General features: G+C 37.6%; 1 long non-coding RNA gene across 1 annotated transcript; it reads right to left on the reverse strand.

Moving 5' to 3' along the window:
• Positions 1 to 13,849: 13,849 nt before the first annotated feature.
• LOC138849188 (uncharacterized) lies at positions 13,850 to 59,704 on the reverse strand. Its single transcript, XR_011387620.1, has 3 exons — positions 59,581 to 59,704; positions 54,695 to 54,945; positions 13,850 to 14,189 (listed from the first exon to the last, which is right to left on the reverse strand). It is a non-coding gene; the product is annotated as an uncharacterized lncRNA (long non-coding RNA).
• Positions 59,705 to 72,089: the final 12,385 nt, after the last annotated feature.

Genomic DNA, 72,089 nt, shown 5'->3' on the forward strand with positions numbered 1-72,089 from the left:
GACCTGAATTGAGTTCTGGGCTACTTGCTGTGCCCTGGATATTGTAGGGATGTGGATAATAAAGTAGCAAATGGGAGAACTTTCCCTGTATCTCCACCTTGCTCTGCCTTTTAAATAAATAAATATGTATACGGTAAATCCCAACACTATTATGGGAGTGACATATAGAGTCAAGATCAAGGTTTAAAAGTCACCATCTATTCTCTTGCCACATGTGATTAATCCTGTGTATCAGAAACTCTTGATGGGATGAAAAAGTGAGGTAGCCTTGGATTTGATAGAGAAGATCAGGTAGGTTACAGAAAAGATATGCCCCATCTCCAGCTGTCCTTCAATCCTCTGTATTTGGTTTTTGACACCATCACATCTCTGAAATTCTACACTAATAATCTCATTGTTGATAACTAAACAAGTTTTCTTCATTTTAACTTGATCTTTGACATCTTCTTTGCATATTTTGTATGTGTAGATGTATTTGTCTAGGTTAGTTATTAGCACTCATTAAACTAGAATAAAGTGACTCCTATGTACAATCTCCTAAGATAGACCTGACTGCTCCGATGCTTTCAAGTACTGCCTACAAACTGGTGGCACAATTCTCTCCTGAGCTCGAGACCTCAATGCCCAATTGCCGGCACATCATCTCTGAAACATGTCATGGGCACTACAGGCTCCCTGGGCCAAGACAGATCTCTTCACTGTGTTCCTCCCAGCCAGGCCTCAACATACACATAAGTGCACACATACACAAATTGCAGTTTTTCCTCATTCTCTTCTTGAATACTTGGACTTAATTCCCCTTTCCTCCAATTGCAGGCAGGTATAGAAATGAACATAGAAAGAGCAGATTGTGTCATGTCCTCTATACTAAAAGCCTTTTACAATCCCATGCTTCCTTTGTTATATAGCCCAGGCCAAACATATTATAATTTCATCTGTTTGGTGACTTTACTGTTAGTCATGATCATCATCATCGTGGTGTTTTGATCAGCACTTAACTATATAAAGTGTTTTTTTTTTTTTTTTAATTTAACCCACTCAACTCCAAGCAACATAGGAGAAAGGATCGATCTTATATGTCCCTGGAACCCCAGCACTAATAGAGGCTGGCACATAGAAGCCATTTAGTCAAAATTAATGAAAAGAATGAAAGATTTGATGAATGGATGAGTGTGAGTAGAATGGAGGAGAGGCAGAGGGAGGGATGGAGGGAGAGTGAGAGAAATAAGGGGGGAGGGAGCAAGGGAGGGAAGAGAGAGAGAGTAAGAGGGTTCTTTGAAAAGTTCATGGAAAATGAATATTGTGACAAAAAATGCCTGAATATTAATTTTGGTGGGAGTGAAAAATAAACTTTCAATTCCATTTCTCCACAACCTTTTAAAAGTAGTTTTATATGTAGTCTTTGGTGGAAAGACCTCATTCCTACATACTTTGATCAGACTGGAAATCCCATAGCAATGCTGCTCCCATGCCTGAGTGACATAGGTTCACTTAGAAATGCTGTTTTAGCTGAGGATATTATTTTATACACATAATGAGTATATACTTACATAGCTTCCAAATAAGGGCTTTGAGAATCCCCTGTTCAGCCAATGCTGACGAGTTCTCTTGTGGAAATTATGCATCAGGTCAGTATCTCTTCATAAATCCCAAGGAAATCTGGATGCCTCACCATTTCGGTAAAGACAGATCTCATGAAAAGTTAAAGAAAAAGGAGGGATTCAGAGAAGGAAGGAAGGGTTCAACCAAATCAGTGAACCCCTAATACTTCATTAACTGCTTTTCCCCAAATAAAGGTTGTGGTACAGACGAAAAGAAAATAAATTATGTGAAATACCTAAGCAAACATATATTGAAACATTAAGCAGAATAGAACACATTAACAGTCTATTTCTTTTGAAATATTTGCTTCCTTTTTTATTGGGATAAAATGTAAATATATTACACATGGAAGAACAATAGAATTGTACAAGAATTGATTCTTTTTTTTAGGAATTCACAAGTGAGACTTCAGGGTTGCTGCTTTGACTGATTGATTGATTGATTGATTATTTGGGAGACAGAGATAAGGACAGAAAGTACTCCTACCCACTGGTTCACTTCCCAGATGGCTACATCAGAGCTGAGGAGAAGTCAAAGTGAGGAGTCAGATATTCAATCCAGTCTAGCACATAGGTGGCAGGAACCTAACAACTTGAGTCATCTCCACTGCCTTCCAGAATCTGCACCAACGTGAAACTGGAGTCAGAGTGTGGAGCAGAATATCAATCCCAAGTACTCCAAAATGGCACGTGGGCATCTTAATTTGCATCTTAACCACAATTCCAAATGGGCATGCCCTCCCAATCAATTTATTTATCAGTAAAAATAGCAGGGGTTGTAGTTGGATTACCTGATCTTTTAATTAATAAGTTTTTTACTTAATTTAGAACCAAAGATTCAGGGGGAATTTTCAGTGGTTGTTCTTGTCTGATAGAGATGTCTTCAATTTGATAAATTACTTTAATTATTTCAACCTTGGCATTTGACAAGGCTGGAGTCTCTTTCTTACTTTACCTCATGTAACTGCCCAAAAGGGATTCTAAGTCACTACTGTGTTGGGTTCAGTCACTCCACAGAGATGATGAGTTTTTGCCATGCCAATCATCTGGCATTAGTTTAATTGAGTTGGAGTATCAGCCCCAACAGAGACAATCTAGTTCTCCTTCAGAAAGCAGAGAAAAATCTTATCTGATTCAGTCTGACTTGGCAAACATGACTGCTAATTCCTGTGACTGCTGACAAACACAGCCTGCTGGCAGCAGAGAAGAGCCCAAAGCATGAGGAAAGTATTATTAGACAGATCTGGACTCACATCCCAGCTCTACCACTTCCCAGCTGTGTTACTAAAGTACTCGCATCATTTTTCTCACCTGGAAATTAAAAATATCAGGTGCTGAGGGCTGTTATTACAGATTGAATTTTATACTTGTATAAAGACTCTCCTGCAATGTGCAAATACAGGTATACTTTCTCACTGTCTCTTTAGACCTCAATTTTTTTTATTCTTTATTCATCTATTCCTTCAATATACACGATACACTACTCAACACACTAAATTTGTCTTGATTTTTGCATTCCTCTATTATAGAACATATAACCTGCTTTATGACTGCGTGACTTATGCTCACCCCCAAGCATTCTGTGAGCTCCTCAGCAATAAGGAGTCTCTCGTTTCTTAGAATATTCCTGAATATAGACAATTTTTTCAACTCCTCACAATCCTATGAACCTTTCTTAAGCATGGCTTAATTCTGTGAATCTCTCGCTTAAGAATGCAATAGAATTAATACAATTAGTTCCAGTTCCTTGGCTACAAAATAATGCTCTAGTTCCTAAATCGCACAATGAATGAACAGGTGCATTTCATCAGTGAGCTACAACATGTTTCCATTTGGCCTTCTCTAGACACTTAGAATCCAGAGAGTTGTAGCAATGTTAGATACTCATGAGCATATTTCAGCCTTTGTAGATTTAAGTACATTAAGATTTCCTCTTCCCAAGCCATTCTCCAAACTCAAACTACTCTTTAAAACCATTTTAAAAGTTTACTGCCTCCTCTGGCCAGTGCTGTGGCTCATTTAGTTCATCTTCCACCTGCAGCACCGGCATCCCATATGGGCACCACTTCTAGTTCCAGTTGCTTCTCTTCTAGTCCAGCTCTCTGCTGTGGCCTGGGAAGGCAGTGGAGGATGGCCCAAGTGCTTGAGCCCCTGCACCCACATGGGAGAGAAGTAGTAAGCACCTGGCTCCTGGCTTCAGATCGGTATAACTCCGGCCATAGCAGCCATTTGAGGAGTGAACCAATGGAAGGAAGACCTTTCTCTCTGTCTCTCTCTCTCTCTCTCTCTCACTATCCGTAACTCCTCCTGTCAAACAAACAAACAAACAAAAAAAAGTTTACTGCCTCCATGACAGTATTCTCTGTTTCCTTAACCATTTCCACAGGAGTTGATCAAATCCCTTGTTGATTTTATTTTTCTTTTTTTGTTTAGTTGCCAATTCATTGTCATTTAAAAAAAGCAAACAGCTTGAAACTCTACAGCATAAACATCCAACATTCATTCTCTCTCAGTTTCTGAGAATCAGGAATACAAGGGTGGCTTACTTTGGTGGATCTGACTCAAAGCTCTCATGGGATTGTTTTGTGGGACCAGCCAGGGTTGCAGTCACCTGCAAGGTCGTGTTTTGTTTCCTTAGCTCCTTCACCTGGCTGATGATATGAGGATTTAGTTCCTCACTCCACAGGGCATTCTGTGAGGAACAACTTGGCAACTGGCTTCCCCCAGAGTATTTAAGTGAATTAGGAAGAGAGCAAAGAAAGAAAGCAAAATAAACCCATGATGTCTTTTACACCCTAACCTTGGAGTGAAATCCAGTCTCTTCTGTATTATCCAAATGACCAGAGAGACAACTCCAAGAGAGTGTGTGGGAGGAGCCAAGGAAGACTGTGAAGACCCAGAGCCCAGAATAGCTGGGTACCATTTAGTAGATTGGCTGTTGGTGAGCTACTTACTGGTCTCCCTGGAGGGCCTGTACCTTTATTTCTGCAACATACTGGTGGGAGCAGCATTTTGTTGCATGTGGAATGTCTTTCTTTGTGATATCGTTGGTAGTTTACACCATCTCCTTCTGCATTACACGGTGCCTGAAATGGTGCTGAACAAGTGTTTCTTCACTTGATTGAATTAGATTGATGCCTCATAAGCTAAGGAAAATTTTCTAGTTTCTTAGATCAGGTCAATGAAATGTTCCCAGTTGAAGTAGAAATGAAAAAAAAATATATATGTATATTGAAAAAAATACAGAGGCCTTTTTATAAGTTCAGAGAGACACTTGGGCATGGTGGTAGAAAATGGCTTGTCTGTATTTTTCAAGTTTCCAAAGTAAAGATAATTTAAATGAATAGTGATTCATTCTCAACTGAAAAAGTACCAGATAAAAGTGAAATTCTCTTGGGATCTCTATTTTCTTTCTTTCTTTTTTTTTTTTTTTAAATACGGCTCCTTTTCTGCTACTTGTTTTTCTAAGAGAATCCTGAAAAGAATCCTGTTTTGTTTACTTGCTTGTTTGTTTTTAAATAACTCCACAGGACCTAATTCAATGTCCTCTACTTTATCTTTCACAATCATTTTTCAGAAAAACAACAGCATTTAGTCAAATAATTTGTAGTATTATATCAGGCAGATAACTAATCCTGAGTTTCAGCTTGGTGATTCATTAGATGAGTATGTAGATTTTTCAATATGCTAAATTATTTTTTGAGATTAATGGATACACTTAAGTTCCTAAACTGTAGAATTCTAGCACATGGCCTTGTTTCACATGTTAGGCTTAGAATAAATGTTTACTGAATTTGAAGTGTTGATTATGCATGTTTATTGGCTTATTTAAGACGCATGTATGCATAACAAGATTCAACTGTGGAAGATATTTAAAAATACTTTGTAAATGGTTGCTGGTATAAAGGTCTGCTAACTTTCAGGAATGTTCATTGTATATCTAGGTTTTAACCATCTCACATACAACTTCCAGATTCTCCACCCTACCCAAGTCTTGATTCTCTGTTGATTTTCAATTTCTCCCCAGTTCAACTAAAGTATTAAGTAATGTCTAAAGTGCTCACTGGTAAGAATTAGTGGCAAAGAATACCTCAGACTCAGCTTCATGTGGCTCCTGTGAGAGCCTTCTTTTTAGCTATGCCTCACCATTTGCCAGTCCCTTGCCTACCATTGGCAAGAATCCTGTTTGTTCTGTTTAGTGAGAGTCCTTTCTAGTTCCTCCTAGTCATTTCCTATTACCTGACCTCCTTCCGCTGCTTCTTGATTGTCAATTCTCGGGTGCCTGTGGTGCATTTGTTAAGCTCAGTTCTATATTGAAGTCTGTCTTCTGCTGCACTAGCTTGAACAACATCTGCCTTGACATTTTTCACAAGCGTCTGGAAGAATATTTTTTTTTACAATTATGGTTACTATGAGGAAGTTTTCATGTTCTTGAAGACCTGTTGGAAGAAATGTCCAGATTCACAGACTGCATAGCCTAAGTGAATTCTGTCTACCCTCTCTAAGAATGTCTTATTCACACTGCTGCCATTTTATTCAGTGTCCTATCAACGAAGTTGTTGGGATACAAGCTTTGGGACAGACACCTAGAAGAAGGAAGAATTTCGACTCTTGGGAAAAGGCAATTCAAAACAAAGTCTGCCTTCAACCCAGAATACTCCTGCCCAAAAGTAGAAAAGAAAACCAGCAGTTTATGACTCAATAAGCATTTATAATAATGTGGTAAGACAGCCATCACAGGTAACCCACTACAGACTGTAAACACAGAAAGTACGCATTTTTTGTAGTTAGATGAATAGAACCCACTCAGCACATGGAGCAGGATTTGTGATTTGAATTCCTTGGGTTCTTGGACAGCTAAAGTTACACCATGTCCTTGTGCCCCCTCCAAAAAGATAAAATGTTGGGCCTTCCTTGAGGGTGGCTTTTCAAAGACATCCTTACAGACATTGGTGTAAATGCTAGGTAGCTAGGTAGAAAGCACATCTGTGTAAGAGGGCAGAAGAAAACGGGAATCTTTGTATAATGGAATGAGGAATAATGTAGAAGCCAGCTTGGAGGCAGATCATCAACTGCTCTTGTTCAATAAGGTTGATAGGTGTGTCCTAACCCTCTCCTAGGGGCATCTTAGTCTTCCCCACACTGCACCAAGTGGGCTATTAGATCCAATAATACTGCACTGATAAGATCCTGGGAGGAATTTCAGGAATCTCATGCCCAGAAAGCCTAGGGCAGGGAAAAGGAGGAAGGAGAAGGAATGGTGGAAGGATTCTTACATTCATTAGAACTCCAGTCTAAAGCAATTCTCTCCCAAGTGCATCTGGACTATCAGGTGTATCCTTTTCATTAAACCTTGGTACCTCACATACCACTACTGTCTCAAGGCTGAATGCGTCCTTGTATGAACACAAGAATGCCCAACCTACATCTCTTCAGAAACAGTCTTGAGTTCTGAGATTAGAAGAGGTTTATTTAGATTTTAAAAAGATGTATGAAGTACAGAGAAGGGAATTTTCAAACAAAAGAACGAGGAGAACACCTCATTTACTTTCAACAGGGAGAAATTAGCCTCTTAATTTTTTTGTAAGCTTATTTTTTGTTTCAAAATTTAAGTTTGTAACACTTTGCCACATTTATTTCATAAACATAATACACACACACACACACACCCTGTTAGCCGTCACAAAGCACACCAAACACCGGAGTAAGGGAAAGAGTTTATTGGGGAAAACCCAGCAGACTGGAGGGGAGGGACAAAGAAGAAGAAGAAGAGAGAAGGAGAGTATAAGAGAGAAACAGAGAGGAGAGGAGCTGCGAGGAGAGAAGAGAGAGAAGAGAGACAAGAGGGAGAGAGGAGAGCAGACAAGAGGAGCCAAGAGAGCAGGAGAGAAGAGCCAAGAGAGAAGAGCCAAGAGAGCCACGTGTTCAGGAACAGGTCCTTTTAAAACTTTGCTGGAGGGCGGGCACGGAAGCTGAAGCAGCGAATCCCATTAGGATGGGGGTGGAGCTTGACAACAGTCATTGGGCCATGTGGCCACCTGGCTTCCAGCAACGGCGGCAGGGGCTAGAACTTAGGATGTAAATCAGGGTGTAGATTGTGCCGTAGATAAAACTGTGCCAGTTTCCTAAGACACCCCTACATACTATTTTTAGAGATATTCATATTACAAATGAGGGGTTCATGATAATAATCATAACATGGAGAAACAAATGTGTGTTACCAAGTACCTGCCTTTCCAACATTCCCTAAGTTGTACTCACTCAATAAACTGCCATAATCAGGGTCTCATAAAAACCCCCACAGAGCAATTTCATCATCCCCAAGCAGAAATAAATTTACAAGCCATTTTTACACAATGCTAATAAAATAATACTGAGAGCAATTATTTATCAAAATGTCTTAGGAAGTTTGGTGACTGTTTTACAAAACATGATCTCATTATCTACACCTCAGAATAGCACCAGTATGTTGACACACAGGCCCGATCTCTCATTTATGTCCAAATTGTCTTTTTCTGTTCAGCAGTTTATTTGTAGAAATGTGGTGTAGTGTGTGTGTATGTGTGTTTGTGTGTAAATGTGTACTGTGTTTGTGGTGTGTATGTTGTGTTTGTGTATATATGTGTCTTGTATGTTTATGTGTGGTTTGTGTATATGTGTGGTGTGTTTGTGTGTATATGTGCTCTGTGAATATCTATGCCTATATGTGGTGTGTGAATGTGTATGTCTGTTGTGTTTGTATGCCTATATGTGGTGTGTGTGTGTGTGTGTGTGTGTTTAAAGGGGATTCATGATAAGGGTTGGGAGAATATGGTTCTGCTCTTCAGCTATAAAATTTGAATTTGTCCTGAACACACACTGTTGTAATTCAGATATTTTTCCTATTTGTTTGAAAAGCAGAGATACAGACAGAGGGAAAGGAGAGAGAGAGAGAGAGAGAGAGAGAGAGAGAGAGAGAGAGAGAATCAACCATCTATTGACAAAGTCCCACAATGTCTCAAATCCAGGCACCCAGGACTCAATCTGAGTCTTCATGTGGATGACAGAGATCCAGCTGCTTGAGCCATGTGCCCTCTTTCAGGGTGTGAACTAGCAGGGAGCTGCATCAGCAGCTGCACTGGGATCTGAATCCAGGCACTACCATATGGATGCAGATCTCCCAAGAGGCATCTTAATCACTGTACCAAATGCCTGCCCCTCTCTAACTCAAATCTAAAAAGAAACTTCTCAAATAAAACTTGAGTCCAACCTATTCCTTTTATTAAAATAAATGACTTTTTTTTTTAATTTCATAGAGGACTTCTTCACTTTTAAAATATTTCCACACTTTAAAAAATTCAACTTATATCACTGTAGTTTGAATTGAATCAAATCAAATCAAATGAAGTTTATTTTAAATTCTACAAAATCTCCTGATAAAAGTGAGGTAAGCATATGCATCCGAGCGAATAAACTAATGATCCACATGACTGCCAAGAAAACTGAGAATTAATTGGATTTTGTACTCACTCATAATAAATCCCCTGAGTACTGCATGCAGTGACCAGAGATGCATTCCCTTTTATCATGCAAGATAATGGGATTACCAGTTAGACTGAGTCTTTAATCTTTGTTGATAAAGTGAAGCGAATAATCAGGAAATACACTAGGTGGGTTTAAATTGCTGAAGAAGAAAGAAAAAAAAAAAAAAGAGAGAGAGAGAGAGAAAACCTGAGGTGTTAGATTGCCTATCAGAGAAATAGAATTAACTCTAAACACATTTGCATAGTTGAACAGGATTTCCAGCTATGGTTTCAAGGTGTTATTTTAAAGTTAGTTGCCTAATGCAAATAATTGACATGTATAATGAGCTATTTAATTTGTGTTCTTTGATTCTATCTCTTTGATTGGAATATGATGTATTGCTGGTTTTTTTTGTTCTAACACACATACTAATTTAGTTATACAAGGGAATGGAGTGAATAATTTCTTTGATTTTTTTAATGAGGGATATGAATGCACTCCTTCTATTTTGATTTGCCTCTTTTATTTAACTTATTTTTATTTCTCATTTGAAACTGGGTATACCTGAGTAGAAGATATGTTGGAGAACAGCTTTTAAAATTGACGTCTGTTGATAGAGTTGGCTAAAACAGTACTTTTCATAAGTGAATTTTGTCATCCTTGATACATTTTTTGTTTGGCATGTAATTAATGGCTGGCAATAAACATATTATTTTATGTCAAAATATGGCTGTCTTTAAGATGCGAATTTGCAAAAAAGCGTCAAAATTTTTATTTTAAAAAATAAAATAAATTTAACTAAATCAAAAGTTATTATTTATTTTTGAGTCATTTCTAAGTGTAAAAATATATCGGGTCTATCTTATTATTTTTTTGTTTCTGTTATTGCCATTTAGGCTCAGAAAGGTGAGCTGCTCTGCCTAAGGACACACAGTTTATAAGTTGTACAACCAGACATGCAAGCTTAGTACAGTACCCTTAACTCCCACAAAATTCCTGAGATGACTCATTGGAAACACTCCTTCCAAATATGGCCTTTGATACCTTCTTCAGTTCAAGCATCTGTGAATCTCACACAGATAATTGTTCATAAAGTCCATATCTACATATACAGGCAACCATTTTGTTTGATGATGAACTTGAGTAACCATGCATACAAGTCAGATCTCTATAGGGTGCCACAAGTAAATATATTTTATCAGTAGACATTTCTAAATCAGATGTCTCCAAATCAGCCAACAGTGAAGCAGAGATCTAGAGAAACAGCATCTCCAAAAATTTAAGGAAAAATTATTTCAACTGTAACCTTCTGCACTTGGCTGCATTATCATCTTAATGATAGAGTAAATGCATTTGCAAGTCTATGGAAAGAAATTCTATTTTTTTTTCCTATTTAGCAAGCATCACTTATTACAGTTGTCAAATGTAGCTCACCTTACTGATTTTCCATCCACTGACCCCCTTACCTCTGTTTCTTGGCTGTATTGCCTTAGCTGTCTTTGATTTTCCCCTGAAGCAGGTCATAAAACTCTCATTGCAGAGGTGAAAGGATCAAAGACAATGAGGAAAAAAAAATCTGAATATACAGGCTTTGTTAAATTCCCCCACTTTACTATCATTACAGCATTCCCCTTTTATCCTTCGATCATACTTTTAAAAGATTTCTGTATTTATTGGGTGCACACAGAGATGACAGAAACGATTTTGTAAATACATACTTCTATCTTTTTAATACTTTGTTATATTTTGAGATAATATTTTTAATTTACATTATAGCCAAAAGCTTATTGGCTCCACTACATGAAGAGTTCAACAAATAAGAAGTGAAAAGTCACAGTCCAGCAGGAAAATAAGTGCAGGCTACACATGAAAAAGCAAAGATATTCAACTTCACTCATACAAAGTAAATTTTAAAATAGTCACAAAGTCATTAAAACTTTGGTAGAATAATTCCTATCAATTTCTGAAACAGATATTTAAAACAAATTTTGACAACACTGTATTTGAAGCAAAACTCATAAACTCAGGTCTTTTCTGGGCAGAACTATTACACACGGGTTTTTCTTTCTTTTTTTAAAATTTTAGCTCCAATGTGTAACATGTATGAGAGAACATGCAATAATTGTCATCCTGTGTTTGGCTTATCTCACTGACACCTGATGTCTGATGCCCTCCAGTTCTAACCATTTTGTTGCAAATGTTAGAATGTCTCCTTTTTATGTCTGAGTAATATTCCATTTATATATATATACAGATATATATATATGTATATACATATTTTCTTTATCCATTTATTTGATCTGATGATGGACATCTTTTTTGATTCCATATTTGGTTGTTGTTTACAATGCCTCTATATACATGGTGGAACAGGTATCTCTTTGGCAAAATGAGTCCATGTCTCTCAGGTATATGTCCAGTAGTACAATTACTGGCTCATATGTACAGTCTATTTCTATTTTTTTTAATAAAGAAATCTCCATGCTGCTTTTCACAGCCTTGTCAGTTGCAGGCATTTGGGGAGTGAACAAGCAGATGAAATCTCTCTCCCCCTCCCTCTCCCCTTCCTCCTCCCCCTCCTCTTCCTCCTCCTCCTCCCCTTCCCTCTCCTTCTCTCCCCTTCTTACCCCCTTTCAAATAAAATGAAAATAAATGAATAAAAATTATTTAAAAAGAAATGCAAGGCTGGCATTCTGTTGACTTTGTACAAGTCACCAGTCCCAGATTTAGTTTTCCAACTAGTGAATTCCTGGTTGATGGAATTTGCATAGGAGTTTCTAATCAAATCAAACCAAAACAAAACCAGATTTACAATTTTCATTTGTTATTCTCTCACAACCAGATAGATAGTTGGCTGAATTTGAATGAGCCAACTTTGAAGAAATGGGAAAAAAAGCCATGAATTGTAGGGCACCTGGTGTATGTTGGGTGTATGTATGTTGGGGTGTATGTGATATATATATATATATGTATATATATATTTATATATATATTTACCTTTGCTTTTTCTGTCAATCCACCACATTGGAAATAACTTTGAAGTGCCTTCACCAGAAGGTTTTCTGGCTGCAGAGGCTGGATCTTTAATCTGCAATAAGATTGCCTACCTCTGTCATCTCTAGGGAAGCAGGGACTATGGGAGCAAGATTCTTTCCCACCCCCCAGGAAAATACAGAAGCAAACCAGCAGCTGCTGAGATCTGCTTGGATTATTTTAAGATTATACTTTTCCAGTTCTCCAGATGCATACACATCATTTCTTCATTTGATGTAGCAAATAGATCAAGTTCCACTGGCTAATTTAAATGCCTCTTATGTTGGCAGACATGTGGTGTAGCAGAAAACTGGTCACTTGTCATGTTCTATTCCTACATTAGAGGACCTGGATTTCAGGCTTAACTGCTTCACTTCCAAAACACTTTCCCACTAATGTCCACCCCGGGAGGCAGCAGTGATATCTCAAACTCTTGGGTCCCTGCCAACCATTTGGGAGACCTGGGTTGAGTTCTGAGCACCTGGCTTTAGACTGGCCTAGCCCTGGTTGTTGGGGGCATTTTGGCAGTGGATCAATGAATTGAAGCAATCTCTCTCTCTCTCTCTCTCTCTCTTTCAAATAAAATTAAAGTAAAAACACAAAAATTAAATTCTGTGTGTGTGTGCATGCAAGGATGTGTGTGACAATTTGATTTAACACTTTTACTATCGGGAAGACATTACCAATTTCTGAGTGTATTTCCAAAGGTTAATGGAAAAGTAGAATTAAAAGAAAAAATTTGTTTTGGTGGAGAAATGATAAAGTCCATGAATATCCCATGAAATTTTTGAAGATGCCTCTTCTATTCACATATGAGTCTTTAAATACTTATTTGACCCATCTTTTCTTTAACCTTGGAAACTGCATCTTCTCCGTTTTTCCCTTGCTAAGAGGAAAAACTTCAAAGCATTTCACTTTGTTCATCAATTAAAATATATATCTAAAATAGACATTCATTAAGGTTTGGTATGTGTGCATTCAATTAGTTCTAATTAGTCCTTGAACGTAGAAAAGTATTAAAGAAAGGGAAATGGATATTTTAATCAGTGGGAAGATGGATGATAATGACTCGGCAGTCTCTGTCTTTCCATGAAAGAGTTTTCAACTGTAATCAGTCAGAGGATTTGTTTAAAGTAGACTGCAGAACTCATGGCAAGTGTTTGTAGAAAAACTTCATTGATGGCATGTTTTCTGTGATTTTTCTTTTTCTTCTAAAACACACATATGCACACACACACACATACATGTACCACACTATTTTTGCCAGAAAAGAGCTATCTAACATGTTTCATTTTAAATAGACTGTTCAAAATACAAGTGTCAGTGAATCAGTTCAAATTTCCATTCTGAACGAGGAGCATGTCACCAGCAGAAGTGAAATGCTTTCCTCAAGAGCCTTCTTTTTGGTTCAGAGCAGACTTCACTATGGGGTGAGCAGATGAGATAGTGCCAATTTTGTTAAACAAATTGAAATGTTAAACAGTGATGAGAGCAATAACGGAAAGATTCCTAATTTTAACTGCTTGCTCAGCTGTGGAAGAAACTCAATTCCTTTCACAGTTCAGCAAGAAAGACCTCCCTTGTCTTTGAAAGACATCAGCTCTCCAACAGTGCAGGGGATGACTTTGGTTCAGCTTGAGAAGGTGCCTTCCACGAACAGGGAAGGAATGGAAGACCAATGCATACCTTCACTCCTCCAGAAGTGCCCAGCAACCTAAGAGTCCATGCTAAGCTCAGTTACCATAGTGGACATTACTGTATGCTCTAATAAATTTCCTAATATTGCCCAATAGAAATTACGTGGAAAATGTCTATTATGAAAAATCTACATATGAATTTCAGAATGCTTTGCACAAAAAATGACCATCTCTTTTAATTCAGCAAATGCTTTGCAGCCCTCTACTGTGTGCTAAATCCCTGCTTACTTCTCTCTCTTCATCCTGTATTTGTCTTGAGTGTGATGGAGGACAATGAATCTTCCAGTATTCCCAATAGTCAGCCCTTTTTGTCAAAGAATGTTGAGTTTTCCTTGTGCGATTAAAATGCAGATTGCTTTAGGAAAGAATGATGGGAGAAAAGAAAATTGTCATATATGGGTAATAGCACAGTTACCAGATAATTGACTAGGATGTTAGGTTGAATAACTCCATAAAATACATTGAATAGAGACGTCCAAAGGTATCCTCTGGTGTCCATCAGGCTCAGCAATGTCTTCTATATATTGGCTGAAATTTAATGAAGTAAATTCATGGTAGAATATAGGTCCTATGAAATATATGAAGACTCACATTTTTATAGTCATGCTATGAGATGATACAGTAATGCACCCGTGGTTGGGTTATGCTGGATGCTGTTGGTGCTCCCCATGATACATTTGGCCACCTCATTGTGTCCAGGCAAGCCAGCCTGACTTCCAGTGACCAGCATGGTGCTGTGATAAGAAACTTTCCCTGAGCTACCGAAACATAATGTATGTGAGCCACTGTCCTTCTGGAAAGATTCCCTTAAACCATGAATGAGAGACACAGGGACATCAGTACTCCTGTCCGCAGACCTATTCCTAAGGCAGATATTGCCACAACCTCCTCAAGTTTCCCTATCAGATGAAGCATCGGTGACTGTGGGAGCCATCCATGATAGCTTCTCTCCTTTCCCCAGCATCAACCTTTATTTACTCTCTGCTAGTGTCTCTTCACCATGTGAAGAAACTCTATGTACTCAGTTCTCATTTCTAAGTGAAGCAAGAGATCAGCTTTGGGTGCAAGGGTGGCAACTAGAAAGACAAGAACTCTTGTCTGAGAATGGACCTACATAGTATTTTTCCCTGGTGGCTTAGAGAGTAGAAATGTTTCTCCATGCTGTTCTCTGTAAGATGAAGGAGAGACTACAGAAAAAGTTAATACATGAGGTCCTGGGTTTGACTTTGGGAAAGTTTAAGCTTATGGGAAAGAGAATGCAGATGCATCTAGGCTAGACTAGAGAAAAGGCAAACTTACTGTCAAGGAGCCAACTGTAGGCTCTTTGGGATCAAAATAAAGACAAATGGTCAAGTCTGGGAGGGTAGAAATCTGAAGATGACACCTGTCAGATGGGGTGGGTAAAGTGAAGCAGGCATTTGGAGAAAAACTGGGAAGCAGCTAAGGAGGAGAGATGATTATTCTTTTTTTTCTAGCATAAGGATGGGAATTTTAAAAATGTATTAGTCAGCTTCCAGGTGTTTACAGTTACCTGGGGAGTGGTGTGGGTGGAACATTCACAGGAGATAGCAGACTTGAAGATTAACGGATCCTGTCATAGTGCTTATGTGTAAGAGGGAGGAGGAAGAAGCTTAAGAAAAGCAGAAAGGAGGAAAATTGCAGTCTCGAAAGTAAGACTTTGGGAGAGAAAGGAAAGGCTGATGAGAGTAAGACAGAATGGGATGGAAATAAGTGTATACTGGTTTTCCATTACATCTTAGCATTGATGTATATTTTTATATGCATTGTTAATTTTTCACCTGTACTAGACTGAATTTTGGTTCATGTGGCTAAACTGTTTCCCCTGTCCTAAATGATAGTGAAAAGGCCAAATAACTCCACTCTCTCAGCATCACCCAAACTTCAGAATAGTGTGACTTGATTTCTCTCTTGCCTTCACATCCTCTGAATATAGCTTGGACCTCACTTTTAAACATCTGCAGTCCATTGCTAGTCTAGTATTCAAATTGTAAGCTCTTCAGTTTGATACTCTGCAAACATTTATTTGATAATACATGTTTTATTGGCTGTAAAGTGCCACAGGCATTCATGTAGCTATAAAAGTAATAACACTTAAAATAATAATAATCTTCCATTGAGTCTCTTGAGTTATAGTGTTTTACTGGCAAGAGTCTCAGTAATGTTTGATGCCTGCTCTACTCATGAGATCTTCATGAAAATGAAATGTGAAGATGCATGTTTATGGAGCTGTACCACTGAACATGTTTTAAGTACATACAGTGCTGCTCTTTCTTCTATAGCTAGTCTAGTTTTCAAAAATGACTAAAGACTGCATGACATTCCCAAATTTACAAAATTCTATCCTGCTCTTAGCAATAATAGGATACCAATTCTAGTGAAAAAGTGAATTTGATTCTGCTGTATAGTTTCACTGCTTGGGCTAAACTAGTCTCAAAACATATGCAAATCTTCCTCATGTCTTTGTTATTTCCAGAGGTATTGTCAAGTTGTTGAGATAGTTCAAAGCAGGCAAAACTTTGTGTATAGGTGCACATGAATGCATGAGTGTACAGTCTTCAAACTATTTCAAAATACATATCAAAGTCAGTGAAATATCAATGGAATGGAAGGTCTGACAATATTTATTTATATGACCCTAATTTTTAAATTTTTAAAAATCTATTTAAGAATTATTTATTTATGCATTCATTCATTAGAAAGTCAGAATTACAGAGAAATTTGGGGGGAGAGAGGTAGAGAGAGAGAGAGAGAGAAAGAGAGAGAGAGAGAGAGAGAGAGAGAATCTTCCACCTGCCAGTTCACTTTCCAAATAACAGTATCCAAGGCTGCACCAGGCTAAAACCAGACCAAGGAATTCAATCCATGTCTGCTACATGGAGGGCATGGGCCCAAGTATTTGGGCCATGATCCATTGCTTCCCACACAGATTAGTAGTGAGCTGGATCAGAAGTGGATCAACCAGGACTTGAGTAACTACTCCAATATGGAATGTTGGCTACACAAACAACAGTTAATCCCACTCTGCAATAATGCAGGCCAGGATTTTTCTTCATCTTTAAAACAAATAATCTTATGTATTTTGCTGAACTTTATGTGTAAATAAAATACAACACAAAACTTAGTACTATTACTAATACAGAAAGAATTTCAATAGCAACTATTAGTAATAATGCTACTGGTACTCAAAAAAGTGGCAATTGAAATAACATACAAGAATTTAAATAATAATTATCAATACTAACATAACTGATATTCAGAAAGTTGAGAAATAAATAACATGAGAGAATTTAAATAAACTTGTTCTACTGACACTACTGGTATACTGGAATAGGAGAAAATTTAAATGATGTGTAAGAATTTAAACAGCAACTATCACTTCTAATACTACTGGTACTCAATATTTTTCTTTGAATAAGAAAGAAGAAAGATTTCAGACACCATTTCCCTTTTTGAATCTTAAGTGTCTTAGAAGCTAAAATGCAGAGAGAATCACTAGCACCAGTGGACCTGTAGTGAAATCTATGTGCACAGGAGCCACGTGTGGCTTATGTGGTACCTGGTGTTAAAAATTTGCAAGTGGTTCCAAAGGATTAGGTAACTGATTTATAGGGCTTTACAGATTACCACAAATATGTAAATGTGGGAGGGTCTGAGTAGGGACAACTTGATAAGTTGTGGACCTTGACTACAGTCACTCTGATAGTGTGAGCAGAACCACAAAAGTAACAAGGATTCTGAATGTATGAATGTCTGAGGATATTCAGGGGGTCATACGAGTCTTTCCTCACCAGATCTTACATTTATTCCCTGCATAAAAATATTCTTCAATATTATTGCTCATACTGATGATTGAAGGTATCAATTAATGCATAAATCTAAATTCTGTTTAGACAACCTTTCCCCAGATCAAATATTACATATAATCTATGAGAATTGTGTGCTTGGGATGTTTTGAGTTTTAGAAAATCCAGCTTTACAAAATGATGCATTTTGGAAGTCAACACAGCTGAATCTTGTAAAATGATTTGTGTGTTATAGAGGAGAGAAAAAAAGCACATTACACATTCATTATATCCCAGATTCTATTCTGAGCATCAAAAAACACTTCCAAGAACACCAAGAAAAATGGTGCTTAAAACACAAGGAAAAAGAAATATCATCTGTAATGTAGAGAGCCAGGCAAGAAGCCCTATATTTGTTTGATTAAGTTACTAAGTGGCATAGGGTGAGTTCTGGATTTACATGTTCCTCACTTTTTTTCTATAATTAATTAATTAACTAACTTGAAAGAGCATCAGAGAGAGAGAGGGAGAGAGGAGAGAGAATCTTCCATTCACCCCTCAAATGACTACAACAGTTAAGGCTGATTCAGACTAAAATCAAGACAGGAGCTCTACCTGGGTCTCTCACATGTGTGGCAGGGACTTATGTATTTGAATTGTCATCTGTTACTTTCTAGGTACTGGATTGGAAGTGGAGTAGCTGGTACTCCAATCAGCACTCTGACATGAGATACACACATCTCAAATGGCAGCTTAACCCACTGAACAAGAGTGCTTGACTCTATTACTTTCTTAGATTTTCCGAAGATGTCTACGAAAGCAACGAGAGTTGCCTTAATAAAACCCTGTTTAAGGTGGGAAAGAAAGGGTGTGGTAGGAGGAATCTTCTTGCACATGATTATCTCCCTCCATTCCTTACTGTTTCTCTCTCTTTAGTTTTTTTCTTGCTTTCCCCTATGTCCCATTAGGTAGGAAAATCCAATCAGAATCCTATAGATTTCATTGTTGGGAAGAATGCCTAGAATAAATTTATCTTCTACTTTTAGTTTCAGGAGGAAAGCCAGCCATATGGGGAAGTGAGCTGAAGTTATGGGATTTCATCACAATTTCCTTTTTGACTATTAAATTGTAGCTAAGCTGAGATGCCCTCAACGGAAGGCAACTCTCTACTTGAGATGCGTTTCCCATTCCCTGACAACCCATAGCCAATAACTGCCATATGCGCAGTATAAATCCTCAGCTTGCAGCTCAGCACAGCACAGCACAGCTCTGGGGTGCACCCTGGGTTCAGAAGTTAGTATGAGGCAGATTGATGCATTGACTGAGATTCTTGCCACACAACTCTTGACCATCTTAGCTCTGTTGCTCCACTATGGGTGGCAATCTGTAGAGCATTTCTCAATCAACTTTGTTAATTATCTCTATTTCTGAATCAGCTTCTCAGGAAAATCAATCCAAAAGAGATTGGAGAAAAAAGAAGCAGGAAAGAACTTTAAGATAGGTGTCGAATAGTTTGGTGAAGCTCATGTGTCCCTTGTGCTCTTACGGTAAACTCTTTTAGAAATAAGAGAGTGGAGAAACATACAAGCTGAATATCTATCCAAGATTGTACAGCTCTAATCATGATTTTCCTCAAACATCTTGCCTCTTTCTCTTTTTAAAACAATGTTGGTTTTATTTTTGAGGCAACACCTTTAATTTACATTATAGTCAAAAGTTTATTGTTGCATTACTCTTAGAGCTTTTTATTTAAAATTCTTAAAAATAAAATTAACTTACATGGTCCAGGTATTTAAATCATTTTGAAGATGTTTATGTTTTCAAATCAAATGATAAGTAAGATCTGAGTGGACTGGGATGATCATTATTTTCACTGCTGTTTAGATTGAACTATGATTACTTTTATATTTAGTCAAGGTTAGCTCTCTGGTTATTTAGGTTTTTGAAACTGTCCATCCAACCACAATAAATCTCCAAAGCCCATGATAATTGACTGAGGTTCTCTACTTTTAATTTGTTGCTCACTCTTGCCTCAGAATTTAACTATGTCTCCCTGTAATTTGAAGAGCATGATAATCAGAAGCTTAAATTAGTCAATATCTGAACCACTCCAAGACATATATTTTTATGTGTTCTAAACATTCCATGGGAGGATGCAGGAGGTTACCTTATTTATTTAACACTTCTTTGATTTCTTGTTCTAAATTATTACCACATATATCTGAAAGGAAAACTGAAATACATTTTTCTGAGAATCAGGACTTTTTGTCCTATTGGTGATATTTTATTTGCAGATTATTTGGTTTTATTCCAGTGAGCATTAATTGCTGCATTTTTGTATCATTAATTTGCTACTTTGACATGGAGCCAGGTGTATTTATTGCACTGGAGCCTCTTACCATAATCTACTGAAGCACAGACTATTCGACTGTTTGGATCACATGTGTCTGTCTAGAAATGACAAGATTGGGGTTTTCTATACAGTCTAGGAAAAGTTAAGAATCTCTCTCAGTTTCAAATTCTTCTAGTGCAGAGAGACATGAACATGACATCTATGTAGGAAAACTTATGATTTATTCAATAAGTATTTACTGAGCTTCTATTATGTGTCAGACGTGGAAATCTGGAGATGGATGAGCAAGGCATTCTCCCGGAACTAGCACTTTATAAGGTGGAAAACTGCCTGAAGGGAAACAAAAAATATTAAGGAAGAAAGGAGTTAATAAAAGAGTAACACTTTTTTTGAGAATTTATCTATTAGTTTAATTAATTTTAATTTTATTTATTTGAAAGACAAAGGGGGGAGAGAGAGAGAAAGAGAAAAAGAGAAAGAGATGATAGCGAGATAAAATGACAGGCGGATAGATAGAGCTCTTCCATCTACTGGTTCACTCCCGAGTGCCCACAGTAGTTATATCTGGTTTAGGCAGAAGCCAAGAGCCCAGATCTCAATCTGAGTTTCCCACAGGAGACCAACTACTTGAGTCATCACCCATCACCTACCAGGGTGTTCATTAGCAGAAGTTAGAATCAGGAGCAGAGCTAGGACTCAAATATGGGCATTCCAATTTAGGATGTGAGCATACCAAGCCAGTTCCTAACTGCTGCATCCAATGCCTGTCATTAAGAACAATTTCTTTCTTTCTTTTTTTTTTTTTTTTTTTGACAGGCAGAGTGGACAGTGAGAGAGAGAGACACAGAGAAAGGTCTTCCTTTGCCGTTGATTCATCCTCCAATGGCCACCGCGGCCACCGTGCTACGGCCCGGCGCATCGCGCTGATCCGAAGCCAGAAGCAAAGTGCTTCTCCTGGTCTTCCATGGGGTGCAGGGCCCAAGCACTTGGGCCATCCTCCACTGCACTCTCGGGCCTCAGCAGAGAGCTGGCCTGGAAGAGGGGCAACCGAGACAGAATCTGGTGCCCCGACCAGGACTAGAACCCGGTGTGCTGGCGCCGCAAGGCGGAGGGTTAGCCTAGTGAGCTGTGGCGCTGGCCAGAACAATTTCTTAAGTTTTTACATGAAAGGATTATCATATTAAACTTGAAAATTCAATTAGCTAGGACATGAAATCCACATCATCTTCATTTCATCAAGGAAAACTTCCCAAGTTAACTATGCAGATATGATCTCTACTCAAACACCTCTCAGTTCCCAACCATGTGAAAATTATAGGTATTTCTATCTAGTTATGTGCAGTTCAATAGGGATGCCAATTCAATTCAACAGGGAAATAAGATTCAATTCAACAAATCGTGCTATGACAACTGGCTAGCCAGATGCTAGTTGTAAAATTCTGTTGGCCGGCGTCGCGGCTCAATGGGCTAATCCTCCACCTAGCAGCGCCAGCACACCGGGTTCTAGTCCCGGTCGGGTAACCGGATTCTTTCTGGTTGCCCCTCTTCCAGGCCAGCTCTCAGCTGTGGCCCAGGAGTGCAGTGGAGGATGGCCCAAGTGCTTGGGCCCTGAACCCCATGGGAGACCAGGAAAAGCACCTGGCTCCTGCCTTCGGATCAGTGTAGTGCGCCAGCCATGGCGGCCATTGGAGTGTGAACCAACGGCAAAAAGGAAGACCTTTCTCTCTGTCTCTCTCTCTCACTATCCACTCTGCCTGTCAAAAAAAAAAAAAAAAAAAAAAAAAAAAGAAATTCTGCTAAAAGATTCAAGATAAATATAGTTTTTTTTTTTTTTTTTAATTCCTCTGGCTGCCTTGCCCATGTTATCCCAATTAATTTATTTATACTTAGAGTGTAAGCAGTAGTAGTTTCTTAACAAGACAAACATATCATATACTTATACACTTATATACATATACTCATATACTTCTTTTTCCTGTACTATGCAAATGCTCTTCTTAAAATAATGAGTTTAATGTAACAAATAAGCAACAAGTGAACTCAATAGCTTTGACATCCATTCAGTTCTCATAGGAGATATTTACCAAATTGTAAGAAACTAATCTGTAATTTTTGTTTCATGGAAAATGCATTAGATTTAACTATCTCCATGCAATATTTGTAGTGATCTATTCAAATGGCTTGCTTCAAATCATTTATCACACTCATTCTGGTGGTTCCAGGAATAAAAGCAGATTTTTTTTTCTGAGTAGGGTTAAGACACCATGTAGAAGTATTTTTTTCCTTCAGATTCCTATTGGTCATGAGCCATACATACATGCACATAAACACAGCATAAAGTGTCCTTTGCTCTAAACTATAGCAGTTCCAATGCCCTTTAAGAACTATCAGTGAAATGCATCATTTATAAAAAATACTGAAGGATGGGAAACGTGTAAACCTTGTCAACCCTGAACTGCACGGCCATAAACACTAATGAATCTGCATTCTTTAAAAAAATCTTCCCTCCTGGGTTGAGGAGCTACCTATCTTTATTATCTTTAATATCCTGTTTCTAGTGCACTAAACCACCTTTATGAAATCACTCAGCCTCACAACACTTAATGAAAAATGAAAATTTTACAGGTAATGAATCCAGGCAGTCCATTTTAATTCCATTCCCAATTTTCCTTGTACATCAAGAGCAATCACCTCTGTTGGGGGAGAAATTCCCTCATTCTTCTCACTTCTAAGTCTTATTCAGGGGTGGGGGGTGCTGTGGGGTAGCCAGTAAAGCTGCCACCTGGATTGCCAGCATCTCATGTAAGCACCAGTTTTAAGTCCCGGCTGCTCCACTTCCTATTCAGCTCTCTGCTATGGCCTAAGAAAGCAGTAGAAGATGGCTCAAGTCCTTGGGATCCTGGACAGGCGTGGGAGACCTAGAGGAGGCTCTTGGCTCCCAGCTTTGGATTGGCGCAGCTGCAGCCATTGAGACCAACTGGGGAGTGAACTAGTGGATGGAAGACCTCTCTCTCTGCTTCTCTGTCTCTGTGTAACTCTCACTTTCAAATTGTTGAAATCCTTACTTAATGCATACTAAACTGATCCTCTGTAAAAAAAAAAAAAAAAGAAATTATCAATTCCCAACTTGACTCTCACTGGGATTAAACATGACAATAGGTCTGATCTGATTTCATTATCATTTAAAAAAAATCATCTATTATTTTTCACTTTATGTTTCTGTGTGGGAGCAAACTGTTGAAATCCATACTTGATGTATACTAAGCTGATCTTCTGTATATTAAAATAATCGAAAATGAATATTGATGTGAATGGAAGGGGAGAGGGAGTGGGAAAGGGGAGGGTTGTGGGTGGGAGGGACGGTATGGGGGGGAAGCCATTGTAATCCATAAGTCGTACTTTGGAAATTTATATTCATTAAATAAAAGTTTAAAAAAAATAAAATAAAAAAAAAGAAAAAAAAAAGAAAGATCTCTGCGAGTGAGATCCCAGTGGAAAGAACAGGTCATCAAAGAAGGAGGTACCTTTCTCTGAAGGGAGGAGAGAACTTCCACTTTGACTATGACCTTGTCTAAATATGATCAGAATTGGTGAACTCAAAAGGCTTCCATAGCCTTGGCAACTCATGACAAGAGCCTAGGGTGATTACTGATGCCATAAACAAGAGTGTCAATTTGTTAAGTCAACAACAGGAGTCACTGTGCACTTACTCCTCATGTAGGATCTCTGTCCTTAATGTGCTGCACAATGTGATTTAATGCTATAACTAGCACTCAAACAGTATTTTTCACTTTGTGTTACTATGTGGGTGCAAACTGTTAAAATCTTTACTTAATATATGCTAAACTGATCTTCTGTATATAAAGAGAATTCAAATGAATCTTGATGTAAATGGAAGGGGGGAGGGAGAGGGAAAGGGGAGGGTTGCGGGTGGGAGGGAAGTTATGGGGGGGAAATCCATTGTAATCCATAAGCTGTACTTTGGAAATTTATAATCATTAAATAAAAGTAAAAAAAAAAAAGAAAAAAAACTTTCAAATAAATAAATAAATATTTGAAAAAATAAGTCTTATTCAGATTACATTGCCTGGGACAGTTTGCCACTCTACCGAACTGGGAGCGTGTAACCTTACTCCTGAGCAGGAAAAAGCTCAGATTAGTTCCCAAGTCACACTAATCCAATAATAAACACCAGCTTGCCCAAATTAGATATTTTTTATAATTTAATTTTTTATATTTAGCTACTTCTTGCCCAGACTCCAATTGAAAAAGAGAGAGTGAAGATAAGGGATTACTCTGTGGCATAACTTCATTTGAGACAAAATGGCATCAGTAACACTCCATTTATTCTGAATTATGCAATATTCAGTTTGTGCATGGCTAGATGGAAGAGTAGGTCCCTAACTTTCTCTCCTAGAATCCATTAATATTAATAGTCTGAATAACAGGGATGAAAATGCTGCCCTGAGTGGAGCATGTGACCTACTTTAGCTAGCTCCTCTTTAGTTGGTGAACATTCCCAAATGCCTTTTCTCATGCATTGTTTGCCTGTCCATCATCTCACTGCTGTAAATTAAAATAGGTATGCGGGAATTTTCTTCATTAATAACCATTTTCCATCACAAAATTAGTTGGACTTAGACCTGTGGTGGTGGTAACTTTGTGGGGATAAATAATTTTTAAATTTCAACTCCACAACTAGAAACATAGATAACTGTGGTCTCATATAATTATTTTTCGTTTTTTTCTTTTATTTAGACAAAAAGTTTCTAGAAACACATGAATGGCATGAAAGAATAGGAGTTTTCTAAAAATGAATGTCATCATCTACAGGAGGAAGGTCCCTTGAGTCAGCCTTTTCCACTCTTTGTGGGAACACAGTCAACTTTCTTTGAAGAGATGTAAGCTTGTACCAGGTCTCACATTCAAAACTAGGGAAAAAAATCATAATGTCAATTGAAAGGTAAATTACATGTTCCAAGCAAATTTTCCGTTTGCTGCTGATTCTTTTACATTCTTTAATGTGAAAGACATGAGCTGGAGTTGGGCTTCTTAGATACCAATTATTGTTGTTAATAAAAATGTTAATGATAATTTTTCATTTTACCCTCTGTCTTAGAAATCTCTTTGGACCTGATATATATGAAAAGTCATAGTAAAGGATGTGTCAGAAATGCTATTAAGCCTGTCTTCCACTGAACTCACTCTTATGCAGACTGCTCTTACATTTATGATCTATCTCCAATTATAACGCTCTGAACTCTCTCAAGTGAAATGCTGTTCCTTTTTGATCAGCATTAATCCTCAAGAAGGCATATATATATATATATATATATATACATACACATGTATATATGTATATATGTACACATAAATAAAGTGAATTATGCTTTTCTTTACCAAAATTCACAATTTTTTATGCATTATGTCTAAATTCCTCAAGAACATTATTGGCTTGGCTAAGACCCTTGCCATTTTACCAGCAAGACAACTCTCATTAAATGTATGAGTTCTCAAGTGATGTTTTCTCTGATGTAGACCTTTTGTCTTCACCCTCCTACTAAATTCTCAGTTCCTACCCACTTTTTCTGTAACCCTACTGACAATTTCTAAGCTTAGAGATGCAAAGTCCTCCTAGTCTAATGCATAGCTTCCTAAGTAGTCCTTCTGTCTCCAGTATTTCAATCTCCAATACCTCTCGCATACAGCTGTCGAATGAGCTTCTTGAAGTCACTTCTTTTCTTTAATTCTCATTCAAGGTAACACACTGACATGTGCAATTGGTACAGTGGTTAAGACACTGTGTAGCATGTCAGCATCCCATAACAAAGTGCTTGAGTTTAAGTCCTGAATTCACTTCCCATTCCAGCTTGCAACTACTACTAAGCCAGGGAGGCAGCAGGTGATGATCCCAATACTCAGGTTCATGTCATTTACATTGGAGAACTGGGTTGATTTCCAGGCTCCTACTTGCAGCCTAGCTGAGCATCCAGCTTTTGCCAGCATTTGAGGAGTGAAACAGAGCATAGATGATCTCTTTTGGTCTGTCTCTCTGTTTGCACCTATCTCTGTCTCACTAATTTTACATTAAAAAAATAAAGAAAGAAATAGAAGAAGACATTAAAAATGGAAAAATCTTCAATGTTCATGGATTAGAAGAATCAATATCATCAAACTGCCCATATTACCCAAAGCAATTTATGGATTCAATGTGATCCCAATCAAAATGCCGACGACATTCTTTGCAGATTGAAAAAAAGATGCTAAAATCATATGGAAATAAAAGAGATTCCAAGTAGCTAAATCAATCTTATACAAAAAACAAAAAAGCAGGAAGCATTACAACACCTGATTTCAAAACATACTACAGGGAAGTTTTAATCAAAATAGCCCAGTACTGGAACAAAAACTGACTTGTAGACAAATGGAACAGAATGGAAAGTCCAGAAATCAATCTGTGCATCTACAACCCACTTATCTTTGATAAAGGAGCTAATATAAATTTATGGAGCAAGGACAGTCTATTTAACAAATGGTGCTGGGGAAAATGGATCTCCATTTGCAGAAGTATCAAAAATCCACTTAAAATGGATCAAAGATAAAATCTATGATCTGATACCATCAAATTATCAGAGAACATTGGGGAAACTCTTTAAGACATTGGCATAGGCAAAGACTTATTGGAAAAGTCCTGAGAAGCACAGGTAATCAAAACCAAAATTAACAAATCAGATTACATCAAGCTGAGAAGCTTCTGTACTGCAAAAGAAACACTCAGCAAACTGAAGAGGCAACTGACAGAATGGGTGAAAATATTTGCAAACTACACAACTGACAAAAAGGTAACATCCAAAATCTATAAAGAGCTCAAGAAATTCAACAACAGCAAAACAAACAAGCAAGCTAAGAAATGGGCACAGGACATGAACAGGAAGTTTTCAAGAGAGGAAATTCACCCTCCCAACAAAGAAAAGCCCAGGACCAGATGGATTCACTGCTGAATTCTACCAGACATTTAAAGAAGAACTAACTCCAATTCTTCTCAAACTATTCAGAACAATCGAAGAAGAGGGAATCCTCCCAAATTCTTTCTATGAAGCCAGCATCACCTTAATTCCTAAGCCAGAAAAAGATGCAGCACTGAAAGAGAATTACAGACCAATATCCCTGATGAACATAGATGCAAAAATCCTCAATAAAATTCTCGCCAATAGAATGCAACAACACATCAGAAAGATCATCCACCCAGACCAAGTGGGATTTATCCCTGGTATGCAGGGATGGTTTAATGTGCGCAAGACAATCAATGTGATACACCACATTAACAGACTGCAGAAGAAAAACCATATGATTCTCTCAATAGATGCCGAGAAAGCATTTGATAAAATACAACACCCGTTCATGATGAAAACTCTAAGCAAACTGGGTTTGGAAGGAACATTCCTCAATACAATCAAAGCAATCTATGAAAAACCCACAGCCAACATCCTATTGAATGGGGAAAAGTTGGAAGCATTTCCACTGAGATCTGGGACCAGACAGGGATGTCCACTCTCACCACTGCTATTCAATATAGTTCTGGAGGTTCTAGCCAGAGCTATTAGGCAAGAAAAAGAAATTAAAGGGATACAAATTGGGAAGGAAGAACTCAAACTATCCCTCTTTGCAGATGACATGATTCTTTATTTAGGGGACCCAAAGAACTCTACTAAGAGACTATTGGAACTCATAGAAGAGTTTGGCAAAGTAGCAGGGTATAAAATCAATGCACAAAAATCAACAGCCTTTGTATACACAGACAATGCCATGGCTGAGGAAGAACTTGTAAGATCAATCCCATTCACAATAGCTACAAAAACAATCAAATACCTTGGAATAAACTTAACCAAGGACGTTAAAGATCTCTACGATGAAAATTACAAAACCTTAAAGAAAGAAATAGAAGAGGATACAAGAAATGGAAAAATCTTCCATGCTCATGGATTGGAAGAATCAATATCATCAAAATGTCCATTCTCCCAAAAGTAATTTATAAATTCAATGCAATACCAATCAAGATACCAAAGACCTTCTTCTCAGATCTGGAAAAATTGGTGCTGAAATTTATATGGAGGCACAAGAGACCTCGAATAGCTAAAGCAATCTTGTACAACAAAAACAAAGCCGGAGGCATCACAATACCAGATTTCAGGACATACTACAGGGCAGTTGTAATCAAAACAGCATGGTACTGGTACAGAAACAGATGGATAGACCAATGGAACAGAATTGAAATACCAGAAATCAACCCAAACATCTACAGCCAACTTATATTCGATCAAGGATCTAAAACTAATTCCTGGAGCAAGGACAGTCTATTCAATACATGGTGCTGGGAAAATTGAATTTCCACATGCAGAATCATGAAGCAAGACCCCTACCTTACACCTTACACAAAAATCCACTCAACATGGATTAAAGACCTAAATCTACGACCTGACACCATCAAGTTACTAGAGAACATTGGAGAAACCCTTCAAGATATTGGCACAGGCAAAGAGTTTCTGGAAAAGACCCGGGAGGCACAGGCAGTCAAAGCCAAAATCAACTATTGGGATTGCATCAAATTGAGAAGTTTCTGTACTGCAAAAGAAACAGTCAGGAGAGTGAAGAGACAACCGACAGAATGGGAAAAAATATTTGCAAACTATGCAACAGATAAAGGGTTAATAACCAGAATCTACAAGGAGATCAAGAAACTCCACAAAAACAAAACCAACAACCCAATTAGGAGATGGGCCAAGGACCTCAATAGACATTTTTCAAAAGAGGAAATCCAAATGGCCAACAGGCACATGAAAAAATGTTCAAGGTCATTAGCAATCAGGGAAATACAAATCAAAACCACATTGAGGTTCCACCTCACCCCGGTTAGAATGGCTCACATTCAGAAATCCACCAACAACAGATGCTGGCGAGGATGTGGGGAAAAAGGGACACTAACCCACTGTTGGTGGGAATGCAAGCTGGTCAAGCCACTATGGAAGTCAGTCTGGAGATCCCTCAGGAACCTGAAGATAACCCTACCGTTCGACCCAGCCATCCCACTCCTTGGAATTTACCCAAAGGAATTTAAATTGGCAAACAAAAAAGCGGTCTGCAGCCTAATGTTTATTGCAGCTCAATTCACAATAGCTAAGACCTGGAACCAACCTAAATGCCCATCAATGGTAGACTGGATAAAGAAATTATGGGATATGTACTCTTTAGAATACTATACCGCAGTAAGAAACAACGAAATCCAGTCATTTGCAACAAAATGGAGGAATCTGGAACACATCATGCTGAGTGAAGTAAGCCAGTCCCAAAGGGACAAATACCATATGTTCTCCCTGATCGGTGACAACTGACTGAACACCAAAAAGGAAACCTGTTGAAGTGGAATGAACACTATGGGAAACGGTGACTTGATCAGCATAGCCCTGACTGTTAATGAACAACTTAATACATTATCCCTCTTAGTAGTTTTTTTTGTCTGTTCTACTTAATATGACTGGTTTAATTCTGTAATTAATACACAGTTATTCTTAAGTGTTGAAATTTAACTGAAATGTGATCCCTGTTAAACACAAGAGTAGGAATAAGAGAGGGAAGAGATGTATAATTTGGGACATGCTCAAGCTGACTTGCCCCAAATGGTAGAGTTAGAAACATACCAGGGTACTCCAATTTAATCCCATCAAGGTGGCATGTACCAATGCCATCTCACTAGTCCAAGTGATCAATTTCAGTTCACAATTGATCATAATGAAAGGACTAAGAGTCAAAGGGAGCACATAAGCAAGTCTAGTACCTGCTAACACTAACCAATAGAATAAATAAAGGGGAGAGTGATCCAACATGGGAAGTGAGATACTCAGCAGACTCATAGAATGGCAGATGTCCTAAATAGCACTCTGGCCTCAGAATCAGCCCTAAAGGCATTCGGAGCTGGCTGAAAAGCCCATGAGAGTATTTCAGGCATGGAAAGCCAAGACACTCTGGCAAAAGATCTCTGTGAGTGAGATCTCAGTGGAAAGAACAGGTCTTCAAAGAAGGAGGTACCTTTCTCTGAAGGGAGGAGAGAACCTCCACTTTGACTATGACCTTGTCTAAACAAGATAAGAATCGGAGAACTCAGAGGGCTTCCATAGCCTTGGAAACTCATGACTGGAGCATAGTGAGATTACTGATGCCATAGACAGGAGTGTCAATTGGTAAAGTCAACAACAGGAGTCACTGTGCACTTACTCCTCATGTAGGATCTCTGTCCTTAATGTGCTGTGCATTGAAATTTAATGCTATAACGAGTACTCAAACAGTATATTTCACTTTGTGTTTCTATGGGGGTGCAAACTGTTGAAATCTTTACTTAATGCATACTAAACTGATCCTCTGTAAAAAAAAAAAAAAAAAAAAAAAAAAAAAAAAAAAAAAAAGAAAGAAAAAAAGAAAAGAAACTATCAACTCCCAACTTGACTCTCACTGGGATTAAACATGACAATAGGTCTGATCTGATTTCATCATCATTAAAAAAAATCATCTATTATTTTTCACTTTATGTTTCTGTGTGGGAGCAAACTGTTGAAATCCTTACTTAATGTATACTAAGCTGATCTTCTGTATATTAAGATAATCGAAAATGAATCTTGATGTGAATGGAAGGGGAGAGGGAGTGGGAAAGGGGAGTGTTGTGGGTGGGAGGGACGGTATGGGGGGGGAAGCCATTGTAATCCATTATTCGTACTTTGGAAACTTATATTCATTAAATAAAAAAAAAAAGAGGAAATTCAGTTGGCCAACAGACACTTTAGAAATTGTTCAGGAAAGGAAACCTGTTGAAGTGAAATGGACACTGAGAAACAATGACTTGATCAGGAAAAACTTACTATTTTATTCCTTTTTGCATTTTTTTGTTTTACTTAATTCCATTGGTTGAACTCTTTAATTAACACACAATTATTCTTAGGCATTTAAATATAACTGAAGAGTTTTCCTTGTTAAATATAAGAGTGGTAATAAGAGATGGAGGAGATGTATAGTTTGGCACATGCTCACTAGGACTTACCCCTAATGGTAGAGCTATAAGTGTGCCAGGGGATTCCAATTCAATCCCATCAAGGTGGCATGTACCAATGCCATCTCACTAGTCAAAGTGATCAGTTTCAGTTCATAATTCATCATAATGATAAGATTAAGTGTCAAAGGAAACACATAAACAAGACTGGTGTCTGCTAATACTAATGGATAGTTAGTTAAAAGGAGAGAACGATGCAACATGGGAAGCGGGATACACAGCAGACTCATAGAATGGCAGATGGCCTAAATAGCACTCTGGCCTCACAATCAGCCCTTAAGGCATTCAGATCTAGCAAAAAAGCCCATGAGAGTATTTCATGCATGTAAAGCCAAGACACTGTGGCAAAACAAAAAAATGACCTAAATGAAAGATCTCTGAGTGAGATCCCAGTGGAAAGAATGGGCAATCAAAGAAGGAGGTACCTTTCTCTAAAGGGAGGAGAGAGCTTCCACTTTGACTATGGCCTTTCTAAATAAGATTGGAGTTGGTGAATTCAAGAGGCTTCCATATACTTGGCAGCTCATGACAAGAGCTTCAGGTGATTACCAACATCATAAATAAGAGTGTCAAATTGTTAAGTCAACAACAGGAGTCACTGTGCACTTACTTCCCATGTAGGATTTCTGTCCTTAATGTGTTGTACTATGTGAATTAACGGTAAAACTACTACTCAAACAGTACTCCATACTTTGTGTGTCTGTGTGGGTGCAAACTGTTGAAATCTTTACTTAGTACATACTAAGTAGATCTTCTGTATATAGAGATAATTGAAAATGACTCTTGATGAAGAATGGGATGGGAGAGGGAGTGGGAGATGGGATAGTTATGGGTGGGAGGGAGGTTATGGGGAGAAAAACCTCTAGAATCAAAAGTTGTACTTTGGAAATTTATATTTATTAAATAAAAGTTAAAAAAAATAAATTGTTCAGGATCACTTTGACTGGTAAAATGGCTAGCCATCAGGGAAATGCAAATCAAAACCACTCCAGTTAGAATTGCTCTCACACAGAAATCAATGAACGACAAATAATGGTGAGAATGTGGGGGAAAAGGTACCCTAGTCCACTACTGGTGGGAATGTAAACTGGTAAAGCCATTGTGAAAGAATATATGGAAATATCTCAGAAATCTCAGGGGCCAGAGCTATGGCATAGCGGGTAAAGCTGTTGCCTGTAGTGCTGGCTTCTCATATGGGTGCCAGTTTGTGTCCTGCCTGCCACACTTACTATCCAGCTCTCTGCTATGGCCTGGGAAAGCAGTAGAAGGTGGCCCAAGTCCTTGGGCCCCTGTATGCATGTAGTAGTCCCAGAAGGAGCTTCAAACACCTGGCTTTGGATCTGTACAGCTCCAGTTATTGCAGCCATTTGGGAGTAAACAAGCAGATGGCAGAGCTTTCTCTCTCTGCCCCTGCCTCTCTGTAACTCTGCCTTTCAAACAAATAATTATTAAAAAATGAATTTGAATAATGACATACTATATGATTCAACCTTCCCACACCTGAGAATTTACACAAATCAAAAGAAATCAGTATATGAGTTATATGGGGTACATACATACCCCCACATTCCTTGCAGCACAATTGACAATAGCACTGATATAAAATTGACCCAGATGTCTTTCAGCTGTTGACTGGATAAAGAAATTATGGCATATATACACTATGGAGTACTACTCAACTCTTAAAAAATGAAATTTTATTTTTTTCAACAAGATGGACACAACTGGGAACCCTTATACTTAGTGGAATAAGCCAGTCCACAAATGACAGATATAATATGTTTTCCCTGATCTAAGGTAACTAATAGAGTTACCTGAAATGCAATGTATTGGAATGAAATAGACATTTTGAGATTCAATGATTGTTTATAGCCTTTGCCTCTTCTATTGAGAAGTGTTTTACCCTCTCTTCATACTATCTTTTGAACTCTTTTCCTTAGAATAGGTTTAACTATATGATCATTAAGTAAACTGAAAGTAGATCTCTGTAAAATTAAAAGTGGGAACATGAGAGGGAGGGGGAAGAAGTGTTGGAGCATGGGCAGGAGGGAGTGTAGGATGTGAAGAGTCATTATGTTCATAAATCTGTGTATATGAAATATATGAAGTTTGAATAACTTAAATAAAAATTTAAAAACAGGCTCACGAATTTTTTGGACTAAAGACAAAAGTTCCTCAAGAAAAAAAGCAATATTTTTTTAGCTTACCTGCACAACAGTTTATTGTCTTGTCTTATTGTGCCAAAGCCTAATTTCTGCCATTCTACACTGTTATTTCTTTTTCCAGTAAGCAATGCAACTTTCAAATTCCATAAGCTCTTCCTCTTGATTTTCCTCTTCATTTTTCCTAGTGGTCCATTTAGTCTTATAAACTTGGTCTAACACAACTGGGTCTATATAAACCAAGATGATCACCTTCTCTGAAGCCAGAAGTTCTTGTGTCATTTATACACCTTTCCATCTTCTGATCACATTATGAGTACAACCACTTGTGTCGTTATGTTTCCTTTCAATGACTATAGATATCATGATGAGTGTGCATCTTTGATACTCATTATGAACACACTGATGGCACATGGCAAATACTCAAAATTCCATTTAATTACTGAATGCATACATGAATAAATCAATTTATTTTGCTAAATTTATGCTGAGATAGAGAAACACTAAAAGATAGTGATCCTGCTGATTTTCCATGTACAACTATCATTTTAACCTGCCTTCAGATGACTTTATTATCTTTATGTATTAAATATGTTATATGATAATCTTGGGAATCTCTACTTTAGTCTGGGGCAGATGACAATGGTCTTTGGATATAATATGTCCACACAAACAGAACTTCAATACAGAAATAAATAAAAAGTGATTTCAACAAAGAATAAATGTATATATGAATGGTTAATATAATTTGAGAATTTAGTAATGATTAACCTCACAAAAGCAGAGATGATCTGAAAGTAAGCTAATTTATTCAAAGTTCCTTAATGAACATGAGTTATGGGCTAGGGAGTGTTATAGATACAAAGTTGAGAGATGGACAAGTGCCAAAATAATGAAAGAATGTTGTCACCAGAGAGCTTACCCATGATGACAAGCAGTTATAATACAGTTTTGGACTCTCAGTGATTTGCTTATTTACATTCCTGTAAAATAAAGCATTATAACCGAGCACCAAAAAGGAAACCTGTGGAAATGAAATGGACACTATGAGAAAGGGTGACTTGATCAGCCCTTGTCCTGACTGTTGATGTACAACTTAATACTTTATCCCTTTTAGTACTTTTTTTGTTCTACTTAATACTATTGTTGAACTCTGTAATTAATACACAATTATTATTAGGTGTTTAAATTTAACTGAAAAGAGATTTCTGTTAAATATAAGAGTGGGAATAAGAGAGGGAGGAGATGTACAATTTGGGACATGCTCAATCTGTCTTGCCACAAATGGTAGAGTTAGAAATGTGCCAAGGGATTCTAATTCAATCCCATCAAGATGGCATGTACCAATGCCATCTCACTAGTCAAAGGGATCAGTTTCAGTTCACAATTGATCATACTGATAGGTCTAAGAGTCAAAGGGATCACACAAACAGGACTAGTGTCTATGAATACTAATTGATAGAATAAAAAAGGGAGAGAACCATCGAACATGGGAAGCGGGATACACAGCAGACTCATAGAATGGCAGATGTCCTAAATAGCACTCTGGCCTCAGAATCAGCCCTTAAGGCATTCGGATGTGGCTGAAGAACACATGAGAGTATTTTAGGCATGGAAAGCCAAGAAACTCTGGCAAAAAAAAAAAAAAATGACCAAAATGAAAGATCTCTGCGAGTGATATCCCAGCGGAAAAAATGGGCCATCAGAGAAGGAGGTACCTTTCTCTGAAGGGAGGAGAGAACTTCCACTTTGACTATGACCTTGTCTAAATATGATCAGAATTGGTGAACTCAAAAGGCTTCCATAGCCTTGGCAACTCATGACAAGAGCCTAGGGTGATTACTGATGCCATAAACAAGAGTGTCAATTTGTTAAGTCAACAACAGGAGTCACTGTGCACTTACTCCTCATGTAGGATCTCTGTCCTTAATGTGCTGCACAATGTGATTTAATGCTATAACTAGCACTCAAACAGTATTTTTCACTTTGTGTTACTATGTGGGTGCAAACTGTTAAAATCTTTACTTAATGTATACTAAATTGATCTTCTGTATATGAAGATAATTGAAAATGAATCTTGATGTGAATGGAATGGGAGAGGGAGTGGGAGTTGGGAGGGTTGCAGGTGAAAGGGAATTTATGGGGGGTGGAGCCATTGTAATCCATAAGCTGTACTTTAGAAATTCATATTTGCTAAATGAAAGTTAAAAAAATTTAAACCACAATGAGCTATCCCTATGCACCCATTAGAATGGCTGAAATTAAACATATATATATATATATATATATATATATATATATTATATGTATTACAGGGATGTGCTGATATATGTGCATGCATGTCGGTTACAGAACTGATTCCTCCTTTGTCATAATAAATCATCCATATTTATTGTATGAATAATGAATTAAGAAACTAGAGTGGAAGCACATTATTTGGAAAATAGAAGCAACTTCTAGATAAAACAGCTCACTGAAGCAATTGTTTATGGGTAATGAAACTGCAGGTGGACACATCTATTTTATTTTAATTATTTATTTATTTGAAAGCCAGAGAGAGGAGAGGCAGAGAGATGAGAGGCAGAGAGAGAGGTCTTCCATCTGCTGGCTCATTCCCCAGTTGGCTGCAATGGCCAGAGCTGTGCCAATCCAAAGCCAGTAGCCAGGAGCTTCTTCTGGGTCTCCCTCATGGGTGCAGGGGCTCAAGGATTTGGGCCATCTTCTACTGCTTTCCCAGGTCAAAACTGAGCTCGATCGGAAGTGGAGCAGCCAGGACTTGAACCAGAGCCAATATGGGATGCCGGCATTCCAGCTGGCAGCTTTACCAGCTACACCACAGTGCCAGTCCCAGATATATTATTTCATTTAAAAATGTGGATGTTATTATATTGGTGACCTTTTAAGCACTAAAAATTAAAAAGAAAAAAACTGTAAAATATGGATTATAGTTCTGCTATTTGTAGAAGTGTCTTCAGTTTGTTAATTATGAATGTGTTTTTTTTTTAAATAAAATGATTAAAAGTTAAAAAAAGAAACCAATTTCATATTTGCTAAATGACCTACTATAATCCATATATAAGCTGTCATATGACAAAATTCTATTTGATATATTGCTATGTACTGAAAGAATGAAATGGATCATTTTTAATTGACAATTTGGTTCTTTTTCATGGGGAATTGAAATATAATAACACACATGTATAACTCTTGCTGACTTGACCATCAAGGAGCACACAGTTAATAATCATGTTGTATTTCAATTTCTGCTGTTTCATTAGCTTTATTATTTATGAATTTTGTTCCATTGTGCCTCAAATCCTTTTAGCAAAGGAGTGGCACAAGTAATAAACTGTGTGGCAAGGTATAAATGTGACAAGAAAAAGTTCACAGATTTTTTTTTTTTTGGACAGGCAGAGTGGACAGTGAGAGAGAGAGAGACAGAGAGAAAGGTCTTCCTTTGCAGTTGGTTCACCCTCCAGTGGCCGCCGCGGCTGGCGCGCTGTGGCCGGCGCAGTGCGCTGATCCGATGGCAGGAGCCAGGTACTTATCCTGGTCTCCCATGGGGTGCAGGGCCCAAGGACTTGGGCCATCCTCCACTGCACTCCCTGGCCACAGCAGAGAGCTGGCCTGGAAGAGGGGCAACCGGGACAGAATCCGGTGCCCTGACTGGGACTAGAACCCGGTGTGCCGGCGCCGCAAGGCGGAGGATTAGCCTAGTGAGCCGCGGCGCCGGCTTAAAGTTCACAGATATTAAAATGATCTTATTGTTGAGAATGCAGGAGGTAGAGACAGTCTAAATATGGCAGTGAGAGAAACATTACCATGGTCTTACTGCAAAATCACGGCAGCTGGAAACGAGCTAGGGATGGCCCACAGTTGAACAGACTCCACACCACTACACAGAATCGTGTTTTTCTTATTGAATTTCTTTGTTTTTCTTTACTTAAAAGGCAGAGTGATGGAAGGAGAGAGAGAGAAAGAGAGAGAGAGAGAGAGAAATCTTGCATCTGTTGGTTTACTCATTAAACACCTGCAATTGCCATGGTTGGGCCTGTCCAAAGATCGGTGTAGAAACTGAGTCTAGGTTTCCCATGTGGGCGGCAGGACTTGATCCATGGCCTGCTGTTTCCCAGGAACACCAGTAAAAATCTGGGTTAGAGGCAGAGTGGGACTCAGTAACAGGGACTTTATTATGCAGCTTAACCCACTGTGCTACAATGCCTGTCCCAAGATTGGGATGTTTTTAATTCAGTAGGAATAGGGTGATTTTCAGAAAGAACAAAATCTAAACAATCAAGAAAATCAAGAAAGTAAAACAAAACACCATTATGGACTGGTTATCAATTTCTTTTAGATATGTAACAGAAAATATTGGGTACAGAAGGTTCTATAAAAACTAAAGATAAAAAGTATGAAGATGAAGAGAAAGAGGACCGACAAGAAAAGGTACAAGAGAAAGGAGAAGAAAAATATGAGATGTGGTGGAGAAGAAAGAGGTAGGAGAAAAATACAGAGGAGAAAATGTAGAATTGGAAATAACTAGTTGGATTCTCTAGAATGAATGCAATATTTTTTCATAGTATGAGAGAGCTGTAAGAATCAGAATGTATTGCATTCTGACTATCACCATATGCAGGTAAAGAAAGATAAGCCTAAGATGAGAAATGAATTTTAAATGGCTTCTTTTTATAAAGATTTATTTCATCTATTTGAAAGGCAGAGTTACAGAGAGAGAGAGAGAGAGAGAGAGAGAGAGGAGAGACCGAGAAAGAGAGAGACCTTTCCTTCTCTGATTCGCTCCCAACATGGCCTCTAGTGGCTGGAGCTGGGCCAGGCTAAAGCCAGGAACCAGGACCTTCATCCAAGTCTCCCATGTCGGTGCAGGGGCCCACGGGCTTATGCCATCTTCTGCTGCCCTCCCAGGCACATCAGCAGAGGGCTGGATACGTGTTTCCCTTCTTATAAATGTCCTCCCATTTTTCTACTTAACAGGGTTGCATATGTGCCCTCCTTATACTTCCTCCTTATTGTTTAAAAGAGCTCCCTGGGAAAATTTCACTACAAGAAACAGTTACTTATTTACTTTAAATGTCAGTGTTACAGAGAGAAAGGGAGAGACACATAGAGAGATATAGCGAATGTCTGTTGGTTCAGCCCCAGATGTCTGCAAATGCCAAGGGTGGACCAGGCAAAAGCCAGGACAAAGGAGCCTCATCCAGGTTTCCCATATGTATGACAAGTACCCAGACACTTTGTCCATTTTCTGTTATTTCCCAGGCTAATTAATAGGGATCTGAATAAGAAGTGGAGCATCCAGGACGTGAACCAGTACCCATATGGAGTTCCAATATCACAGGTGGGTAAATCTGCCCCAACACCAGCCCTTGGCAAGTGTGTTTTAATTGCTGTGGATTGCAGTATTATTTCAGAATTTTATGAGTTATTTTACCATCATGACAAAATTGTTGTGCATCTCAAATTCTGCTAGGCTAAAATTTTTAAAAAATGAATTCAAATATATTAGTAAATTAGGACACGAATTCAATGCCTAAACAAGAAATGAGAAGCCTACTGAGTAATGGACATTGATGCCTAATTTTCTTGCTTTGTATCAAGCCATAAGGCCATATCATTTTGCCTTAACTATATAAATACATAGTAAAATTAATTTGTAAAGAGAAGGGATTAACAATGATCTAAAACTCAAAGAACTCAAGATGCTTTTCTGGATTTTCTCCTTTCCTTACAATAATGTTTTCTCTCTTGTACAGGTAAGAAAGCTGAATGATGGGGCAGGCATTGTGGTTCAGTGGATTATGGAATCCAGTCCCACCCTTTGCACACACTGGAGGCAGTAGATTTCTTTCTCTCTCTCTCTCTCTTCATCTGCCTTCCAAATGAATTAAATAAGCATTTTTTAAAAGCTTAAGGAGAACAAGATGAAGCAACAAATCCATGTTAGTTGCCCTGATTTGATCATAGTAAAATGTAAACGAGTCAAACAACATCATGTACCTTATAAATGTGCAATTTTGTAACCATTTGTAACCATTGAAAATAAAATAAAATAATCTGGGGTGGTCTAGCACTGAAGCCACTGGTTGTGATACCACATTCTGTATGTAAGCACCTGGGTTTGAATCTTGACTCGTTTGTTCTTGATTCTAGCTTCCTGCTAATGTCTGTCTTGGGAGACAGCAGATGATGGCTCAAGTAGTTGGATCCCTGATACTCATGTGGGAGACCTCAGTTGAATTCTTGTCTTCTGGCGTTAGGCTGGTCCAGCACAGGCTGTTGCAGCATAGAAGAAGAGAGCTTTGTCTGTCTATCTTTCTGCCTCCCAAATGACATAAAATAATTAATTTTAAAACATTAAAAAATAAAATAGGAAACCATTAATTCATGTTTATATCTACCAAATACCAAAGCAGATATTTTTTCTTCGATAAATGCTGCCTGGTGTAACACTAAATAGCACATCAGTAATACAAACACTATTTATCAAAATGTACTCACGATGGCACAAAAACTAGAACAACATTTCTTATTCTTGTTTTCAAAGAAGCTTTTTGCTTTTTACTTAGGTCAGTAAATCCTCTATAATTTGGACATTATGACTATATGGTAGGCTAACATTGCTATGAAATTTTAATTTTTTATAGCTGACATTTTATTTTCAACTTGTCAATTTTACCACGCCATTAGCAGTGCTGGTACTCTTTTTTAACATTTTTTTTAAAAGCCTTTAGTTTCAGGCAATCCAGAATAACATATCTATCAGGCAATTGTGGAGGGAATAAAACCCGAGACACGAACACATTTCTGTTCTGGCAAAGAAAAATTCCCCAATAAATCAGATGTGCTGACATTCTCTTCATTAATGTGAAATTACAGGCTGAAAGTTGCATCTTTTCCTGTTCCTGATGTATTTGGAGATATTTCTTCACTAAAGGCAGAAGTCTGAGCTAGCAGCTGTTTTGTTTCCCATCTCTCATCACAACATTGAGGATGTCTTGGTGCAAAAAGTCATCAGCTGCATCCACGTGCACAGTCAGGCTCAGTTCAGCAGGTGCGAAGGTTAGGTAACAGAACAGCAGTGTCTCTCTCTACAGAGACTTGAAAACCAAAACCACAGCATGAAACAATGATACTGTTGAACTGTTTTTTAGCCAACAGTGTGAAAAACAATGGGAAAAAGCCTTGGGCTTATGTTTAACAACTTATTCTACCAACCATGGGCTAGAGTATCTTGGAACTAATGAGACACTGTTTCCACATCTTTATAATGGGAATATATATGCTTAGAATGAAGTGCAGCTTACACTGAAGTTTTATAAACTTGGATTTTCTAGGAATATTAGATTTATTATTAAGAATAGCTTTATAATCTATGTCACTGATGGATGGGTGTATATATATATATATATATATATATCTCCTTTTTAAAAAGCTTATTTATTTGAAAGGAAGCACAAGAGAGAGAGAGACAGACCAACAGACACACACATACATATACATACAGGGAGAGAGAGAGAAATTGATATGTCTGTCCGCTGTTTTGCTGTTTCTCTCCCCAGATGCCTGCTGGACCAGACTGAAGTCAGGAGCTGGGAACTCAGTCAAGGTTTCCCATATTGGTGACAGGAAACCAAGAAACTGATCCATCATCCTCTGCCTCCCAGGGTGTACCCTAGCAGTCTTAACCTGGGGCACCACAGATGCCTGCCTTTGCTTGTGTGCTTTACTGGGAAACATTTTATATGTAGAAGACTTTCATTCTGACTTCACTTAGTAATAGATAAATTGGAACATAGAGTTATTTCCCTTTTTTCAATTTTTAAAATTTATTTACTCATGTATTTGATATGCAGGGTGGCAGAGAGATGAAGACACACACAAAGTGCAGGTACACACTCACACACACACACACACACACATATATATATATAAACAAATTGTACATATTTGTGGGATGTCAGATGGTAGGTTTTCTCAAGGATTTATAATATACTGTATTTTGATAGCTTATGAAAATCTTTATTAAGTACCACCTGGCTATCTATAGATGCTCACAGGTCAAATGATTCACAAACAACACATTAATTCAGGTACCTGTCCAGTAAATGCATTCATTTTCAGATTCTAAGTCCTTCTCACAACCACAATTACTATGATATTTTGAAACTAAACCCTACTTAATTTTAAAGGACCTTAATTTAATGTATTCTATAAAATAATGTGATATGTATCTTGATTAATTTGGCTTATACTATTAATAACAAACATTAAAATACTAAGTAACTTGCTTTTTAAAACCATATGTAAAACAGCTATGCTTCATTTGAGCTACAGTTTTGTATGTTCAAATTTTGTTTTTATTTTATTTTATTGTTTACATTTTAAAATTTTTATTAATATAGAGAGAACAGATTTTTAGATGCAATCCTTACATAATGATATTTCTCTCCTCCATTCTTCCTCCTTTCTTACTTTCTTTTTTTAATTTTAATTTTTGTGATAACTTTTTTTTATTTATTTACTTATTTTGAAAGTCAGTGTTACTGAAAAAGAAGGAGAGAAAAAGAAAGATCTTTCATCCATTGGTTCACTCCCCACATGGCTATCATGGCCAGTACTGGGCCAGGCAAAAAGTCAGGAGCCAGAAACTTCATCCAAGTCTCCCAGATGGATTCAGGGGCCCAAGGACTCGGACCATCTTCTACTGCTTTCCCAGGCACAGCAGCATGGAGCTGGGTTGGAAGTGGAGCATCCAGGACATGAACCCCAGCACAGATGGAAGGAATGTCAGCATCTCAGGTGGCAGCTTTATTTGCTATGCCACAACACCAGTCCCCAATAAAATACTTTCATCTTACTTTATAAACACAGGGCACCATAATAGACACCAAAAACAGAGCTAAAAGAGAAAGGATGGGCTGCTGCTCTGGCACAGCAAGTTAAGCTGCCGATTGCAACATGGACATACCATTTGGGTGCCGGTTCCATTTCTGGCTGCTACACTTCCAATCTTGCTAATGGCCTCTCTGCTAAAAGTCAATTTTCTCCATATCTTGGTTCCTTTCATAAATATTTACATGTATTAAAGTTCAAATTTTGTTTTATTTAGTTATGTTGAGTTTATACAAATGGATAATTTGTGTGTCCAACAGCACATTGAACACTTCTCACACTGAACATATCTATCACGCCAAGCTCTTCAAAAGTGTCCTTTTCTGAACAATTTTCCATTCCCTCAGCTGCAGGAAATCACTGACTGGTTTCTTTCCTTTAATTTATATATATTATATTTTAGTATATACATGCATTTAAATTTAAAATTTAAATCTGAAATTTCCAGAAGAAAACCCAGGAAATAAAAAGAAATGTGACCTTGAGCTAACCAAAGAGTTGTTAGATACCATATCATAGGAACAGTCATTAAAAGTAAACATGCATTTAGTTGGAAAGGCAGAAAGAGAGAGAGAGAGAGAGAGAGAGAGAGCTGGATGGATGGATAGAAAAATATCAGCTGATTCACTCCCCAAATATTTGTTAAGTGTTGAGGCTTTGCAAGGAGTCCTGAATTTAATCCAAGTCTCCTACATGCATGGCAGAGATCCAAGTACTTAAGCCATCACTTGTGTGCTCCCCGTCTTCCAGGGTACATCCTAGCAGAAGTCAGAATCAGAACTGGAGCCAGCAGTCAAACCCAGGCACTCTGCTATGAGATGTGGGTTTTCCATGTACATATCAGTACTTCACATGCTGTGCTAAACTTTGGACACTCTCTCTAACTCACTGTGCCAAACTCTCACCACTCTTCTAACTTTGCTTTTCTGAAATGTAATATAAATAGAATCATACAATATGTAGTCTTTTGGGTCTTGGTTCTTTCAATTCAAAAAAGACATTTAAGAGACATGCACATTTTTCACCCATCAATAGTTTGTTCCTTTTCCTAGGAGTGGTATTTTAATGTATGGATGTACCACAGATTGTTTATGCATTCGTGAGTTGAAAGACATCTGGGTTGTTTCCAGTTTGGGGCAATATGAATAAAGCTGCCATAAACATTCGCACATATTTTTATGTGAACACAAAATATCATTTCTCTTGGGTAGAAATCTAGAAGTGGGATTTCTAGATCATATGGAAGGAATATGCCTAGCTTAATCAAAAACAGTCAACTTTTTAAGAGGTAGCTATATATTATTTTATACTCATAGTAGTAATGATTACTCCAATTTGCCATGCTTATTTTTAATGACTGTTCCTTCGATATGGTATCTAACAACTCTTTGGTTAGCCCAAGGTCACATTTTTTTTTTATTTCCTGGGTTTTCTTCTGGAAGTTTCAGATTCAATTTTTTTTATACATCTTTTGTACTTTTATTGAGCAAAATTCATTTTTATTACACTGACCAAAAAGCATTTGCACTGATGTAACTTCTCTGTAAGTTAACATTTTCTTAATCATAGGAGCCTTATTTGGGTCTAAATTCAAACAACTCAACCATAAAAAAAAAGACATATTTGATAAGATCAGGGAATATTTATATGAAATGCATATTAAATGATACAATGAAATTATTGAGCAATTATAGAACTGGCCCTAAAAAGCCTGTAAAGCTGTCTCCTACTGAGACTAGCCTGAAGAGCATCTGGACAGACCCACCAGGTCAATTTAGACGTGAGTGATACACACACAGGCTCTGTTTCCTGCAGCTGCCTTGTGTACCCTTTGTTCTTTATCTATATATTCTGTATCTTTTCCCAGAAATGTCCTTAGAATTCATCAGTGGTCTTTTCTGTAGCCTGTTTTCAGAGGCAGCACTCTGTCTCTGAAGATGTTTGCAACCAATCATGTTCTTTTTTTTGTTTTTATTTGAATTTATGTCAGTTTATTTTTTTTTACATTTCTTTTTTTTTAACTTTTATTTAATGAATATAAATTTCCAAAGTACGACTTATGGATTACAATGGCTTCCCCCCCATACCGTCCCTCCCACCCACAACCCTCCCCTTTCCCACTCCCTCTCCCCTTCCATTCACATCAAGATTCATTTTCAATTATCTTAATATACAGATCAGCTTAGTATACATTAAGTAAGGATTTCAACAGTTTGCTCCCACACAGAAACATAAAGTGAAAAATAATAGATGATTTTTTTTAAATGATGATGAAATCAGAGCAGACCTATTGTCATGTTTAATCCCAGTGAGAGTCAAGTTGGTCAGCCATGTCACACATCTTTTTACCTGTTCTTTGGATGTTTCTGGTATTCGTCTGAGAAATGTCTATTCTGATCACTTGTTCAATTTTAAATTGGATTGTCTTTTCACTATTGAGTTAAAATAGTTTAGAATACATTCTAGAGGGAAATCCCTTATGAGAGACATTATTTCCACATTTTGTTCCATTGTAGCTTACATTTTCACTTCATTCATGTGTCCATTGAAATACCCGAGTTCTTAATTTTGGTGATGTCTATTTTGTCTATTTTTTTTTTTTTTTTGGACAGGCAGAGTGGACAGTGAGAGAGAGAGACAGAGAGAAAGGTCTTCCTTTGCCGTTGGTTCACCCTCCAATGGCCGCTACGGCCGGCGCACCGCGCTGATCCGATGGCAAGAGCCAGGTGCTTCTCCTGGTCTCCCATGTGGGTGCAGGGCCCAAGCACTTGGGCCATCCTCCACTGCACTCCTGGGCCACAGCAGAGAGCTGGCCTGGAAGAGGGGCAACCGGGACAGAATCCGGCGCCCCGACCGGGTCTAGAACCCGGTGTGCCGGCGCCGCAAGACGGAAGATTAGCCTAGTGAGCCGCGGCGCCGGCCTGTCTATTTTTTTCTTTAGTTGATGTGCTTAATGTCTAACATTTAAGAGACAGTCACTAACCCTTATTATGAACAGTTTTTACTAATATGTGCTTTATAGTTATAGATTTTGTATTTAGGACTTGGATCTATTTTGAGTTAATTTGGGGATATGATGTAAGGTAAACATGCAACCTCATTCTTTCCATGTTTATATCTAGTTGTTCCAGTATCATTTGTCAAAGTTATTATTCAATCCATCATTGAATTATCCTGGCACTTTGCTGAAAATCAAGTAGCTATACAATTATGAGGATTTATTCCTTTTTAAAAAATTCTTTATTCATTTTATGTATTTCAAAAGTTGGGGATGGATAGAGGGAGTGAGGGGAGAGAAGAGGAGGGATGAAGAGAGGAGAGGAGTAAATGAATGTACTCCAGTCTCTGGTTCACTTCCCAATAGCCACAATATAAAACTGCAAAACATGTCTAATAACTTTCGAAGACTAGGGAAATCAAGTGTTTGGGTTGTCCACATTGAATAGCAAATTGCATGAGTTTGAGTCTCCACTCTGCCCCTGATTCCTGGGAAGCTGGTGGTGGCAGCTCAAAGAGTTGCGTCCCTGCAACCCATATGGGAGACCTGTATTGACTTCTTAGTTCCTGGCTCCAGCCTGTTTGTATTATTTTAATGTTTAACACAATCATAAATGAAATTATTTCATTGAATTCACTTTAATTAGATATTTTTCAATATATATGGTTACTATTAACTTTTTCTATATTTATTTTGTAGCCTACAAATTTACTAAACTAATTATTAGTCTAATAGTTTTTAGAGTATTTCATAAGATTTAGGTCTTTGATCCATTTTGAGTGGACTTTAGTGTAAGGTGTAAGGTAGGGTTCTAATTTCATAACTTCTGCAGGTGGAGCTTCAGTATCCCAAACACCACTTGTTATTTTGTCCTTGATCCAGGGATTGTTGTTTGCTCCATTATCGAAAATAAGTTGGTTGGAGATGTATGGATTGATTTCTGGAGCTTCTATTCTGTTCCATTGGTCTATCCATCTGTTTTTGTGCCAGTACAAGACTGTGTGGATTACAAATGCCCTATAGTATATTTTGAAATCTGGTATTGTGATATCGTCAGCTTTGTTTTTGTTGTATAAGATTGCTTTAGCTATTCAGGATACCTGATGCTTCCATATGAGTTTTAGCATCATTTTTTAAAAAATATGGAGATGAACAGTTCAGCACATGCTCACTTGGAATTACCCCTAATGGTAGAGCTAGAAAAGTGCCAGGGATTTCCAATTCAATCCCATCAAGGTGGCATGTACCAATGCCATCTTACTTGTTAAAGTGAACAGTTTAAGTTCATAATTGATCAAAAAGATAGGATTAAGTGTCAAAGGGATTGCATAAATAAGACCAGTGTCTACAAGTAATGATTAATGGAATTTAAAAGGAGAAAATGATGCAACATGGGAAGTGGGATACACTGCAGACTCATAGAATGGCAAAAGCCCTGAATAGCACTCTGGCCTCAGAATCATCCCTGAAGGCATTCGGATCTGACTAAAAAACTCATGAGAGTTTTGCAGGCATGGAAAGCCAAGACACTGTTGCAAAAAAAAAAAAATGACCTAAATGAAAGATCTCTGTGAGTGAGATCCCAGTGGAAAGAACAGGCCATCAAAGAAGGCAGTACCTTTCTCTGAAGGGAAGAGAGAACTTCCACATTGAATATGGCGAATATGGCCGTGACTAAATAATATCAGAGTTGTTGAACTCAGGAGGTTTATATGGCCTTGGCAGCTCATGACATGAGCCTCACGTGATTACTGATGTCATAAATAAGAGTGTCAGTTGTTAAATCAACAACAGGAGTCACTGTGCACCTGCTCCCCAAGTAGAACCTCTGCCCTTAGTGTGTTGTACTATGAGAATTAATGGTGAAACCACTACTCAAACAGTGCTCTATATTTTGTGTGTCTTTGTGGGTGCAGCCTGTTGAAATCTTTACTAAGTATATACCAAGTTGATCTTCTGTATATAAAGATAATTGAAAATGACTCTTGATGAAGAATGGGATGGGAGAGGGAATGGGAGATGGGATGGTTGTGGGTGGGAGGGAGTTTATGGGGGAAAAGCTGCTATAATTCAAAAGTTGTACTTTGGAAATTTATATTTATTAAATAAAAGTTGAAAAGAAAAAAAATTGAAAAAATAAAAATATGCAGAGACCATTATTGGTATTTTGATCTGGATTCCATTTTGATGATGATTCTTCTAATCAATGAACTTGGAAAATTTTTCCATTTTTTAATGTCTTCTATTTCTTTCTTTAGTATTTTATAATTTTCATTGTAGAGGTCTTGCCATCCTTTGTTAAAATTTTTCCAATATAGTTGATTCTTTATGGAGCATTGTGAATGGGACAGATAAATGTTCTTTCTCAGCCATGATGTTGCCTGTGTATACAAAAGCTATTGATTTTTCTGTGTTGATTTTATATCCTGCTACTTTACCAAACTCTTTTATGAGTTCCAATAGTCTCTCTGTGGATTTGTTTGGATCACCTAGATATAGGATCATGTCATTTGCAAATAGGCACAGTTTGATTTGCTCCTTTCCAATTTGCATTACATGATTTCTTTTTCTTGCCTAATGGCTCTGGCTAAAACTTCCAGAAATATATTAAATAGTAATGGTGAGATTGGGCTTCCTCATCTGGTACTGGATCTTAGGACGAATGCTTCCAGCTTTTCCCCATTCTCCAGCTGTGGGTTTGTCATATATTGCCTTGATTGTATTGAGTAATATTCCTTCAATACCCAATTTGCTGAAGGTTTTCATCATGAAAGGATGTTATATTTTATCAAATTTTTCTCTGTATCTATTGAGATAAGCATATGGTTTATGTTCTTCAGTTTGTTAATGTGTTTTATCACATTGATTAATTTGTCAGTGTTGAAATATTCCTGCATATCAGGGATAAATCTTATTGGTCCTGGTTAATGTTCATTCTGATGTGTTTTTGGATTCAATTAGATGATATTTTGTTGAGGATGTTTGCATCTTTCTTCTTCAGGGATATTTGTGTACAGTTATCTATTGCATCTTTTCAGATTCAGGTGTTAATGTGAGACACGCTTCATAGAAGGAATTTGGGAGGAATGCCTTCCTTTCAATTGTTTTGAATAGCTGGAGAATAATTGAAATTAATTCTTCTTTAAATGTCTTGTAGAAATAAGCAGTGAAGCTATCTAGTCCTGGAATTTTCTTTGTTGGGAAGTTCTTTATAACTGATTCAATTTCTGTTTTGGTTATCAGTCTGTTTAGGTTTTCTATATCTTGCTGACCCAGTTTTGGTAGATTGTGTGTTTCTAGGACTCTATCCATTGTTTATAAGTTTCCAATCTGTTGGCATACAATTCATTGTAATAATTTCAGATAATTCTTTTCATTTCTTTGATATCTGTTGTTATATTTCCTTTTTTATATGTGAATTTTATTGATTTAGGCATTTTCCCTATTTTTGGTGAGCTGAACCAATATGTCTTAATTCTGTTATTCAAAAAACCAGCTCTTTATTTCACTGATTTTTGTATTGATTTTTTTATTTCAATTTTGTTTATTTCTTCTCTAATTTTAATTATTTCTTTCTTTCTACTTATTTTGGCTTTCATTTGTTGTTTGTCTAGGTCTTTGTTATGCATTGATATCTCATTTATTTAGTACCTTTCCAATTTCTTTGTGTAGGTACTGATTGCTATAAATTTCCCTCTTAACACTGCTTTTGCTGTATCCCATAAATTTTGATATGATGTATTATCATCTTCAATTGTTTCCAGAATTTTGTTGATATCTCTTCTGATTTCTTCTGTGACCCACTGTCATTCAAGAGAGTGTTGTTCAGGCTCCATGTGTTTGCATATTTCTAGAGATTCTTGAGTTGCTGATTTACATCTTCATTCCATTGTGATAAGTGAAGATATGTTGTATGATTTTGATTTTTCTGAATTTGCTGAGACTTGCTTTACAGCCTAACATACGGTCTATCCTAGAGAAAGTCCCATTCACTGATGAGAAGAATGTGTATTCTTTATATATATATATATATATTGACAGGCAGAGTGCACAGTGAGAGAGAGAGACAGAGAGAAAGGTCTTCCTTTGCCATTGGTTCACCCTCCAATGGCTTGCCGCCAATGGCAGGAGCCAGGTACTTATCCTGGTCTCCCATGGGGTACAGGGCCCACGCACTTGGGCCATCCTCCACTGCACTCCCAGGCCACAGCAGAGAGCTGGCCTTGAAGAGGGGCAACCCGGACAGAATCTGGTGCCCTGACCGGGACTAGAACCCGGTATGCCTGTGCCACAAGGCGGAGGATTAGCCTAGTGAGCCGCGGTGCTGGCCAGAATGTGTATTCTACCACTGTATGGCAAAAGGTTCTGTAGATATCCATTAGGTCCAATCGGTTTATAGTGTCAATTAACTCTGTTGTTCCCTTGCTGATTTTCTGTCTGATTGATCTGCCTATTGTTGAAAATGGGTATTTAAGTCCTCCACTATTATTATATTGTAATCTATGTCTCCTTTTAGACCCATTAACATTTCTTTTAAATAGCCAGGCATCCTGTAGTTGGGTGTATATGCATTTATTATAGTCACGGCTTCCTGTTAAATGGATCTTTTAATCATTACATAGTACCCTTCTTTGTCTCTTTTAAAAGTTTTTATGTTAATATCTATTTTGTCTGACATTAGAATAACTACACCAGCTGTTTCTGGTTTCTTTTAGCATAGAATATCATTTTCCAGACTTTCACTTTCAGTGTGCATGTATCTTTGTTGGTGAGATGTGTTTCTTGTAGGCAGCAAATAGAAGGTCTTGCTTTTTAATCCATTCATCCAGTCTGTATCTTTTAGCTGGAGAGCTGAGGCCATTTACATTCAAGGTGACTATTGATAAGTAACAATTTGGCCCTGCTGTTTTTCCACAAATACTCCTATTATTTACTTTGTGTTTCTTTTGTATTTCTACTGAGGGATTTTATGCCTTCTCATTCTTTCATAGTGATAACAATCTTTCTGTGTTTCTGTGTATAGCACATCCTTAAGCATCTTTTGTGAGACTGGACAAGTGGCAACAAATTCTTTCAGTTTCTGTTATGGAAGGTCATTATTTCACCTTCATTCATAAATGAGAGCTTTGCAGGATATAGTAATCTAGTTTGACAGTTTTTTTTTTTTCTTTTAAGCTTGGACTGTATCTCACCAATGCCTTCTAGCCTATAGGGTTTTTGATGAGAAGTTTGATATTGAGTCTAATTGGAGATACTCTGAAAGTAAACTGGCATTTCTTTAGTGCACATTTTAGAATCTTTTCTTTTTGTTTTATTTTGGAAAGTTTGACTACAATGTGTCATCAGTTGTTATTGTTTTTAATCTTAAAGTGGTGTTTCAGTCTAATACTTTCTCTGCAACTATGAAGATAATAATTTTATTTTGTTTTATTGATAAAGAGTTTCATGTTAATTTATTCTAGGTGTTCAGCTAATCTTGTGTTTGTGGGATAAGTTTCACTTTATTATTATTTATAATGTAGTTTATACATTTCTGTTTTTGATTTGCTAGGGTATTGTTGAGGATTTTTTGCAAATATAGTGTTTAACATTTTTATATCATTGTCAAGGGGCATAGAACTTTTATTGAATACTATCATTTATTGATTGGTAGAATTGCCTTTTGATATTTCATCAAAATCAGTTCATTATACTGGTGTGATTTATTTTAACAGATTCTTTATTCTGTCCCTCCATTCTGTTTGTCTTTTGCTGCTACCACAGTTTCCATTAATATTATAGTACATATATATACTATATATATATAGTATTGATTTATTTTGATTGATTTGTCTATTCCAGTTCCTTAATTTGTCCATGTAAATTTGATAGTAATATTGTTCATATGTAGAAAGAGGTCCTCTGAAAATTTCATTGGGATTGCATTCAATCTTCGTGTTCAGTTAGGGACATGACATTTTCATAATAATGAATCTTCAAATTTATGGATATTGTATATTTCTCAACTTATGTAATAAAATTTCTTCCATTAATATTGTATGATTGTAAACATATGGAGCTTTTACAAATTTTGTTACATTTTCATGTGATGTCTACAAATTTACTAATATTTGAATTATTGGTGGGGTATTCTTCAGGAATTTCTTTTGTGTTTTTTAAAGATTTATTTTATTTATTTATTTGGAAGTCAGAGTTACACAGAGAGAGAAGGAGAGGCAGAGAGAGAAAGAAAGAGGTCTTCCATCTGCTGGTTCATACCCCAATTGACTACAATGGCTGGAGCTATGTCAATCAGAAACCAGGAACCAGGAGATTCTTCAGGCCTCCCACAGGGGTGCAGAGGACCAAGGAATTGGACCATCTTCTACTCTTTTCTCAGGCCACAGCAGAGAGCTTGATTGGAAGTGGAGCAGCCAGGTCTTGTATCAGCACCCATATGGGATACCGGCACTACAGGCGCGGCTTTACCCACTTAGCCACAGTGCTTGTCAACCCTTGTTTTGATACGATATTAATATCAGCCTCATAAAATTATATTGACAGTGCTTTATTACCTTTTTATTTTTGAAACAGAGGGTATAGAATTATTTACCTTTAAAAGGAACGATGAAATTCATTAGTGAATCATCTGGTCTTGGACTTCTCTTTTGGGGAAGATTTTAAACCATAAATTCAGCTTCTTTAAAAGACATAGAACTATTTAGACTGTTTCTTTGCATGAATTTTAGCAGTATGACTATCATAAAAATGATTGATTTCATAAAGCTTATTGAATTTATGGGATTAGATTGTTAAATTACTGTATTAAATGTCTCCAAAATATGTGATAATATCACCTCTTTATTGTAGATACTGTTAATTTGCAGTTTCTGTCTCAAATGTTAGCAAGTTTTGCTATTGGCTTTGAAGTTTGCTGATTTTTTCAAAAAACTATTTTGAGGAGAGAGAGAGAGAGAGAGAGAGAGAGAGAGAGAATGTGCCATCCATTGGTTCATTCCCCAGATGCCCCTGAAGCAGTCATAGCTGAGCCACAACTGAAGTCAGCTGTGAAGAACTCCATCTAAGTCTCACATGTAGGTGGCAGGAACCCAAGTGCTTGGGCCATAATCACCTTCTCAGATGCATTAAGAGGAAGATAAGGCAGAAGCAGACTATACAGGACTGTAAGCATCACCCCAAAGTGGATGTGGGCATCCCAAGGTAACTAAGCCTGCTGTGCCACAACACTTATTCCCATCTTTATGATTTTTATCTGCTGATTGATTTGGACTTATTTTGCAGTCTTTGTTCTAGTTTCACTGAAATGGAAGCTTTAATTAATACTATAATCTTTTTCCAATGTTGATATTTAGCACTATATATTTCTCGCCCCTCACCACTTTGAGTATCCTTGAAATCTTGATATATTGTAATTTTATTGCACTCATTTCAAATGCTTTTAGTTTCCCTTGAGTCTGCTTCTTCATTGAAGGGGTCATGTAGAAGTATGTTATCTAATATCCAAAGAGTAGATTGTTCAGATATCTTTCTGCTATTGATTTCTAGTTTAACTCTGTGTTGGTGTAAGAACAATGCTTTGTATGACTGCCATTGTTTGAACTTTACTTGAGATTTATTTTATAGCCAAGAGTTTAACCTTTCTTAATAATCATTCCACACGCCCTTGAGAATAATGTGCCTACCACTAGTATTGGGTGAGTTTTCTATGAATGTCACACTTGTTTTGTTGTTTGATGGTATTGTACATTTTGATGGTATTGTACATTTCTCCCACATATATTATTGTCCATTTACATACTCATCATTTTCTGAGACAGTGTTGTTAAAATTAAAACTATAGAAATCTTAAAATAAAATTATTTCTATTTGTCCTTTATATATCAATAATCCTTTCCACATACATTTTAATCACTTTGCATAGGTGCATGCATATTTAAGAATATTTTCACGGAATTGACAACCATGATATTACATAATTCTCTGTTACCAAGATGGTTCATTAGTCTGAAGTCTGCTGTCTAGTAGCTATTAATGTAGCTATTTAAGCTTTCTTCCAGTTAATGTTTGCCTAATAAATAACTTATAATTGGTTCTTACATTTTAACCCAATCTTTAAGTATCTTTTGGTGAAATTACACTATGTTTTATGTTATTATTTGTAGTACTAAAATATATTCTATTATCTTCTTAGTTGCTCTACTTCCCATCTATGCTTGTTTCTTAACTATCTTTTTTTTTTCCTTTCTTTTGTGCTTATTGAGAATTTTTTCTGGACTACTTGTTTTACTTTCTATTGAATTTGCCTGTTTTATACATTACTTTTATGTGTTCTCTTATGACATGAATTTTAAAATTATGTTCAATGTAACCAAAGTAGAATTTTTCAACAGTATACTCCCATATTTTGTCCTGTAATTTGTGCTGTTACTAGGGTATCATCTATATTATATCTACTAAAGATAGCTAGTATGTAGTTTCTATTTTTTTAGACAATTGCATTTAGAGAACTTTAAAATAAAAAAAAAGGATAATTATGTTAATATACCATTATTTTTAAAGATTGATTCTAATTATTTGAAAGACAGAGTTACAGAAAGTGGTACAGACAGAGAGAAAGAGAGAAAGAGAGAGAAAGAGAGAGAAAGAGAGAGAAAGAGAGAGAAAGAGAGAGAGAGAGAGAGAGAGAGAGATCTTCTATCCACTGGTTCACTCCCCAAATGGCTGAAACAGCTGAAGCTAAGCCAATCTGAATCCAGGAAGCAGGAGCTTCTTCCAGGTCTCCCATGGAGACATTCTAACTTTCAGGTTTTCCCTGTATTTTGCCCCTCAAAAAAGTAGCACTCATCCTTCTGTCCACTGTATTCTACTATTAGTGAGACCAAACTCCTATAAGGTAAAGTCAGAACTCAGCCTCTCATCTGTCTCCCTTAGCCCAAAGTATTCACACCTATCCCTTATCAAAAGGAGTTCACTAAGTTTCGGAGTGGTACAATTGTCAAAATTTCTCACCACCAGACTCAAATAGACATTTGCTTCTCCAATAGATAAAACCCTGTTGGCGAGCATTGTCTGTTTAGGGGAAATCCAGGTCCAGGTTGTGAAATTCCAGGTCTTGGGTAGAAGGTAAGTACCACTTACATGTAAGCCCCAGACCAACTGAAGACCACCTGGCCATCATAATTTCCCTAAAGAACACAGCATCTCTGATCAATCAAAGGAAGGTCACAGGCACCACTGACCAACCAGAATCTTGGACCTGAGCTGAACAATTGGACAGACATCACTTAGCTCCAGCCTCAATCTGTAAAACCTTCACTCTTAATTCTTCAGGGAGCCTGGGAATTAATCAATAGGGACCATGCATCTGGCTCTGTGCTTTGCAATAAACAGCTACTTTATTCAACCACCCTGATGTCAATGATTGGCTTTCTGTGCATCGGGTGAGTGGATACATGTTTTAGGGTACTATAGCAGAACCCCCATAGTTGGGGTATTGTACAGCAGCATTAGGTGTATGTAAGTCTTATTCACTTACTCACCATTGCAATGAGGGTGCAGTTTCCATTGTTTTGGGTAGACAGTAGTGTTAAGCATATGTTGTGACCCTGGATCTCCTTGGCAGACATTTCTTCATCCCCTGCCCCTTCTGTGGGTGAAATCGTGATCTCAACATGTAGTTACGCTCCTTAGACAGAAGATGTTCTTTTCCTTCTGCTTGCAGATTTCAGTCCTCCACCTGCGTTGCTTCAGCAATGTTTTAGGGACAGCAGTGTCTCTGCTCTTCCACTTCCTAGAAATAGGTTTTTGTTTCATAGTAGTGAAAAAAGAATAATCCAGGCAGAGCTTTCCACCTGTAGATGGATTCCCCTCCCCAAAGCTGCTTAACAAAGACACTTATTCAAGTCTATCCTGATATGATCAACCAGGGGAGTGCATTCAGAAAGAGAGTTCCCAAGGATGTAAAAGTCTTTCAGTCTCTGTGACATCCAAAAGTTCTGTACTATCCTGAAACACAACATCTGGCCTTCATCACACTGTCAAATATTTTGGCAATCTTCTGTAACTAATGTCTGATTGCATCACGTGAGTATTTCCTTATAGCCCTTTCTCTGTGAAGATACCAACTCTCCTTGGAGTTTGGTTCAGTTTGTTGTTTTGTAACCTCAGCTCTTCAATAAATTCAAAATAAGACACAGATTTGATATAGTTTGGCTAATTATTTCTGTAAGGATAATACTCTTACAATTTTCTTCTTCTCCTTAGTTGACACAATCAGAATCTAATGTTTGTGAGCAATGAGAAAATGTCCCAAAGTGAACTTTTCTTTCATTAATCGAAGCAATAGGGAAGCAAATATGACGATAATAATCATGCTAATAAAATTGCACTTGATATTTATTAAACTCTTATCTAATATAATGAAATATGACAAAGTATTTATAGATAGTTTCCATCAAAGTCAGATTTTAAAAGTGGATTCAAATATCTTGTTAAAGAAATAAAGTTGACAAGTAGCTAGTTTGTCCATAGGAAGTTTGTCTTCATAGGAAGTTTAAATGCTAATTCCCCCTTATAACCTGCATGTAGTACTTGTGTCTTTTAAATCTGAAATAGAACATGCTTTGGTGAATGTTCATAAATCTAACAAGGTAATTAATGAAATGCATTTGCACCTTGATTCTAAAAATTTTATTTAAAAGTATTCTTTTATTTCTCCTTGGAATAAATATATCCTCCTTTTTTTAAAGATTTTTTTACTTATATATTTGAGAGGTAGAGTTACAGACAGTGAGAGAAAGAGACAGAGAGAAAGCTCTTCCATCCACTGGTCTGGCTTACTCCCCATATGGCCACAATGGCCGGAGCTGCACCAATCTGAAGACAGGAGCTAGGAGCTTCTTCCTGTTCTCCCATGCAGGTACAGGGGCCCAAGGACTTGGGCCATCTTCTACTGCTTTCCCAGGCCACAGCAGAGAGCTGGATTGGAAGAGGAGCAGCCGGGACTAGAACCAGCGCCCATATGGAATGCCGACGTTGCAGGTGGAAGATTAACATACTGTGCCACGTTGCTAGCCCCCTATATCCTCCCTTTTTAAGGGGTGAGGGGCGCTCCGAGTTACAGAGAAGGAAAGGCAGAGGCAGAGAGAGAGAGAGAGAGAGAGCGAAAAAGAGAGATCTTTCCTCCACTGCTTCAGTCCCCCAATGGCTGAAATGGCCATGGCTGGGACAGGCTGAAGCCAGGATCCAGGAATTTCATCTCAGTCTCCCGTATGGACCCAGGAGACAAATGAGTTGGACCTTCTTCCGCTGCTTTCTCAGGTGCATTTTCTTGGAGCTGGATTAGAAGTGGGGTAGCTGAGACTTGAACCAGAACCCATATGAGATGCTGGTGTTGCAAGTGGTAGCTTTACCCACTATGTCACAGGGCCTACTCCTCCCTCTTCTTTTTTTTTTTTTTCTTAAAAACTTATCAGGATAATTAAAGTTTTTTTCTTTTGGACAGGTAGAGTTATAGACAGTGAGAGAGAGACAGAGAGAAAGGTCATCCTTCCATTAGTTCAACAGAGAGAAAAGTCATCCTTCCATTAGTTCACTCCCCAAATGGCTGCTAGAGCCAGCGCTGTGCATATCCAAAGCCAGGAGCCAGGTGCTTCCTCCTGGTCTCCCATGCAGGTGCAGGGACCAAGCACTTGGACCATCCTCCACTGCCTTCCGGGGCCACAGCAGAGAGCTGGACTGGAAAAGGAGCAACCAGGACTAGAACCAGTACCCATATGGGATGCCGGTACCTAGCCAGAGGATTAACCAAGTGAGCAACAGTGCTGGCCCCAGGATAATTCAAATTTAAGACAGTACTTAATATGAGGGTCTTTAATCCATGCATCTAAAGGGCTGTCAATAAGTTATTAAAAGTCAGCCTTACAAAAAAAAAAGTTGTGTGAATTTAAAAAATGTTGCATCAAAGTAAACTTATCTTTTATTTCTATTTCCTGTATCTTTTAATTTTTATGGCATATGTCATTAATTTGTTTTAAATTTAGTATTGAGTTGACACTCAATGGCCTTGTATCATTAAAATGGACAATATTGCTGCACTTCTTAATACCTCTAGAAACGCCTTTCTGTCATATCTTTCTTTGCTCCTTTTCTAATTTTCTGGTGCTCTTATTTTTATGGCAAGTTAGGATCACATAGTTCTGGAGATTTTTCATTACAACCATGAATTTATTATAACTACTTCTCTGCCTTTTCACTCCATACTATAAATTTTATGATGACAAAATTCATTCCTCCTTATTTTGTGTTTGTTCTATGTATGTAAAGCCACATGTAGTACAATAAAGATTTCTTGCATTAAGGCCACATGTGTTCACATGCTTGCAAGCAGTGTCTCCTTTTAAAACTAATTTAATCAAGGCAAAATGCCGTTATATGTGTTTTCATATTCTTAGTGATAAGAATAAGTCTTGAAATATTGTAGAAGATAAGCATTCAATGTAGAAGTCAGTAACTCACTAAAATTTAATATATAATCCATATATAGATGCTAATTTTAGAGTACATTTTGATTTGAAACATTTTACATTTATAATGTTCATCCACTTCAGTCTTACATTTGAAGTAACCATTTTTCTTCATTTAAATTTGCCTTTCTTTTACACAAATAATCAAGGCGTTTTATATAATTCACCAAACTCTGTATCTTTCAAATAATTAAAAGAATATAAAACACAATTATTGGCCGCCGCCGTGGCTCACTAGGCTAATCCTCCGCCTTGCGGCACCGGCACACCGGGTTCTAGTCCTGGTCGGGGCACCGGATTCTGTCCTGGTTGCCCCTCTTCCAGGCCAGCTCTCTGTTGTGGCCCGGGAGTGCAGTGGAGGATGGCCCAAGTCCTTGGGTCCTGCACCCCATGGGAGACCAGGATAGGTGCCTGGCTCCTGCCATTGGATCAGCGCAGTGCGCTGGCCGTGGCAGCCATTGGAGGGTGAACCAACAGCAAAGGAAGACCTTTCTCTCTGCCTCTCTCTCACTGTCCACTATGCCTGTCAAAAAAATATATATATATATGAATAAATATATTAATCAGAAAAATCAGTCTAATTTTTTCTCAGCATAATGATGATACATCCAATTGAGTGATGTTTTCTGATTGTTTAAAGCCATTGTCAGACATGCAATGACACAACATGGAAGTATGTGCATTGAGTCCTTAAATTAGATCGAAAAGGCAAAGTCTCAATGAAAGCCAATTACTCTCCCTGAGTTTGGCAAGGGAGCACCTTCATTAAAAACATGTGGCAGACAACACAATGAATGAATGGCCAACTCTCAACACTAGAGACTGGATTTTAATATTTTTTCAAGGAAAAATAACTGGAAAAAAAGTGGATTGTCTTTAAGGAAGACCTTCCAAAAAGTGTTCACCTCTGAATAGATTTAAGAGGTGGTGTTGAGTCTTCTAGGGAAGTAGGTTATTTTTTTAAGTCCATTTATTTATTTATCTATTTATTTAAAATACAGAGTTACAGAAAGAGAAGGGAAGACAGAATGAGAGTTAGAGGGAGAGAAAGAGTGGGTGAGAGAGAGAGAGAGGGAGGGAGAGAGAGAGAGAGAGAAGAGAGAGATCGTCCATCTGCTAGTTCATTCCTCATTCCCCAAATGGATGTAATGACCAGGACTGGGCCAGGTGGCAGAAGGGAGCTAAGAACTTCACCTGCCATATCCAGTGTGGGTGCAGGAACCCAAGGGCTTTGGCCACCATCTGCTGCTTTCCCACATGCAATATAAGGAGCTGGATCGTAAGTGGAGAAGCTGGAACTCAAACTTGGGGCTCACATGCGATGCTAGCATCGCAGGCAGGACTTTACCCACTATGCCACAATGCAGGCCATGCCAACTAAAATTTCCATCCAGATAAAAAATTTGAAATTAAGAAAAATTTTCATGATAAATGTTTAGACCTGGAAAGGAACACACATATTCATCTAATCTATAAAACTCACTCAACAGTTAAAGAAACTGACACCCTGAAAAAACATGAATTTAACAAATTTAATTACATTTCTAGGAAATACTTAATTTGACTCTATTGTGTTTCCCTTTACCATATCCCCATTGGTTGTGTAAACTGAATCATGCTCATTTTTGAGCTTGCAATATCTTAATACTACGTTTTTCACATTTAAAAACAAGTAATAAGTAAGTGTTAGGCAGTATTTCAAACATTAAGGGATGCATAAAATCTTTTAAAAACAAGTACATTTTATAATAACTGTGTTTTGCTTTGTTTCAATTTGATATTATTTCCATATAGATTTGTATTAATAGATTAATTTCATTGATGTCATTTTTACATTGTTAAGTAGTATCAAAAAGATGGGCAGGTACAACAGGGGAAAGCTTTTCCAAAGGGTTTCTTACTTTTCTGTGGTATTACAGCAACTTCACATTCTTCAAAAGTCCTTGATAGGGATATCCCAAAAGAAAACTGGGAAGCCATAAGAATCTCTTTGTCTCAAACATACTCCTATTATGAAAGGATGAGTGGATATATTAATAACATAATATGAGATTCATTACAAAGATCAAAAGTGAGGAAAGAAAGCAATATTATCAGGTAAGGAATATAATACATAAAAAGCAACATTGATAAATGTCATGTAAAATAGATATGATACTCACATACCATACATTTATTTAATGTTTCTACATATGAAATAAAACATGTGGTATTTGTCTATCTCTGGGTTATTTTGCTGCACATAGTAATTTCCAATTTCACCCCTTTTGTTGCGAATATCATGATTTAATTTCCTTTTTGGGCCACCTAGGTTGACTCAATATCTGCACTGTAGTGAATAGGGAGTCGATAAACACTGAAAGCCTTCATCTCCTTTAAGTGCTTACTTCAAATGATTTGGATATTTTCTCAGAAGTGGGACATCTGGGGCCTAGGGTAGAGTTACTTTTAGTTTTTTGAGGCGTCTCCATGCTGTTTTCCATAATGGATGAAGTAATTGGTATTTCCACCTACACTGCATTAAGTTTTCTTTTTCTTCACATGCTCACCAACATTTGTTATTCTTTGAGATTTTGATAATAGTCATTATAGCTGGAGCAAGATAACACATTGTGCTTTTGATTTGCATTTCCTGGGTGGCTAGTTATATTGAGCATTTTTCATGTGTTTGTCATCCATTTATATTTTTTTTTCAAAAATGTCTATTCAGATCTTTTGCTCATTTCTTAACTGAATTGTTTGATTTTGTTGCATTTATTATGTTGCTTGTATATTCTGAATATAAATATTTTATCAGATACATAGTTTACAAATATTTTTTTTTCCATTTTGTTCTTACTAGTCAAAATGAGTAACAGATTCACTGCAAACTCCATCAAAATGTCATTATACTTTTCACAGAAGCTGGAAAAAAAGTCCTAAAATTCATATGGAAACACACACACACACACAAAACACAGTCAAAGCAATTTTGAACAATAAAAACGAAAGCTTGAGGCATCAAAAAAACAGATATCAAGATATATTACAGAGATAGTATAACCAAAGCAGCACTACACTGCTACAAAATAGACACCCAGAAATGCAATGGGAGAGAAACACTAAGAGTAAAGGAACATATGTACCACCAACTTATCTTTGATAAATGTGCTGAAAGTAGTCCCTAGAGAAGGGAAATCTCCTCAATAGATGGTGCTGGGATAATTGAATTTATCATACTCCTGCCTTACAACCTATACAACAATAAATCAAAATGGATTAAATATCTAAATGCAAGACCTGAAACTATGAAGCTACTAAGGTAAAATACATGGGTAGCATTCCAAGGCATTAGCAAAGCCAACAATTTTTTGCATCAAATTTCAAATGCTCAGACAATAAAAACCAAAATAGACAAATCTGAATTATATTGAATGAGGAAGATTTTGTACAGCAAAGGAAATGATCAACAGAATGATGAATGTTTTTCATCACTGAAAGGTAGGCTTAGCTCCCAGCCACTCTGTAAACAATGGTGGACTAAAGAGGTTTCCAAGCTGAGGTGGATTAGAGTTTGGATTTTTATTCTACTATTGGGGACAGAGGGAAAGAAATGGAAATTTCAGTAACTACAAAAAACAAGCAATGAGGAATTTGGAAAAATATTGCAGAAATGTCACCAAAAATAGTTGACTCCCTCACCAAGTGATAATCAGCAATGCCAGAGGACTAGGAGAATTAGATTTCTAGAATTACCACATATAATGTTCAGAAACTTTAATTTCAAAAACAGCCATAACAACAAGTAAAAACAAACAGGAAGTGTATGCCAATGCATAGAAAAAAATTTGACAAAAATAATCCCTGAATAATCCTAGATGTTGATGTGAAAGAAAACAGAAAATGAAGTGAATACAGCTATCTTAAATTGAAGTTACATGCTTAATGAGCTAAATTAATTATGGAAAAAATATACAGGAAATCAGGAGCATAATGTTTGAACAAATTAAGAACATCAATAAACACAGAAAATTATGAAAGGGGATCAATTAGAAATTTGGGAGCCAAGTTAAAATAACTGGCATGAAAATTGTGATAAATGGATTCAAGCACAGGTTGGGGGAGGTAAAAGAAAGAATCAGATAGGATAATGGAATTTCCCAGTCTGAATAGTAGAAAGAAAAACTGCTGAAAAGATAAATTAAAAGAACATGGCAGTTGGAGGGTGAACCAATGGCAAAGGAAGACCTTTCCCTCTGTCTCTCTCTCTCACTGTCCACTCTGCCTGTCAAAAAATAAAAAAAAAAAAAACAAAACATGGCAGACTTGTGGGAATCAGTCATGCAGATCAACTTAGATATTTAAAGAATGCCAACAGAGGAAAGATAGAAGGGCAGAAAAATACCTGGAACACTTGCGGGTGTTTACACAACAGTCACTTGTTAGAATGTCTGTGTCTCCTATCAGTGTGCCTGGCTTTGATGCTTACTGCCCTCTTCTAGTTGTAGCTTCTTGTTGATGCAGGCCCTAGGACCCAGCTGAGATTGATGAAGTGATTGGATCACTCCACCCGCACAGGTGATATGGATTGATTTCCCATCTCCTGGTATCAGCTTGGCCTAGTCTTGGACATCTGGGGAATTTAGAGAATGAAAACATCAAATGGGAACATATTTTCACTGTATCTGTACCTAACTCTCTCTAAAACACAATTTTAGAAAACTTTTAAAATTACTTGAAGAAATAAATAATAGCTAAGAAGATCCTGGGTATGATGAAAGATGTGTTTATACATATCAATAAGCTCAATGGATCCAAATAGGATAAATTAAGACATGCATGGCGAGACACATTACAGCCACATTTGTAACCTCAAAACAGACAACTTTGAAAGTGACAAAAATGGTTGTCAAATGAGAGATCCTGAATGATATTCAGACCTAATTTCTTATGAAACCAAATGATAGGGATTGACATATTTAAAATCCTGAAAGAGAAACTGTTAACTACCAATCTGAATCCAGCCAACAATTCTTTCAATAATGAGAAGATATATGGGGTTACAATATTATTATTAAGCAATAAACTTCACATCAAAATTTTAACAACTTATTGATGATGCATACACCATGATAATACAACAGTTATGAGTACACGGACAAGAGAAAGCAAAGACCTAAATTGTACAAAGCTGAACTAGCAAGATACCATGAGTTGGGTATTAGTTTGTGTGCTAAATCACCACCCCCTCACCAAAGTTCATATGCTAAAGGTTTGATCCTCAGTGTGTTGAATTACTAGAACCAACAGAATAGAGACTGAATTCAACTATAGTGTTTTCAGGCAAGAGAGATGGGAGGTGGGCCGGTGCTGTGGCTCATTAGGCTAATCCTCCGCCTGTGGCGCCAGCACCCAGGGTTCTAGTCCCGGTTGGGGCTCCTGTTCTGTCCCAGTTGCTCCTCTTCCAGTTCAGCTCTCTGCTGTGGTGCGGGAGTGCAGTGGAGGACGGCCCAAGTGCTTGGGCCCTGCACCCCCATGGAAGACCAGGAGGAAGCAGTATCGGCGCAGTGCACCGGCTGTAGCGGCCACTTGGGGAGTGAACCAACGGAAGGAAGACCTTTCTCTCTGTATCTCTCTCTCTCATTAACTAACTCTGCCTGTCAAAAGAAAAAAAAAAGAGAGAGGAGGTGAATGGATCTGATTGGGTTATTAGAGAGTTACTGGTGGCTCTGTAAGAGACTACATAGGCATAAATAGACACATACACATCCCATATCTCTTGCTGTGTGATACTCTGTATACCTTGGAACTGCCAATGAGAATGGCATTTATTACCAGAGACTGAACAAATGGGAACCGCCAGTCTGTGAATTTCCAGAACCATAACCACAATAAATCTTGCCCATTTTGGTATAAAAATGTGAACAAAAAAATCAGAATTCAAGGGAAAAACAGCAAATAAAAACTGTAATGAATAATCACTTTTGATCCATTAATCTGACCATTATTAAAAAAAAAATCTGGTGACTTCAACACTTTACCTCATACTCTGTGGTGTAAATAAAAACTTCCCCTAAGTTCAGGGAAAAGTTGAAGATGTCCACTTTAGCCACTACTTTTCACCTGGAAATTCTAGCCAGAATAACTATGTAAGTATAAGGATGACAATGAAAAATAAAATTATCTATGTTTACACAATGGAATGATGTTATAGGGATAAAACTATACACAATCTTAAAAAAGTTTAAAGCTAAAAAATAAGCTTAGCAAAACTGCAAAATATAAATGGAACATAAAAATCAGAGACCTTTTAATATACTTGTAAGAAGAAACCTGAAAAGGCATTTTAAAATAGCCATATTTATAATAGTAACAATAAAGGTAATTAGGAATAAATAAAAGTGAATTACTTATAACTTGAAATCTGTAAAACCATTAAATAACTAATAAATATCTAAATAAATAGAAAAACACCCTATGTTCATAGATTAAAAGATGTAATATTGTAAAGATAACAATACCACCCAAAGTCATCTACAGATTAATCTCTATCAAAAAGCAAATGATGTAAGTAAATGGAAAAAATTCATAAATTTCATATAAATTCCCCAGAAATTCAGGATAACTAAAACAGTTTTGAAAAAAAGGATGATTCATACTTCCTGATTTCAAAATTTAATATAAAGCAAAATAATCAAATCCATATGATCCTGAAATAAAGCAGACATGTGAAGCAATGGAGTAGGCTATGAAGGCCAGAAAAGTATCAGTATATCTGCATATCTTTGATTTTCAAAACCTGCCAAGACTATTCAATGGAGAAAATACAGTGTTTTCTACAAACAATGATGAGGAAACTAGATAGTTACATGCAAATTACGAATTTGAATCCTTATCTTTCACTATATTATTAGCTCAATATTTATCAAATATTTAAACTTTAGAGCTAAAGATACAAAAATTATGGAGGAAAACATAGGTGAATATCTTTATAACCTTGGATTAGACAATGGATCTTCAAGCATGACACAAAAAGCTGGGAAAATTATAGATAAAATAGATACTTTGGATTTCATCAAAATTTAAAAGAAAAACCATACATGCAAAGGGCACTCCAGTTAGAATGGCTATCATTAAAAAGCCAAAAATAGCAAATCCTGGCAAGGATGTGTGAAAAACATACCCTAATATACTATTGGTGGGAATGTAACCTAGTACAACCATTATGGAAGACAGAATGGAGATTCCTCTGAAATCTGAAAATAGATCTACCATATGACCCAGCCACCCCACTCCTGGGAATTTACTCAAATGAAAAAAAAAAAATCAGCACACAAAAGAGTTTTTATATCCCCATGTTTATTTACAATAGCTAATATATAGAGGCAACCCATATGTCCATCACCAACTGATGACTGAACAAAAAAATGTGGTATATATACACTATGGTATACTACTCAGCCATAGAAATATGAAATCCCATCTTTTACAACAAGTTGATGCAACTGGAGAACATTATGCTTAGTGAAATAAGCCAGTCCCCAAAAGACAAATATATTTTCTCTGATATGTAGTAGTTAATACAGAATACCAAAAACCCCCTTGTACTAGAATGAAACTGACATGATTGGATTATTGTTTCTAGCCCTTGTCTAAACTCCTGTTGAACAGTGATATTTCTGCTTTTCACATATGATACATTGTGATTAGTGGTGCAGTAAGCCAGTGATTATAAAGTAAATTGAAAGTATGTTATTGGTGGCCGGCGCCGTGGCTCAATAGTCTAATCCTCCACCTTGCGGCACCGGCACACCTGGTTCTAGTCCCGGTCGGGGCGCCGGATTCTTTCCTGGTTGCCCTTCTTCCAGGCCAGCTCTCTGCTGTGGCCAGGGAGTGCAGTGGAGGATGGCCCAAGTCCTTGGGCCTTGCACCCGCATGGGAGACCAGGAAAAGCACCTGGCAGCTGCCTTTGGATCAGCGTGATGCGCTGGTCGCAGCGGCCATTGGAGGGTGAAACAATGGCAAAAGGAAGACCTTTCTCTCTCTCTCTCTCTCTCACTGTCCACTCTGCCTGTCAAAAAAAAAAAAAAAGTATGAAAGAGATGAGACTGAGGGAGGGAAGGAAGTATGGTTATCTTTCTAAATTGTTGTGTGTTAAATACATGAAGCCTCTTCTCTTTATATTAATAAAAAGTATTTTTTTTTTTTTGACTGGCAGAGTGGACAGTGAGAGAGAGAGACAGAGAGAAAGCTCTTCCTTTGCCGTTGGTTCACCCTCCAGTGGCCGCCGCGGCCAGCGCGATGCGGCCGGCGCACTGCACCGATCTGATGGCAGGAGCCAGGTACTTATCCTGGTCTCCCATGGGGTGCAGGGCCCAAGCACTTGGGCCATCCTCCACTGCACTCCTGGGTCACAGCAGAGAGCTGGCCTGGAAGAGGGGCAACCGGGACAGAATCCGGCGCCCCGACCAGGACTAGAACCCGGTGTGCCAGTGCCGCAAGGCGGAGGATTAGCCTAATGAGCAGCGGCGCGGGCCAATAAAAAGTTTTAAAAAGAGTGAAAAGTTAACCCATACAATTATGTTTTCAAATTATGCATATGAAAAATGATGACTTTTCAGAATATTTGAATAATTAAGACTCACTGACGACCAAAATAATAACAGAAAAACTCAATTAAAATGAGCAAAGTGCTTGATCAGGTATTTTTCAAAAGAAGCTATATCGCTCTCCAATAATAAACACATGCAAAGGTACTAAATATCATTATTTATTAAGTAGAGACATAGGAAAACTACAGTGAGATGCACTTCACACTCATTAGGATGGTTAGTGTAAAAGCAAATAGACAAAGCAAAAACTGAGGGTGTAGAGAAACCGAAATTCTCATGCACTGCTAACGAGATTATAAAATGATGTAACTGCCATACGCCTTTTCTTAACCAAAAGGCTGAGAATTGATGCAACTGTCATAAAATTGAAAAAAAGTGACTAAAACAGATAATCACGTACTAGTGTTCATAGCAGATTACAGTAGCCAAGAGGTGCAAATAATCAAGTGCCATTCAATATATAAGTCAATAAGCAAATGCAGTATGTACATTCAATGGAAACTTATGCAGCAGTGAAAATGAATGTGATTCCAATGTGTGCTTCAGCAGAGAGACCTTGAAAACAATATACCAAGGGAAATAAGTCAGATAGGAAAGGATACACAGTGCTCAAGTCCACATATATTTATTATAATGGGCAGACACACTTATAGAAATAGAGTACAGAGCCGGTGCCGTGGCTCAATAGGCTAATCCTCCACCTTGCGGCGCTGGCACACCGGGTTCTAGTCCCGGTCGGGGCGCCGGATTCTGTCCCGGTTGCCCCTCTTCCAGGCCAGCTCTCTGCTATGGCCAGGGAGTGCAGTGGAGGATGGCCCAGGTGCTTGGGCCCTGCACCCCATGGGAGACCAGGAAAAGCACCTGGATCCTGGCTCCTGCCATCGGATCAGCGCGGTGCGCCGGCTGCAGCGGCGGCCATTGGAGGGTGAACCAACGGCAAAGGAAGACCTTTCTCTCTGTCTCTCTCTCTCACTGTCCACTCTGCCTGTCAAAAAAAAAAAAAAAAGAAATAGAGTACAGAATAGAGGTGACTAGGGACCAGATGAGGGAAAATGATTCACTTGCTTAATGGGTAGAGTGTTGGTTCGGATGATGAAAAATTTTATTAATATATAGTGAGAATGATAACATAAAATTGTGAATATTCTTGATGCCACTAAACCATAAAAGAATTAAAATGATAAATTTTATGTAAATTTTTCCATCATTTAAGAAGAAACAGGAAAAAGTAGAATTGCTAAACTGATATGGAAGCCTTCTAGAATTTCTTGCAGAATGTATTAATAAAACGAAGGTCTACGTGTTTCAGCTCAGAGCCTTAATTGTAAACTGCTCAGACTGTCCCTCTGCATATGAGGCTCTTTCCCCTGTCTGCAGTGAAACCCTACTTCCCCCAGCCTCAAAGTTCAGCTAAATGTCATGACTTCCATTAATTCCTAACCAACCCTTCAAAGAAAAACTCAACTGATTTTCTTGTACAGATCCATAGGCATCTCAGTACATCTGAGTTATCCATTCATTTGTGTAATAAACAACAATATCACATGCCTGTTTTCTAAGCACTTAGTAACTTCAGGCACCTATTAAGTCTTCTCATTGAAGAAGCTAAGGCTATGCTAACTCTAAATATGTCTAATTGGTATATTGATTATTTCAAGTGGAAATAAATTTGAGGGACTATAACTGTAGAGAAAAACCATTTGGCCTGTCTTTTCCTACATTCACCAAGCTGTAAAGATTGTTTGGGAACGAAGTCTTCTTCAAACCAAGGCATGAAAATAGTCCCAGTCATCTGAGTGTGAACTGGGCTGTAATGAACTTGAAAAAAAAAAATTTGCGATATCTGTTATCTTGCAACTGGCTTTTGTACCCTTTATCTACATCTCTTTTGATGACAACTTTGGAATTTATTAAGGTGGTCCAGAGATTCATTTGTACTGTTTCCTTTACAAATGTATTGTTTTGTCTAAGAAGTAAAAAAGCATCATGGTTTTGCCATTTTTGTGGACTTCACTGTCTTGTGAAAATTCCCATGTACAGGTACATTTCATACATTGCATATGCTTTTGTTTAGTTTTGATTCTGTTCCTAGATCTTATTGAAGAGGACACATATCATTTAAACAATGGAGGGCAGGGAAGGAGGCACTGGGGCACAGCAACTTAAACCACAGCTTGGGACACGTGCATTTCGTACTGGTGTGCCTGGTTTGATTCCTGCTACTCTACATTTTCAATTCAGCTTCCTGCTACTGTGTCTGGGAGGCATCAGATGATAGCCCACGTATCTGGGTGCCTGCCACTCATGTGGGGGACCATGATGGTCTTCCAGGCTCTTGACTTCTGCCTGTCCTAGCCCTGGATCTAAGAGGCATTTGAAGAAATGAAATAGTTAATGGAAGGTCTCTTTCACTCTCAGTCTCTCCCTCACTTTATGTCACTCTGTCTTCAAATAAATAAATATACCTTAACAACAACACAACAGCAGCACTATAGGGGATATATCTGCTTACCCACAACAGAAGAATCTCTGTTCTTTAAAATTTGCATCCTTACTTGAGTAGGGATGTACTATTTCGCTTTTGTATTTTCATCAGCACTAGTATAATACCGGAACTTCTTGTGAATTGTGAAAGAGGGGAATGAAAAGCAAACAAAATCTATAAATTAGTAAGTCTTGGTTGGTCAAGATGCTGATAACAAAACACTAAAAAAAATCAGGTATAATTTTTTTTCTGGTTTTAGGAAACAGAAAAACCCCCAATGTTGAATTGCCAGATGCTCATATTACCTGAAGATATTTGAGTGTAAATATTTAAATTATTTATGAGTACTGGTAAAGACTAATTTGCAATGTAGAGCATTGAGGCCAATGTGCTGAGTCAATGGATCAATATATGTGTGCGAGCACGCGCGCACACACACACACACACACAGGAAGGTGAGTACAAAGATGAAATTCATCATGCTTTTAGATGAAAAGTCTGAGATAGTAGTACCAAGACCCAGAAATTGAGGTTAAAGCCCTTCTCTACAGAAGAGCTAAAAATCAAATTCAGGATTAAAGGTAATGAAAAGTAAGACCTGGGATTTTAATTAGAATGTCTTTTGTATGCAACCCACTAAAATGTGTGAGAGAAGGTCAAATTACAGACTCTAGTGGTGGCTAGAATAACGAACGTCCAAATACTCAAGAGAAAAAGTTGGATGCAGAGTCCCAGGTCTTTGAATATGCAAACCAAGTCATGGAGGCATGGTCATGCTCAGTCTACTCAATTATTTTGCTGAATTCTACCTGATTTTAAAGAAGTAGTAGAGCAGCTCAGAGGAGTGGTTCTGCATATTTGGAGCCAGAATAACTGAAATGACACCTGTCTCTCTTTTTATGTGTGTAATCTTGTTACATTACTTAGTTCCCCTGCCCTGAAATCCCCTGTGAATCTGGGTCTAACATTCCACTTTTATAGTAGGCTTTTTGTGAAGATTAGTTAAGAAAATAGAAGCGATGGGGGCCAGTGCTGTGGCACAGAGGGTTAACTCCCAGGCCTGAAGCGCCAGCATCCCATATGGGCACCAGTTAGAGACCCGGATGGTCCACTTCCTAATCAGCTCTCTGCTATGGCCTAGGAAAGCAGTGGAGGATGGCCCCAGTCCTTGGGCCCCTGCACCTGCATGGGAGACCTGTAAGAAGCTCCTGGCTTTGGATTGGGGCAGCTCCGGCCTTTGTGGCCAATTGAGGAGTGAACCATGGATGGAAGACCTCTCTCTCTCTGCCTCTCCTCTCTCTGTGTGACTCTTTCAAATAATTAAATAATAAAAAAAGATAATAGAAGAGAAATCTTCCCAATAGCACCTGAAAGTCTGTGAGATATAAACATTTGTGTGTATTTTTACAATTATTGCATAGCTATGCAAAATACAATATACAAAAACTAAGACTAAAATGCAGGGGTGAGAATACTAGAAACATTAAGAATAAATTTATGCATTGATATTGTGGCCAGCAGGTTAAGCTGCCATTTGGTATGCCCACATTCTGAGTGCCTGGTCCAAATGCCAGCTCTTTTGCACTTCCAATTCAAATTCCTGCTAATGTGCCTGGAGGATGCAGAATATGGCCAAAGTTCTTGGGGTTCTGCTAAACACGTGGGAGACCCAGATGGAGTTCCTTGCTCCTAGCTATAGCCTGGCCCAGCCCTGGTTGTCACAGGCATGTGGAGAGTAAACGAACAGATGGAAAATCTATGTTGCTCCTTCTCTCTAGCACTATGTCTTTCAAATCGATAAATAAATATTTTTAAAAAAAGAGAGAATGTATTTTAAACCACATACCTCTTTTGAGTACTATTATTATCATTATTATTATTATGAATGTCACAGTTTTAAAATTTCCAGACTCCACCTTAACTTTGGTCACATATTTTTTTTTAACTTTTATTTAATGAATATAAATTTCCAAAGTACGACTTATGGATTACAATGGCTTCCCCCCCATACCGTCCCTCCCACCCACAACCCTCCCCTTTCCCACTCCCTCTCCCCTTCCATTCACATCAAGATTCATTTTCAATTATCTTAATATACAAAAGATCAGCTTAGTATACATTAAGTAAGGATTTCAACAGTTTGCTCCCACACAGAAACATAAAGTGAAAAATAATAGATGATTTTTTTTAAATGATGATGAAATCAGATCAGACCTATTGTCATGTTTAATCCCAGTGAGAGTCAAGTTGGGAATTGATAATTTCACATATTTTATTGGAGAATTGAACAGAAATAATATATTCAGTTGGTGAATTGCCACTCGGTGCTTACGAATCACCCATTCACTGGTGAGACAGGCTGTTTCTTCCAAGTTTATTTGCAAAGAGAAGTATCCCTGTTCAATAAAACTGCCCTTAGTGATATCCCCACAAAAGACATAGCAGCCCACTGCAGAGCACAAATCTGAGCATTGGAGGAAAACCTTTTACTCATTTCACACTCAACCAGAGCCCACCTCCAGAGGAGCAAGATTCTCAAACTCACGACCAGTGCTGTAGAAAAGTATTTAAAACCACCACTGAGACTCTGGCATCCCATACGGTCACAAGTTTGAGTCCTCGTTGTTCCACTTCTGATTCAATTCCCTGCTAATGTACCTGAGAAAAGCATCAAAAGATGGCTCAAGTGCTTGAGCCCTAGCCACCCACGTGGTAGACCTGGATGAAGTTCCTGGCTCCTGGCATTGGCCTTGTGCAGTGCTGGCCCTGTTTCCATCTTGGGAGTGAATCAGCAGATGGAAGATCTTTCTCTGTCCTTTTCTTGTTCTCTCTGTAACTCTGATTTCAAATAAATAAATAAATAAATAAAAATATCTTAAAAAAAGATTCTCAAACATAGCCTTCTGCTTACTCAGCATGATGTGGGCAGTTCAAGGAAAAAAAAATAATGCACTATAGAACTGACCTTGAAATGCCGAGTTTGAAGTGGGGTTTTCTAGCAAAGGAACTCAGTGTTTCACTAGAATTAACCTTTTATTGGAAGATAGTAGGTTTTACCTCAAAACCTATCTTAAACAGAGGGCTTATGTCTTGTATTCCTGAAATACTGATAAGCACCTTCAAGACACCATTGTTTTCACTAAACAGGCTAAATAGAAATCTCTTCATTGTTTCCCTGAGGGTGCCAAGTTGGATGGAGTGAATTGACTTGAAATATCAACATTTTCTTCAAGATAAACTAGATAAAAATCTTTTTATTCAACTATATTCTCTATTGGTATCAAAACATCAGTAGGATTGATAGGATGTTACAGGTTGAAGATTGAATATCTCT

This window comes from Oryctolagus cuniculus, chromosome 3 (genome assembly GCF_964237555.1).
Source record: "Oryctolagus cuniculus chromosome 3, mOryCun1.1, whole genome shotgun sequence".
NCBI lineage: Eukaryota > Metazoa > Chordata > Mammalia > Lagomorpha > Leporidae > Oryctolagus > Oryctolagus cuniculus.